At 46.5% G+C, this 64677-nt stretch overlaps 2 protein-coding genes across 2 annotated transcripts; one reads left to right on the forward strand and one right to left on the reverse strand.

Moving 5' to 3' along the window:
* The first annotated feature begins 2069 nt into the window (after nucleotides 1-2069).
* Nucleotides 2070-7475, forward strand: LOC141194420 (uncharacterized). Its single transcript, XM_073662334.1, has 4 exons — nucleotides 2070-2084; nucleotides 2248-2361; nucleotides 2444-2561; nucleotides 5141-7475. Exons 1-4 carry the CDS (start codon nucleotides 2070-2072, stop codon nucleotides 7063-7065), a joined length of 2172 nt encoding a protein of 723 aa, XP_073518435.1. The 3' UTR covers nucleotides 7066-7475.
* A 2102-nt stretch (nucleotides 7476-9577) lies between these two features.
* Nucleotides 9578-55239, reverse strand: LOC141194421 (uncharacterized). Its single transcript, XM_073662335.1, has 8 exons — nucleotides 55162-55239; nucleotides 54853-55032; nucleotides 54646-54769; nucleotides 54465-54562; nucleotides 54176-54266; nucleotides 14689-14740; nucleotides 9768-9919; nucleotides 9578-9591 (listed from the first exon to the last, which is right to left on the reverse strand). The coding sequence occupies exons 1-8, from the start codon at nucleotides 55237-55239 to the stop codon at nucleotides 9578-9580; spliced, it is 789 nt and encodes a 262-aa protein (XP_073518436.1).
* Nucleotides 55240-64677: the final 9438 nt, after the last annotated feature.

The raw sequence follows: 64677 nt of genomic DNA on the forward strand, positions 1-64677 counted from the left end.
GCTAAAAGTTTTTGTTCCATTATTAATGATCCCACAACAGAGACATTTTGATGTTCTACATGTAAAGGACCCATCCCCCCTTCCTTGGTTTATATTTTTATACTTTATATAACTCTTAGTCAGTGATGTGGAGCTAGGCGCTAACACATTTTTCAGATTCTGACACCTCCTATATATAATCCTTGGTTTGGCCGGCAGTTGCTTGCCCAAAATGGGATCACCGGATAAAATGAACCAATACGTCTTCAATAGGTTATTAAGAGTAACTCTAGATTGGCTAAATGTTGTAATGAGACTATACTCAGCACTCAATGGTTTAATAGTCTCATTTTTTACCACATTGGTAGGTCCGGCCAGATTCCCCTTATTGTTTATCATTTCCAAGCATTTTTCTTGGGATAAACATTTGGCTTTCTTATATGCATCACTTAATAATTTGTCAGGATATCCCTTTTCCCTGAATCTCATCTTTAAAATCCTAGATTCATTAATAAAATCCACATCTCTACTACAATTTTTCCTAATTCTCCAATACTGTCCATAGGGAATATTACGCACCCAGACTGGAAGATGGCTGCTATCATATGCTAGGTAACTATTCACATCCACCTCTTTGAAATGCGTGGAGGTGATTATCTTTCCTTCTGGGTTTTTTTTTAATCAGGAGGTCAAGGAATTGAATACGTAAACTGGATATATTAGATGAAAAACTAAGACCCCAGGTTTTATTATTTAATTCAGATACAAATATAGATGCTTCCTCATGGGTACCAGTCCTGACAAAGAAAATATCATCTATAAATCTCCTATAGAGACATATATGTCTAGTATATAGATGGGACTGTACGATGAAGACAGACTCAAACCTCCCCATAAATAAATTAGCATAGCTAGGGGCGAATCTCGTCCCCATCGCACAACCTCTCATCTATGTCTAGTATATAGATGGGACTGTACGATGAAAACGGACTCAAACCTCCCCATAAATAAATTAGCATAGCTAGGGGCGAGTCTCGTCCCCATCGCACAACCTCTCATCTGTTTATATGTGGTCTCTTCAAATAAATTTTTTTATTGTTTAAGATAAACTCATTACTTTCTAATAAGAACCTTTTCTGTTCCAAAAATATAGAGGTATCTGAACACAAATAATGATCAATAGCCTCTAAACCCAAAATATGTGTAATGTTGGAGTATAAGGAACTCACATCTAAGGTACAAAAAACATAATAATAATAATCTTTTTATTTATTTAGCGCCAACATATTCTGCAGCGCTTTACAATTCAGACAATTTACAGACATTATTGGCACTGTCCCCATTGGGGCTCACAATCTACATTCTCTATCAGTATGTCTTTGGAGTGTGGGAGGAAACTGGAGAACCCGGAGGAATCCCATACAAGCACGGGAGAACATACAAACTCCTCGCAGATGTTATCCTCGGTGGGATTTTAGCCCAGGACCCCAGCGCTGCAAGGCTGCAGTGCTAACCACTGAGCCACCATGCCGCACTCCTCCTAGGGAGGTAAATCCCTCATCAAGCTAATAAAATGTGAAGAATCTTTTAAATAAGATTCAAGCCTAATCACATATTTTGTAAAAACAAATCGACATAATGTGATAAATTAGCTGTTATAGATTTTATCCCCGAAATGATGGGGCGACCAGGGGGATTGGTAGTACTTTTATGGATCTTGGGTCGGAAATAAAAATAAGGGGTCTGAAAAAATTGTATATCCAAAAATTTTTTCTCTCTCACATCCAAGATCCCCTCCCTAAGGGCCCCCTTAGTTAAGTTTTTATATTCCATAAAGATGGTGACAGAATTATCACAATCTAATTTATTATAATAATCAGTATCGCCCAGTATCCGCAAACCTTCTCCAGTGTACCAACCCCGATTCATCACCACAATACCACCGCCTTATCAGCTTCCTTAATAATTATTCCTTTATTCTTCCGTAAACTAGAGATGGCTTGTCTTTCTGGAGCCGTCAGGTTATCCCTCTTTTTAATATGAGTAAAAGTGCGAATGTCTTTTAAAATCAGTTGCTGAAAAGTCTCGAGATGAGTTCCCTTATGGTGAGTAGGATAAAAATGAGATTTACCACCTAGTGGAACATGGTGGAAACCCATAGCGGGCACATGATTTTCGACTCCATTATTAGCAAGGGGTATACTGACGTTTATTGATTTACGTTTTTCTTCAATAATAAAATGATGTTTTAACGTCAATTTCCTAAAGTACTCATTCAAATCTACATATAAATTGAAAACATTCAAACTTGAAACAGGTCAAAAAGAGAGTCCTCTACTCAATCGTGAGATCTCAGCCTCAGACAAGGTGTGGTCAGACAGGGTAAAAATGCCTACCATTTTCTGTTTCTCATCTTTTTCGCTTTCCTCAATATTTACCCTAATGGCTTTGTCTTTTTAATTAGCAAATCCTACAGGGCTGCTATTTTTTGGGATGGCTCTACCTCGCCCCCTACATCCCCGATATTTCTTTTTCTTTTTGGTTGGCGAACTTGGGCCGGCTGAAAAAACGGTGGGATTTTTGTATCATAAAGGAGCGGTGTGTTTTTTTACCATTGAGAGGCGGTGCAGTTTCATTAGTTAATATTACAGCTGGTGATGTCAATTCTATTGAAGAAGTTATATTTTGTGGAGGTGGTAGCTTCACTGATTTATCAGTGGAACCTTCCTCTAATGATGTATGCCCTACACTTAATGACTGAGATATTATTGGTAAGGAATTTTGGGAATCAGGATGGATAGTTAAAATAGAAAAATCCAATGAACTAACACTCTGCGTTGAGGTTGCACCAATTAATTCATTTAACCCAAAATGAATTAGTGATGATTGCTCTGTATCATTGGAAACACCACTATCCTTATTCACCACTGGTAAGATAGAATTACTAGCTCCACCAGTGTTTGCTGGATTCTCCCCAATAGGAGAAGGACACAAAGTAACTATTGCACTGTTAGTTTCCATATCCATAGTTTGATTCGACAGGCACTTTCTGCACTGTGGATGTTGGAGAGTGAAAATTGCAAATATTCCATTTTATTACCCAACACATTGTCTCCTGGATCACAATCTGGGCACTTACATACCATAAATTAAGTGGGTTCTTCTCACTATAGTAATGCCAAGTACATGGATGATAAATGTGGTTTGGACACACTGCAAGGCTCAGAAGAGAGGAAGAGATATGACTTCTGGAGAGAGCGGATATTGCTGGATTTTTTTATGGAAGCCATGTTGCTTTTCTAGAACCTTTGAACCACTAATAATGTGGAAACCTCTGTTATTACACTGACAGATGATGGACCTGAGTTGGGGACTTGTTTTTTGTGAGATGAGTAGCAGTTTTTATTGATATTCTTTTCACCTACAATGGTGGAAATAATATTTGATACACTGCTGATTTTTCAAGTTTTCCCACCTACAAAGAATGGAGAAATCTGTAATTTTTATCGTAGGTACACTTCACCTGTGAGAGACATAATCTAAAAAAAAATCCAGAAAATCACATTGCATGAATTTTTACTTAATATTTGGTACAGAAACCTTTGTTTGAAATTACAGAGGTCAGACGTTTCCTGTAGTTCTTGGCCAGCTTTGCACACACTGCAGGAGGGATCTTGGCCCACTCCCCCATACAAATCTTTTCCAAATCTTTGAGGTTTTGGGGCTGTCGCTGGGCAACATGGAGTTTCAGCTCATTGCAAAGATTTTCTATTGGGTTCAGGTCTGGAGACTGGCTAGGCCACTTCGGGACATTGAAATGCTTCTTATGGAACCACTTCTTAGTTGGCCTGGCTGGGTGTTTCGAGTCATTGTCATGCTGGAAGACCCAGCCACGACCCATGTTCAATGCTCTTACTGAGGGAAGAAGGTTGTTGGCCAAAATCTTGCGATACGTGACCCCATCCATCCTCCCTTCAATACGGTACAGTCGTCATGTTTGGGATGGTGTTCTTGGGTTTCTACTCATCCTTATTCTTCCTCCAAACACGGCGAGCGGAGTTGATACCAAAAAGTTCTATTTTGGCCTCATCTGACCACATGACCTTCTCCCATGCCTCCTCTGGATCACCCAGATGGTCATTGGAGAAGTTCAAACGGGCCTGGACATGTGCTTGTGTGAGCAGGGGGACCTTTAATGCCCTGCAGGATTTTAATCCATGACAGCGTAGTGTGTTACTCACGGTAATGTTTTAGACTGTGGTTCCAGCTCTCTTCAGGTCATTGTCCAGGACCTCCCGTGTAGTTCTGGGCTGATTCCTGACCTGTCTCAGAATCATTCTTACCCCACGAGGCGAGATCTTGCATGGAGCCCCAGACTGAGGAAGATTCAAAGTCATCTTGTGTTTCTTCCATTTCTTAATAATTGTGTCAATAGTTTTTCCATTCTTGCCAAGCTGCTTGCCTATTGTCCTGTAGCCCATCCCAGCCTTGGGCAGATCTACAATTTTGTCCTTGGTTTCTTTAGACAGCTATTTAGTCTTGGCCATGGTGGAGGTTGGAGTGTCTTTGATTGAGTGTGTGGAAAGGTGTCTTTTATACAGGTAACAAGTTCTAACAGGTGCAATTAATACAGGTAATGAGTGCAGAGTAGGAGGGCTTCTTAAAGAAAAACTTAACATGTCTGTGAGAGCCAGAATTCTTGCTGGTTGGTAGGTGATCAAATACTTATTTCATACAATGAAATACAAATTAATTATTTTAAAATCATACAATGCGATTTTCTGTTTTTTATTTTTAGATTCTGTCTCTCACAGTTGAAGTGTACCGACGATAAAAATTACAGTCCTCTCCCTTCTTTGTAGATGGGAAAAATTGCAAAATCACTAGAGTATCAAATACTTATTTTCCCCACTGTACATAACATTGTTTGGCTTTTTATTCCATATTTGGGAGGCAGAATGAACAAACAGTTGAACACCACACTTTACTGGTTCACGCTATGAGGTTTTCTATTAGACTGTGAACTGTCATTGTCTTGGTGAATAATTCAATATTTTTACATAACTTGCCATTTTTACAGACAGTTTAAGTAGAAATGTTCAAAACTATAAAATTCAAGGATATTTAATTCAAAAATAATAATTGATTTTCTTCTTGGCAGATGACTGTACCAGGAGATCAGAGGTACAGCCGACATCTTCAATTTTTAAATCAGATGATCTTGAGATCACTCAGGCTACAATTGAAGTGAATTCCATTACTCCAGATCTACCATCATCCCTTCACAGCAAAGATTTATCATCTAGTCTTATGAAACAGGTCCTGTCTTCTGATTCATTACTGACTATTAAGGAAAATCAAAGTACCAAAATAAGCATTAAAAAACGAGTTGCTCCTAAAGCAAAGAAGCCATTTTCACATTCTGAATATGGAAATAGTTTTCCTCTCAAAATGTCTCTTCTTAAACATCAAAAAATTCACACAGCAGAGAATATATTTTCTTGTTCCAAGTGTGGGAAATGCTTTAACCAGAAATCAAATCTTGTTAGTCACCAAAGAACTCACACAGGGGAGAAGCCATTTTCATGTTCAGATTGTGGGAAATGTTTTACAGAGAAATCGAGTCTTATGAAACATCAGAGAACTCACACAGGGGAGAAGCCATTTTCATGTTCAGAATGTGGGAAATGTTTTGCAGAGCAATCAAGTGTTATCAAACATCAGAGAATTCACACAGGGGAGAAGCCTTTTTCCTGTTCAGAATGTGGGAAATGTTTTAACCAGAAATCAAATCTTGTTAGTCACCAAAGAACTCACACAGGGGAGAAGCCTTTTTCATGTTCAGAATGTGGAAAATGTTTTACAATGAAATCAATTTTTGTTAAGCACCAAAGAACTCACACAGGGGTGAAGCCTTTTTCATGTTCAGAATGTGGGCAATGTTTTAATCATAAATCCGATGTTGTTATACACCAGAGAACCCACACAGGGGAGAAGCCTTTATCATGTTCAGAATGTGGGAAATGTTTTACACAGAAATCACATCTTGTTAGTCACCAGAGAATTCACACAGGGGAGAAGCCATTTTCATGTTTAGAATGTGGGAAATGTTTTACACAGATATCAAGTCTGATCAGACATCAAAGAACCCACACAGGGGAGAAGCCTTTTTCATGTTCAGAATGTGGAAAATGTTTTACACAGAAATCAAATTTTGCTAATCACCAAAGAACTCACACAGGAGTGAAGCCATTTTCATGTTTAGAATGTGGGAAATGTTTTAACCGTAAATCAGATGTTGTTATACACCAAAAGACCCATACAGGGGAGAAGCCTTTTTCATGTTCAGAATGTGGGAAATGTTTTAACCGGAAATCAGATGTTGTTATACACCAGAGAACCCACACAGGGAAGAAGCCTTTTTTATGTTCAGAATGTGGGAAATGTTTTAACCGGAAATCAGATGTTGTTATACACCAGAGAACCCACACAGGGGAGAAGCCTTTTTCATGTTCAGAATGTGGAAAATGTTTTAACCGGAAATCAGATGTTGTTATACACCAGAGAACTCACACAGGGATGAAGCCTTTTTCATGTTCAGAATGTGGAAAATGTTTTACACAGAAATCAAATTTTGTTAATCACCAAAGAATTCACACAGGAGAGAAGCCGTTTCCATGTAAAGAATGTGGAAAATGTTTTATTGTGAAATCAGATGTTGTTATACACCAGAGAACTCACACAGGGGAGAAGCCTTTTTCATGTACAGAATGTGGGAAATGTTTTAACCGGAAAGCAGATGTTGTTATACACCAGAGAACCCACACAGGGAAGAAGCCTTATTTATGTTCAGAATGTGGGAAATGTTTTAACCGGAAATCAGATGTTGTTATACACCAGAGAACTCACACAGGGGAGAAGCCTTTTTCATGTACAGAATGTGGGAAAAGTTTTATCCGGAAAGCAGATGTTGTTATACACCAGAGAACCCACACAGGGAAGAAGCCTTATTTATGTTCAGAATGTGGGAAATGTTTTACCGAGAAATCAACTCTTGTTACACATCAGAGAACTCACACAGGATAGAAGCCATTTTAATGGAAAATGTTTTGCGAATAAATCATCTCTTCTTAGTCACCAGAGCAGTCACAAGGAAGAAGCCTTTTTTATTTCTTAATATGGGAAATGTTTAACTTGGAAAAACACACTTATTAGCAAGAAAAAATCTTTCTAATAAGTGAGTGTGTCTTATAGACTTTAGGCAGCTTCCTGTTACTGAGGAAAACATTGAAACAGTGTCCTTCCTGATCAATCAGAAAATTGCTCTCTCCTCCACTCCACTTATCTAACTGATTGGTGCAAAGTAGGAGAAGAAACTACAGGAACCTGCACAGAGGCTGCATGTCCTGAATGAGCAGCTGAAGACTTCCTCAAGGACCTTTCAGATCATTTATGAAATGAGCCATTTTTAATGATTTTGACCATGTGAATTCAAATTGCACAATAACATTTTTAGTTGCCTCTTGTTTCTGTGATATCAGAGTTTTCCTTTTACTGCTACATATAATTGATGAAAAAACACAGCAAAAAAGGGCAGCAGGGACCTGCCCAGATCTTCAGAACTAAATGCACTACCAGGGTGCAGCAAACCCACATAAAGATGGCGGCTACACAGGTGCAAAATACTGATGAGACAATCACTCACAACCTACCATTTCATGGAGGGGGTGACTGCTTAGTATTAGAATTGCACACAAAATGGCTTGTATAGGGTGCTGTTCACACTAGGGTAGTGCACAGTATCCGGCTTACAGTCTACTAGTTAAGCCCATACTATTAGATTAGGCGGGCTGCCCAGTATTATCCAAGTGCACCCCATGGGAACAGACACCCCAGTTTACAATGCCGGAACTGATGGGCCTGGCTGCACCCTGGAATTAAAAAGTGCAAAAATACATATATATAATATATGAGATATTAGTTGATATGTTGGCCAAAATATGTAAGCTCGGAACCCGCGACAAGGGTTCTCATGCTTACGAGCCCTACTCTAAACACAAAAAGCAAAGCCACACCAAGAAGAATTAAAATTCCCCCTAGTGTGAACAGCACCCTATACAAGCCTTTTTGTGTGCAATTCAAATACTAAGCAGTCACCCCCTCCATGAAATGGTAGGTTAATTATTCTTGGTGTGTCTTTGCTTTTTGTGTGTACATATAATTGATGCATAAAAGTTTCAGTACTTTGAAACATTATTTTTGCAAATATAAAGATGCAAATATTTTGTTATGCCAATTTTCTGATATTTATTTAGAGGAAACTTAACAACAGTTCAAATAACTAAAACCTGTCTAAACACTATTGCGAAATATAAACAGTTACAGAAATTGCGATACAAAATTTGGTCCTCATTCAGGGACAACTCTTTTTTGCTTGCTTCTTGTACTCCTGCATTGAATCATCTCTTACAATTGTTCAATCATTATCTGCAAGCATTTTCATTGATATCTTTTCTCCATATCCGCAATATCTTGGTGAAATCTCTCAGCATGCTTGTTGCTCACAGCTCTGCTGTCACAGCTTCCCTGTCCCTAACGCTAGGGGTGCCCTAGCTGGCCCTGTTCCCTGGATTACTTCTGAAGGTGAAGATGCTGGGGCGATGTACCTTGTCTGAGCTCCTCAATCCACCTGCTCCCTTCCCCCACCCGGGGAAGAGAGGAGTAGTAGTGTATCGCAATACACCAACCAGACTAACACGGTAATACAAACAGGGATAAAGGAAATACCAATCATACAAATATATGCACACAAACAACAGAGGATAACACTGGGGAGTGGAGGAATGGGGTAAAACCAAAGTAGAAGAAGAGGATTATACACACAACCAAAACCATGCAACAGTCTTAGCTAAATCCACAAACGCCTTCTCAAACAACAGCTAGCTCTGGTAATGACTGCTAGCTAGAATCCAGTATATATATGAACGGGGAGTGGCTAATAGTGAATAGCTGTGAACACTAAGGCAGGAAAGCATCAAGGAGCTCTCAACTGAGCAGATTAACTCCTGTACTGTTAGAAGAAATCTGCACCATTTAATATGAAGGTGAAAGGCTTCTAATGAGTGCAGGATTAGGAGGAATCAGACTCTGCAGTGTTCTGGCTCCTCTCTGTCGCAGTAAACCCATGACAGTAACCCCTTCTACGAGGGACCTCTGGAACCTCATAGCTGGGTTTATCAGGGTGTACCGCATAAAAAGACCAGATCAACCTGGCTGCATGGACGTCAGATGCTGGTACCCACATCCTCTCCTCAGGACCATAACTCTTCCAGTGTACCAGTTACTGAAGTGACAGATGAACTAAGCAAGAATCAACGATCTTACCTATTTGGAATTCCAAATTTCCATCCACAATGACCAGAGATGGCAGTAGCGCTGATGATACAAAGGACGCAACGTATTTTTTGGGTAGAGACTAATGGAACATTATGGATCCTAAAGGTGGGCGGCAAATCAAGGTGGAATGCTACGGGATTGACGACGGCCACAATCTTATAAGAACCAGTGAACCTGGGACCCAGTTTCTAAGATGGAACCTTCAACTTAATGTTCCTTGAAGACAACCACACCAAGTCATCACACAGGTCCAGACCCACCACACGTCTCCAATCAGCCACACTCTTATATTTGGACCCCATCTTCCTCAAGCAATCAAGAACCCTTTGCCACACAGACGTAATTGAAGATGAAAAACGTTCTTCAGGTATTCCTGTTAAATGGGGACTTACCAGTGGATTCATGACAATGATTATTCACTACAAATTCAGCAAGAGGTAAGTCAGTAACCCCATCCTCCTGATTCTCAGACATAAAACACCTAAGATAAGTCTCAAGATTCTGGTTAACATCTTCAGTTTGCCCTTTAGACTGCGGAAGACTGCTGAAGAGAACAACAGATGGATCCTCAAAAGATTGCAAGATGCCCATCAAAATTTGGAAATAAACTACATCCCCCAATCAGAAAAAATATCAGTAGGGTTCCCATGTAATTTTACCATCTCTCTGATGAAAATCTGCATCAAAGTCTTGGTGTTAGGTAATGCGGGTTGCACAATGAAATGTGACATCTTACTGAATCTGTCCACCACCACCAAAATTACAGTATTACCTACCGACACGGGTAGATTAGTGATAAAATCGAACGATAAATGAATCCACAGTCTACTGGGAATCGCCAATGGAGAGACCAAGATGAACAAGTATGAGAGATCTTAGAACATGCTCAGACACTGCAGGCGGCTACATACTCGTGAACATCCTGATGAACTCCTGACCACCAAAAACGCAGAGTAAGGAGATCTGTAGTGTCTTTATAACAGGGATGTCTGTCCAAGACCCAATCATGATGTTCACTGAGAACTCTAAGATGGAGATTCACATGTACAAACAGTTTACCTAATAAACAGGCAGCAGGTGCGTCCCCCTGAGCCTCAACAACCTCCTTCTCAAGATCGGAGCATATAGATGCAATAACCACCCCATTTTGCAGTATAGAAACCGGTTCACAATTATCTCCACCGCTGGAAAAGGCATCCACCTTAATGTTCTTGTTCCCTGGCCTATATGTAACGAAAAAGTTAAATCTGGTGAAGAATAACGGCCATCCCACCTATCTAGGCGTTAGACGTTTCGTAGACTCTAGATATACCAGATTCTTATGGTCCGTGATTACCATAATCGGATGATCTGCCCCCTCCAGAAAATGATGCCACTCTCCAAAAGCCCACTTGGTTGCCAAGAGTTCCCTGTTACCAATGTCATAATTTCTCTCAGCGAGTGACAGTTTTTTAGAAAAGTATGCACATGGATGCCATTTACTAGGAGATGCACCCTGCGACAAAACAGCCCCCACACACACTTCTGACATGTCAACTTCAGCAATGAATGGCTGAGTGACGTCAGGCTGCATGAGAATCGGCACAAATACAAAACACTCCTTAAGGTATTGAATGCCTCCCTGGCCGGACTGTACCATTTAGAAAAGTCAGTCCATTTTCTGGTCATATCCGCCAGAGGTTTGGCCACTACCGAAAAGTTTTTATGAACTTGCGGTAGTAGTTGGCGAAACCCAAATACCTTTGTAACGCCTTTAAATCCTCAGGACAATCCCAATCCTGTTCTGCCCAGACTTTTGCTGGATCCATGTGAAAACCGGTGGATGATAAAATCTAGCCTATAAAAGGGATCTCCTCAAGAGAACATACACTTCTCTGGTTTAACAAATACTTTATTGACTCTGAGTATCTGTAAGACCTACCTGACATGTACCTGATATGACTCAAGGTCAGGCGCAAAAATTAATGTAATCAAGATAGATCACAACAAATATACCTGCCGGGTGACTAAACATGACATTTACAAAATGCTGAAAGACAGCGGGAGCATCACTCAACCCAAATAGCATGACAAAGGTTCTCATAGTGTCCCTCAGGCATATTGAAAGCTGTTTTTCACTCATCCCCCTCTTTAATACGAATGAGATTATATGCCCCCCTGAGAACCAGTTTAGAAAACCATTTTGCTGCCACGATCTGATTAAATAAGTCCGGGGTGAGAGGGATCAGATACGGTTCCCAGACCGTGATTGGATTTAGCTTGCGGAAATCTAGGTAGGGGCGTAACCCCCCGTCTTTCTTTACAAAGAAAAACCCTTCAGCAATGGGGGATGACGATGGTGTGATATGACCCTTTTTTTTAACTTTCCGTGATATAGTCCTTCATGGCCCGCTTCTATGGACCAGAGATTTTACAAAGTCTGCTCTTAGGCAGCTTGGCCCCAGAAACAAGATTAATGGCACAGTCATAAGGTTGATGGGAAGGGAGATTTTGACACCCCTGCTCCGAGAACACATCCTCAAAGTCAGACAGGTATTTAGGCACAGACTGGGTATCCACACTAGCCAGCCAGGTGCCCAGTGTCCTTGACAATACTTGATCCAATTTGCTACCTCCTGAGTCTGCCAATCTACCACAGGGTTGTGCAGTGTGAGCAAAGGTAGTCTCAGAACCACAAGAGAGGGCAGACCCTCTAGCACATAAAACTCAATACATTCTGAGTGTATGGCCTACCTGTAGATGTAACTCTCGGATGACTTGAGTAAAACACCCCTGGCTCAAGGATGCAGAGTTGATGCTGATTATGGGTATGTGTCTGGACAGTGTATATGGTTTGAGGCCCCGGACCTGGACGAACCTAACGTTTATCAAATTAAACCCGCCCCACTGTCCAGAAAGGCCGAAATGATCACCTTATTTTTGTCCAGATGGATTCCATACTCCCCCTTTACTCTGAACTCGAGTTTGATACACAGAACGAGTCACCACACCCAACTGCATAGGCTCCTCAGATGACTCAGACCAGGGTTCCCTTGGCGCTGGACCTCTCGCATATTGGGGTGTTTCTTTATGTCTCTGGCGAAGACTGTGATCCACCCGGATAGCCAGAGACATGGCTGCTTCAAGAGAAACTGGAGTCTCCTATACGACAAGGGCATACCGATAGCCTTTGACAAAACTGGCTACGTCGTGCGGGGTCATTCCTCTTAGTGTCAGTGTATCACCTCCAAAACTCAGAGCAATACACCTCCGCTGGCCGATCTCCCTGCTGAAGCTGACATAGCATGGACTCAGCCAGGGAGATGCGGTCAGGGTCGTTGTATATATGACCCAGGACTAAAAGAAATTCCTCCACCGTCCGGAGCAATTGGGAGTCTGGCGGGAGAGAAAATGCCCATACTTGGGGGTCACCCTGAAGGAGCGAGATTAGTATCCCCACCCATTGCTCCTCGGTTCCTGAGGAGATAGGACATAACCTGAAGTACAGCTTACAGGCCTCCCTGAAGAAAACAAACATGTCACGCCCCCCAAAGAAGCTGTCAGGCAAAGCAATCTTGGGCTCCACAGGAGGTTGCCTGGGAGTCATGGTCCCAGGACCTGACGTGTTAGGGAGCTGCAACATGACAGTGCATAGATCTGCAACCTCTAGGCTAAGTTGCTGCAGTTGCCCTGTGAGAGCTGTGATAGGATCCATGATGGATCAGAAAACAGTTTCAGCCAGAGCTAATGTCATGACTCTGTTGTCGGGTATCCCAGGACCAGGGGCTCCTTCCCTGTCCCTAACACTAGGGACGTCCTAGCTTGCCCATGTTCCTCGAATTACTTCTGAGGTGAAAATGCCGGGACCACATACCTTGTCTGAACTCCTCAATCTGCCTGTTCTCTTCCTCCACCGAGGGAAGAGAGGAGTAATAGTGTAAGGCAATACACCAACCAGAGTAACAAGGTAATGCAAACAGGGATAAAGGAAAATACCAATCATACAAATATATGCACACAAACAACAGAGGATAACAGTGGTGAGTGGAGGATGGGAAAAACCAAAGTAGGAGAAAGAGAGGATTAATACACAACCAAAACCATGCAACTGTCTTAGTTAAATCCACCAAACGCCTCCTCAAACAACAACAAACCACCAAACTCCTAACCATGCAGCATGAGGCTCTCTCTAGCAATGACTGCTAACTAGAGTCCAGTATATACAGTTGTGCTCAAAAGTTTACATACCCCGTCAGAATTTTTGCTTTCTTTGCCTTGTTTCAGAGAATATGAATGATAACAAAAAAAAATTTGGTTGGGTGAAGCCATTTATTGTCAAACTACTGTGTTTTCTCTTTTTAAATCTTAATGACAAAACCAAAAACATCCAAATAACCCCTGATCAAAAGTTCACATACCCCAGTTCTTAATACCGTGTATTGCCCCCTCTAACATCAATGACAGCTTGAAGTCTTTTGTGGTAGTTGTGGATGAGGTTGTTAATTTTATTATTCCACTGTATAGGAGGCTGAGGTGACCAAACTGCATAGGGAGGCTGTGGGGGATATAATACTGGGTCTATGGTGACCATACTGTATTCGAGGCTGTTGGGGACCTTGGATTGAGACTGGAGAAGAGGGAAATCTGCAGAGTCTAGCTCTGCCTGTGATGGGTGTGTATGTGACTAGCAAAGTTATAGATGTGGATGTGGGGTAGATATGCCAAGTACGAGTCAAATGAAAATATTTTGAAAGCAGAAAAAAAGGGGGAGAGAAGGTAATGAAATTATTTCTCTGCGAGGCACTGTAGGACTAGATAAAGAAAAACTACTATAAAAACTACTATATACCAACTATCCTTGTGTTTTTTCCTGGTCTTTTAAAGAATACACACACTTTTTTATGTTGTGCACTTGTCACTGTGACGTAGCATCATATGATCTCAGGGGTCCGTTACTGCTCGCCTTTCTTTTAAATGTATTGTCCATATATTCCAGTACTTTTGAATTGTAATCCTTACTGTGGTTTTGTCCTGATGAAGAGGTTTGTAGACCTTGAAACGCGTTGACGCAATAAACTGCAATCATACCACATCTGTGTCTATGATCACACTTTGGATACTTGGCAGCGTGTTTTTTGAATCAACAGATTCCATATTCTATTGCATCAAACCCCATTGGTGATCCTGCAGCAGCCTTCACATGCTTCACACAGGGATTGTGACTGTCACAACCCCATCAGGTGAGCGGATTTCTTAACTCCCTACACCCTTTTCTGACAAGATAAGACCCTATCTTGTATTTCTTGTCTTTCCAGTTTATCCATTTTTATTTACCAAAAGGACCTAGAAAGAGATCTCCAAATGGCAGAAGAGACCGAGTACTTAGCTAAAATGGAATCGTGTATTTCATTAAGAAGATCTACACTTAAAGAAGGTGGAACATAAAGTTTATTTATAGGTAAACCTTCCGGCACACTTAATGCGCTGCCTGATATCTACCCCCAAAGCACTAAACACCACCCCCTCAATAAGAATCTTGACTGGATTTTCGTCCATCAACTCTGCGACTAGACTAAGGGACAAAGAGTCAGCCTTGACATTCTTGGATTTGGGGAGATAAGTAATGGCAAAATCAAACCAGGCAACATGGTCCCACCAAGCCTGTCTGGTGCTTAAGCACTTAGCAGCGTCACTATACAACAGGTTCTTATGATCGGTAGAGACAGATCTGTCTCTACCGATCATAAGAACCTCATGTCTTGCCCACCTCATGTCTTGCCCACTCCAACCAATTTCTCCATTCCTCAAAGGCTCTTTTAACTGCCAGAAGCTCTCGGTCACCTATATCATGAATAGACTCTGCTTGAGTGAACTTCTGGGAAAGAAAAGCACAAGGATGTAGATACCCTATTTTTTTCTGTGAAAGAACAGCTCACATACTAATAGCAGAAGCTTCTACCACGACAAAGAAAAGCAGATTGACCTCAGGTTGGCTCAGAACAGGAGCCCTAGAGAAAGCTGTTTGAGAGGATGAAAAGCATTTACTGCCTCAGCTGACCAAGAAGAAAAACCTATTCCCTTCTTAGTTGTGCCTGTAAAATACTTGAGAAGGTAGAGCACTTACTGACTGCTCCACTGACTCAGCTAGCCGAGGGGGAAAGCAGTGTCAAGTAAGGTGGACAGCAAGAGACATGGGAGGAGAAATTGGCAATGGAAGAGGTGGGGGAGGCCGACCAGTGGGAGGCGAGAAGGAGATGAATTAATAAAGCCATCAGTAAGTTCTTTCTCTTCTCTATCAAATTATTTTTATTGAGTTTTTTTAGAAGGGGAGGATATACATTACACACAAAAGGATCTATATACTATACTAACAGCCTGAAGAAAATAGAGGAAAGGGAACAGGGGAACGAATAAAGAATAATAAAGAATAAAGTATACATACTTACACGTCCTCTACTGTCTGGTTATCTCGTACGTCTTTTGCGCAAGATGAGACATCGGTGTATTCATCGGGACTTTTTGATACAAATATAAGGATTTCATCCTTTATTTTTTTTTATCAGGATCTGAGGAAGTGTCTTCAGAATTATTGCTTTCTTCATCCACAGGCAAATGACAGTAAATGTTATTGGAGTAAAACTCACTATATGATTATCAGGTGATATGGATTCCTTCATCATAAATAGCAGTGTAGGACTCCTTGTATACTGGTCCTCTGTATTGCACTCACAGATATTTTAATCATATGTGTTACACGCACTCCGCCTAAGTTCAGATAGGGGCGAGACCGGTTACATGAATTCGCTGGAATTCTGGGGGAACAGTTATTCCGGGCGACCATAGGCTGCAGCTTCTCTCAGGCACAGGACAGATTCAATTGCTGACCAGACACATTTGACAAGAGTCCTCATAAACGGTAGAACAGTAACATTTAATGAGGCATGGCCAGTGCAATATAAATGTCTCTTTAAGCAACAGGCTCCAGTAATAACAGTACAGTCTCCTTTGCAGCACAGCAGTACACAGTCTATTATCCGGTAGCACAGTACAGCACAGTTTTAATGGATACACAACCACAGGTTTTTCCTTCACGAGGACTCAATTGTACACAGCGTTCTTCATCCTGCATGGAGATGGAGGGGAGGAGGGTTTGATGAGGAAGATGATCTCTGTGACACAATTCCTTCCAGTCATTATCTTCCTGCATGATGATAGACTTCCTGAACTAACAGTGCAGGGTATCTGACCTGTGTTGAGCTTCACCCTGGACTTGAATCCTGTTGTCTTTCCTGCACTTTTGTGAGATACAGATCACACACACCACTTCTCCTTTAAGCTGCAGCCAGAATAGTAAACAAGTTCCCCACAATCCCCCTGGGGCTCTGCTAACCACTCCCTGTCTGTGACTGTGTTAACCCCTCCAGTTCCTGGATGCTTTTGAAGCAACAGCACTACCCCTGCAGGCCACATATGATTGATTATAAGGTGATATGGATTCCTTCATCATAAATGGCAGTGTAGGACTCCTCGTATACTGGTCCTCTGTATTGCACTCACAGATATTGTAATCCTGTGTCTGCGGTCACTATTACTGGATGAGACTGTTTAGGGGACATAGATATAAAGTTGTTTCTTATTGTTACTGTGTCCCTGAGAGAGGTGTTGTCCTCTGCCTGTGTTCACATTCTGCACTTTGCCCAGCCCTGGCTTTACATGTGGCTTATGAATATTCACGTCACTCATTGACTGCTGGGAAGTGCTGAGACATCCCTATGCTGGAGCCAGAATTGCTGGTGACCTGTCCTGTATGTCTGTGGGAGGACAATGTCTGAGGTCTGTGCGTTCCTCCATGTATTATCAGGATTAGAGCCAACACTCAGCTGTTTTCCCGCAGCCGCCATCAATAGAAAACACCTGACGGAGTGAGGACAGCAGAGGAGCAGGGACTTCACAGCGGCTGTTAGTCAACTGGATGAGATCCGGCAGGCTGACGGGCGGAGGGATCCAACCTGCATGGGGGAGGGAACCGCGCATGCTCGGCCTCTAGAGAGGGCTAGAAGGACGGACATACATACCAGTAATGCTATCACTAGGGGGCGCCATGCTGACCATCAGAGGAACATATGTTTGTGGGCTACGTTGTGGCAGATGGGCTTTGGTGACAAATTTATATAATGTGTGCAATTGCTTTATTCTGTGCCAAAGGCCAAAATAAGAGCGAATGGCTCTATATCTAATCAATTCTTGTTGCACAGAGGTACAAGACAAGGGGCCCCCTGTCTCCCTTATTGTTTGCAATAGCAATTGAACGTCTTGTGGCAGTAATTAGTAAAATGTCTGAGATAAATGGATTTAAATATGGGACCAATATAGAGAAGTGAAGAAACCTGGAAAAGATAAAAAGCGCAAATAGGGTCTTATCTGGGTTAGAATTGTAGAGAGAACATGCGCAGTGGTGCTCACCTGGTTTGTTGTGTGCACACAACCACTGATAGAGATAAAGGCTGCAGCAGACCCACGAGGAGATTCAGAAGATAAAAACTGGAAACAAAGGGGTTAATCTGCTCTGCCTTTGAAGAAGAGTGAAGAGATGTAGAATCCAATGTAAGCGGTTTATTTGTCAACGCGTTTCAACGTTTTACAACTTCTTCATCAGGACAAAACACAATATAGTCACAATCAGCAGAAGCAGGAATATATAGACAAGACGTCAAATAAAGGCGCTAAAAATGGGGCCAACAAGATCATATGACCACGACGTCACATTTATCCTGCAGGTCAAGAGTTGCCAGTTACATGTTTATATAATATTGCAAAAATGATGACAAAACACATTGTTACAGATGGTAGTAAATATGAGACAAACAACTAATGAAGTGAAGAAAGAAATATATAATAAAAATAAAATAAATGGAATTGAACTTGTCTTGGAGGGTTCTTTGACAATGAAGAGGTATATGAATGGTCATGTGAAGCCACGCAAGTGTTTGGAATTTCTATTCGTACAAAAAACAATAAAGAACATATAGAAATGTATTTATATAATGAGCATGATAATTATAGTTATAAATTAGGTATATATGAATACACATGAAAAACTGGAGAGAACGCGCCTATAATCATAGTATAAATAAATATAGTCTATGGAGAAGCGAAGAACTAGGATATTCACACACAAAAGCATGTGGTAACACTCCTAGCTGTATGATCTGTACCATTAGTTCAGTATAAATCTATTTGTAAAATGACAATTGATGGCACGGACAAGTCAGTGGAGTACAGGAACCCCGGCTACTAGAGGATGATTAACAGCAGAGAGATGCTCATGTAGAGGCGGTGAGATATAATGGAGGCTATGGTGGGAAAAATAATTCCCCCGGTCATCAGATATCACTAGCGTGAGAAATCATACATGAGTGATTTTTATGATTTACTCCAAATAAATCCACAAGTTTTAACCTATTGTGTTTCACTCAACCCCTGATCGCACAAAACATCTGAAGTTTTACCAGTGATTTGGGAACTCGCCCTCCAACGGGAGCGCCTCTAGGAACCATTTGCCATTTTAGACCCCAACTGCTGGAATTGATCCAGGTAATAAAGTTATGTACATCAGTCCTAGAGTTATCCCAGATGATGAACGGGTCATTGATGTACCGTTTATAGAAAATATTATTAAAATTAGTATCATAAATAGAAATATTCTCAAAAATCCCCATAAATAAATTAGCATAAAAGCTACTTTCGAGCCCATTGCTGTACCATGAATCTGATTATATGTTTTTCTAGGAAAGTAAAATAATTTTTTTACGGATAAAAGAAAGCCCCATAAAAATGAACTTTTTTTGTAGTGTGGAAATCCTCTCATCATTAATAAAAAAATGGTTAAAACAAATGAGTCCCAGGTCGTGGGGAATGTTGGAGTAAAGGGAAGAAATGTCCAAAATTATAAACACATGAATCATTCCAAGAGCTATTCTTGGTGAATTCTATTAGTTGTGTGGAGTCTCTAAGAAAACTAGTCAGGTTTTGCACATGGATTTGCATGATTTTATCTTTCTAAGCCGCTGGGTTACATATCAAAAATCTTATTCCAGATATGAGGTGACCTGGGGGATCTTTTTTCTTATGGATTTTGGGTGATAAAAAAATGGGTTGGAAGGGTTGTCAATAGATAGGAATTTTTTTCTCTTGGTTATTCAAAATTCCTTTAGAAGTGGCAGAATCAATGAGATTTATATTTAGATACGGCATCAAGGCTGATTGTGGTGTAACAGCTTTGTAATAAGATGTGTCTGATAGAATCTTAATGGCTTCATTGTATTTGTAGTCTACTTGTAGATTTGGTGCACACAGCACTTTGTAAAGGTGCTGCTACGTGTTATATTCCTGTTATAATTATTTTGGTTGTATTATGACTGCACTATAGTGGGGGCTGATAGCAAACAAGGAGCAGCACCCGGTGCATATAATTAAATTACCCAGCACCATAATTAGATCATTAGTACGTTCATAATCACAACATACATGTGAATTGAAACCTTAAAAGGTGAGTTACAACCCCTAATAAATCTAACAAATATATGGTCTCAACGAGCAAGTATACGAGAAGGCAGCACAAGGCCATCATTGGACGTTATTTACATTACCACCGCAATGGAATATCACTTTTTGGTGTTTATTAATCAACTATCCCTATACGGGAATCTATGTAGCTAACCTATCTACCTCCATTTGAGCGCAGGTTCACTGGTTTTTATTCATTTTAGCTTCACCTGCGACGAGTGGATTAGTTGGATTACCTGCAGCTAGAACGGGAGGATAGCCAGGAGCGCCATTGTGGATATTGTTGTTTAAAAGGGTTCTTTACAGTTAGAGCAGTCAGACTGTGGAACGACCTACCACAAGAGGTAGTAATACAATTTTTTTACTGCCCCTAGCCAAGTAAAACCTTTTGGGCATAGCAGTGTGTGTTACTCATTGTATTAGGCCATTTATACCAAGCTCCACCAGCTTTAAAATTAATGATAATTTTTAGCTGCATCTAGCCCAGAAAATAATTTTGGGCCTGTAGCAGTGTGTGGTACTCATTCTATTAGGCCATCTATACTAAGCTCCACCAGCTTTGAAATTAATAATAATTTTTAGCTGCATCTAGCCCGGAAAATAATTTTGGGCATAGTAGCAGTGTGTGGTGCTCATTGTATTAGGCCATCTATACCAAGCTCCACCAGCTTTGAAATTAATAATAATTTTTAGCTGCATCTAGCCCGGAAAATAATTTTTCTTCCCAATAGTGGTAGCAATAGAAATATGGGGCAAAAAACACCAGCCTAGCACACTGCATTAATAAGATCGCATCATCGTCTCTCCCAGTGCTAGGCCTACTATGCCGGCTAGCGTTCCTGTGCCTAAAACGCAATGTATGGGTCCGCGCTAGCCACGATGCTGAGGGGTCTAACGCTGCTGCTAACGCTTTATCACAATTCAATTGGCAGATTTTCACAGAGCTCCTCCCCAACGCCCACCCATTGGGCAACAGTTGCCCACCCTCCCTATGGGATCTAGTGGCGAATAGTTGATGCCATTAATCAGAGCGTCAGTTGCCCCGTCGACGTGCCAAGCATACGGTAAGGCATGGGAAGAGTGGACATGACTAGTAGCAGGCAGACGGGTTGACCAATGTGAACAAGCCAGATTACAAGTCACCATAGAATTTCTCCACCAGCTAATGATGAGGGGCATATCAGGGGCGTCAGCGCAGCGGTGTCTGACCGGAGTAGCATTTCACTTCCAACTACTGAATTGGGGAGATGTGACAAAGAGATTCATCATCAGACAATCCATAAAAGGGTGGAAAAGGGGTCAGCCAAGTCAGGAGTGTAGACGTCCCGTCCCGTGTCACTAAAACTGATTTCTCACATCATATCCCTAACACCATTAACATGACACTCACAATTTGAAGCAGCACTACTGTCTACTGCATTTGTGATCGCCTTCTTCGGGGCGCTATGCATAAGCGAATTAGTCCCTCAATCCAAAATTACCACCAGTGGAGGCTTATTACACCAGGACGTAGTCATAGCCAATAATGCAATACGTCTACGCATATGCAAATCGAAAACGGTTCCAGCGGGCAGGGGCACTTGGGTACTTCTACAACCCACAAGCGGTACACTGAGTCGGGTAACAATAGTAAAAACATATATAACCATCAGATCACAAAGTAATTTCTTCCTATCACACATTGATGGAACGCCATTATCAAGATACCAGTTCCAAGCTATATTTAATAAATGCCTAACATCGGCAGGGAACCACCCCAAAGATTACGGGACACACTCATTCCGCATAGGCGCGGCCACGGAAGCAGCAAGAGCAGGACTGTCAGAAACGGAAGTTCAGAGGATAGGGAGATGGCGATCCACGTGTTTGGCGAGATACATAAGACCGGACTTGTTATCCTAACGTGGTTTGTTTCTTTTACAGGTGACGCTAAGCCAATAGTGTGGGTGATAGGCCACTCGTATATATATTGGGCAGAAAAAAGGGCGAAAGTCCGCCCAGGCGGGAGGAAATTAGAGTTTCATAACACATATTTCAACTGGAGAGGTATTAGAGGCCTGCTATGGCCACAGGTACTAATGGATGTAATCAAGGTAGGGAGAGAGGCAAGATGTCCGGTCATCTTAGTTATACAGGCCGGGGGAAACAACCTAGGTCATCATAACAGCGCATAACTAATGGCAATAATGAAACTAGACACAGCGCTTCAGAGAATTTTTCACAAAACTAACTATAGTTTGGTCAGAGATTGTGCCGATAGCGGTATGGCAAGGTACGCGAGACATCACGGCCATAGAACGGACAAGGCGGGTAATAAATATTCGGATGGCAAAATTTAGAAGAGACAGAGGCGGTGTAGTGATATGACACCGACAACTGGAAGGAGATAAAGCAGGCCTCATACTCCACCTGACTCATATTCCTGTCAGGACTCCAGGACGGAGTGGAACAAGTGTTAAGAGTGATGGATGGGGGTCAGAGTCCTGCATACGAGTACGCAGGATCCTCCGTGGCCTGGAAATAGAAAGGACATGTTGGAGAGTTACACTTGTTGGCCAACTTGCCGGTGTGGAGACGCAGGGCATGCTGCAACAAACTGAATTATTTTAGAAATAAAATGCCTTTCTAATGGAATGAGTATAAAGAGTTAATAAAGCTGTGACCGATCCTCACCCATCCAGTTGTAAGAGTTACATTATTGTATTGTCAAGGAAAGGGGGGCGGTAGGGGGGCTGAGCGTCTGGGTTTGGTTGGGGGTCCCCACAGTCTGCCTAGGCTAGATGCAGTTAAAAATTCTTATTAGATACACAGGCGGTGCAGCTTGCTTCAGAGCTGGGCATCTACGCTGACTAGCAGACACTGAAGCTTTGGAGCAGACCTCTGAGTAAACAGCTCTTCAGATTCAACCATCTGTGTTACCCCAAGCCATAGTGTATGTAGTTTCTTACGGTTAAAAGGGGGGGGGGGAGCGACCCAACCCACCTTGAATTGATGATGCCAACGTCACGTAAAACACAGCAAGGGGACTCCAAAAAGAGTCTCCATTTTTTCCAAAAATTGTGGCACAGACACCACTTAAGTGGCATCAATTGCCCCAGAGTTGCTTAAAACGCTTGGTGAGGTGATTTTACCAAATCCTCAAGCTTTTAGTCTCCCCAGGATGACACAGGGGTAGAAAAGTCCTTGCGGATCCATGATTTGTTCATCTTTATGAACGTGAGTGTAGTGCCGGCGTCCCTGCCCTCTGCTAGGCAGGGACGCTGTTCCCCTCACCGCTCTGCTCCGTGCCCGGCGTCCCTCTCCCGCTCTGCTGGCAGCGCGCGCTCCTTCCCGGCCACTGTGCTTAGGGCGCGCGCGCTCGCCCTCCCTCCCTCTTAAAGGGGCCGCGCGCGCCGTCCTAAGGAGTCCCCGGCCAATGGCCGGAGGACTTTACCATATATAAGGCACCTCCTCCAAAATGGAGGTGCCCGAGCAATGTTGTTGCACCGTTCTACTCTGCTTCAGCCCTCAGGTCCCGTTGCCAGTTACCTGCCAGATTCCTGCCAGCTTGCTGTCCTAATCCTGCCTGATTTCCTGTTACCTGCCTGCCTGCCTGAGGTCCGACGGTCTGCCTTACAACTCCGGTCAGTCTGTCTAAGGACCAACTTGCCCGCTCACCTGGGAGCGCACATCAGCTACCTGCCTGCTTGCCTGAGGTCCGACGGTCTGCCTTACAACTCCGGTCAGTCTGTCTATGGACCAGCTTGCCCGCTCACCTGGGAGCGCTTCTCCGCTACCTGCCTGCTTGCCTGCCCGGAGGCTCCGCTGTCACATGCTGTGACAACCAGCTATTCCAGACTCTTGCCCGCTCACCTGGGAGCGCTTCTCCGCTACCTGCCTGCTTGCCTGCCCGGAGGCTCCGCTGTCACGTGCTGTGACCACCAGCTATTCCAGACTCTTGCCCGCTCACCTGGGAGCGCTTCTCCGCTACCTGCCTGCTTGCCTGCCCGGGGGTTCCGCTGTCACGTGCTGGGACCACCAGCTATTCCAGAGACTCTTGCCCGCTCACCTGGGAGCGCTTCTCCGCTACCTGCCTGCTTGCCTACCTGGAGGCTCCGCCGTCACGTGCTGTGACCACCTGCTATTCCAGAGACTCTCGCTTGCTCACCTGGGAGCACACATCCTCCATCTGCCTTGCTAGCCTACCTGGAGGTTCAGCCATCACAGGTCGTACCTTCCCTTTACCTAGAGACTGCCCCGGTCACTTGCCGTGACCTCCAGCCCGTTCTTCCAGAGACTGCCCCGGTCACTTGCCGTGACCTCCAGCCCGTTCTTCCAGAGACTCCCCTGATCACTTGCCGTGACCTCCTGCCCGTACACCCAGAGACTGTCCCGGTCACCTGCTGTGACTGCCTGCCTGGTCGCCACCCGCTCCCTTACAAGGACCGCTCCCTTGTATAGTAGCCCAGAGGTTCCGCCTCCCAGACCCGTTACAGTTTGCTCGGGCCATGGAACCCGGTGGCACCCAAGCTCCCTCGCTCTCGGACCTGTGTCATGAACTGTCCCGTCAAAGGTCCCAACAGGAGTCCATCCTGGGTCACCTGCGGAATGTCAATACTCGCCTGGACACTCTGACTGTTCCACCAACAACCTCCGCCAGTGCCATGTCTCGCAATCCGGCAGCTCCGCTGTCCACTAACACCATGATATCCTACCCCGGACCTCGGCTTTCTGCACCTCCTCGCTTCGGAGGCGACTCAGCCCAGGCTCGGGGCTTCATAAATCAGTGCACCCTGCACTTTGAACTATTGTCCCACCAGTTTAACTCTGACCGAGCCAAAATTGCATTCATCATGTCCCATCTCACCGGGGAGGCCCTGGCCTGGCTAAATCCTCTATGGGAGAGAGGAGACCCCCTGGTGTCCAACTTGCCTGCTTTTCTCACGGCTTTCCGGAAAGTCTTCGACGAACCCGGACGGAAGACCTCATCCGCATCATCGTTGCTACGCCTCCGTCAGGAAAGTCTCACCATGGGCCAATATGCCATACGGTTCCGTACCCTTGCCTCGGAGCTGGCCTGGGATAACGACGCTCTGGTTTCCGTCTTCTGGGAGGGTCTGTCCGGCCATATTAAAGATGAACTTGCCGGTCGGGACATTCCTACCACTCTCGATGATTTAATAACTCTAGCCACCCGGATTGACCTACGGTTCCAGGAGCGTGCCAGAGAGGTCACCCGTGAGAGGAGGTTACCACGTCTAGCTCCTACTTTTCAGAAACCCGTCACTCCTTCTGTCTCTAACCAGGTACACCCTCCTGAGCCTATGCAGGTCGACCAGACCAAGATGGTCAAGACCCGTCAGGACTTATGCCGTGCCGAGGGGACCTGCTTCTACTGTGGCAGTAAGGAGCACCGGATCCGTGCCTGCCCGGAGAGGTCGGGAAACGCCTGTGTCTAGGTTCGCTCAGAGAGGTCCACCTAGACAAGAATAAATCCTCTCCATCCCTGCTGATGTCAGTTTCAATCGTCTGCGGGGAGAACCGTTATTTCGAACTAGCCCAACTGGACTCTGGAGCAGCCGGGAATCTTATTTCACAGTCCCTGGTAGAGAAATACCGCATCCCCACCAAACCTCTGGCTGTACCCTTGTCTGTTGCTGCCGTGGATGGGGGGCTCTTACCACGCCCCATCCAACTCATCACCGAATCCATTACTCTGCAGGTGGGAATGCTGCATTCTGAAAGTATCTCCTTCCATGTTCTGCCTGGACTCTCTCACGCCCTCTTGCTAGGCCTACCTTGGCTCCAGAAACATGCACCCGTTCTTGACTGGCAGACCGGAGAAGTCCTTCGCTGGGGACAGGGCTGCCATAAGACCTGTCTGGTTCCCGTTCATCCCGTCCGTCCTTCTCCTACCCCAGCTAATCTACCTGGACTTCCGATTCCTTATTGGTCTTATGCTGATGTCTTTAATAAAAAGGAGGCAGAGACACTACCCCCTCATAGACCATACGACTGCCCTATCGACCTGTTACCTGGTACTTCTCCTCCCCGTGGGCGTATTTATCCATTATCCGCTGCTGAGACCCGGTCGATGTCCGAATATATTGAGGAGAATCTGGCCAGGGGATTCATCCGGAAATCTACCTCCCCGGCGGGAGCAGGCTTCTTTTTCGTCAAAAAGAAGGACGGCTCTCTCCGTCCCTGTATAGACTATAGAGGCCTTAACCAGATCACGGTGAAGAATAAGTACCCCCTTCCGCTCATTCCGGAGTTATTTGATCGTCTGAGGGGGGCTAGAATCTTCACCAAACTGGACCTCCGTGGGGCGTACAACCTGGTTCGTATCCGTCAGGGGGATGAATGGAAGACGGCATTCAACACCCGGGACGGCCACTATGAATATCTGGTAATGCCCTTTGGCCTCTGTAACGCTCCTGCCGTCTTTCAAGAGTTGGTCAATGACATCTTCCGGGACCTTCTCTACTCCTGCGTAGTGGTGTACCTGGACGACATGTTGGTCTTCTCTCCGGATCTCCAGACTCATCGGAGGGATGTTCGTCAGGTCCTGCTCAGGCTCAGGCAGAACCATCTCTACGCTAAATATGAGAAGTGCCTCTTTGAGCAGACCTCGCTTCCGTTTCTGGGCTACATTATCTCTCAGACCGGCCTACAAATGGATCCTGAGAAACTGTCTGCCATCGAGAAATGGCCCCGACCAGAGGGGTTGAAGGCTATTCAACGGTTCCTGGGCTTCGCCAACTATTACCGCCTCTTCATCCCGCAGTTCTCTTCCCGGACTGCCCCAATTTCCGCGCTCACCCGTAAGGGTACTAATCCCAAAGAGTGGCCGCCCGAAGCAGAGGAGGCCTTTCTTTCCCTAAAACAGGCCTTCTCTTCCGCCCCGGTGCTGCATCGCCCGGACGGCAACAAGCAGTTCTTCCTGGAAGTTGACGCCTCCTCCTCTGGAGCCGGAGCGGTACTTACTCAAAAATCATCTTCCGGGAGAATGGTAACTTGTGGCTTCTTCTCCAAACTCTTCTCCTCTTCTGAGCGCAACTATTCCATAGGAGACCGAGAGTTATTGGCCATCAAGCTGGCGTTGGAGGAGTGGCGTTACCTACTCGAGGGGGCTCTTCATCTGGTAATAATTTACACTGACCACAAGAACTTGGCTTACCTCCAGCATGCCCAGAGACTTAACCCGCGCCAAGCCCGGTGGTCCTTGTTTTTTGCTCGCTTTGATTTTGTTCTTCATTTTCGCCCGGCTGACAAAAACGTCAAAGCAGACGCCTTGTCCCGATCCTTTCTGGTGTCCGATCTCGAGGAAGAACCTAAACATATCATCGATCCCGCCAGACTAATGCAGGTGGCTCCCGTGAGTCTAAATCGTCTCCCTCCCGGTAAGACGTTTGTTTCAGTACCTGATCGGGAGAAGATCCTACACTGGGGCCATTCGTCTAAACTAGCTGGCCACGCCGGTCAGAAAAAGACCCTCCAGCTTATTGCCCGGCACTATTGGTGGCCTACCCTGCACAAGGACATAATAGACTTTGTTTCTGCCTGTGTGTCCTGCGCCCGCAACAAAGTCCCGAGACATCTGCCAGCCGGACGCCTCCTTCCGCTTCCTGTACCTGCTGCCCCCTGGCAGCATATAGCAATGGACTTTATAACTGATCTCCCCGTCTCTGCCGGTTGTACGGTCATTTGGGTGGTCGCTGACCGCTTTTCCAAGATGGCTCACTTTATTCCCCTGCCTGGCCTTCCGTCTGCACCCGAGCTGGCTAAAGACTTTATCCGCCACATCTTCCGTCTTCATGGCCTGCCCCTCCACATCGTGTCGGATCGTGGGGTACAGTTCACCTCACGTTTCTGGAGAGCCACTTGTAAACTACTAGACGTCACCCTGGACTTCTCTTCCGCTTACCACCCACAGTCCAATGGTCAAGTGGAGCGGATCAATCAGAACCTGACCAGTTACCTCCGGCACTTCGTTAATGCCCACCATTCTGACTGGGTGGATCTCCTACCATGGGCCGAGTTCTCTTAGAATAATCACGAGAGCGAATCCTCCTCCAAATCCCCGTTTTTTGTAGTCTTTGGTCAGCATCCTCGGATTCCTTTTCCTGTCTCCACCTCTGTGGACAACCCGGCTGCGGAATCTCTCGTTAGCAAATTTTCCTCCATATGGGAGAGTACCCGGTCCGCACTCCTTCTGTCATCCGAGCGTATGAAAAGACACGCTGACAAAAAACGCCTGGATCCTCCACAATTTCGTCCAGGAGATAAAGTCTGGCTCTCATCTAAATATGTTCGACTCAAGATACCTTCTTACAAGTTAGGGCCTCGGTTCATCGGTCCTCTGGAGGTCATCAGTCAGATCAACCCGGTGGCCTATAAATTGAAACTCCCGGCCAACTTACGGATCCCTAACTCCTTCCATGTATCTCTCCTCAAACCCGTGGTGCTTAACTCTTTTTCCAAGTCTACAGGTACGCCTCCTGCTCCGGTTTCTGCTGAGGACGAGTTTGAGGTAGAGAACATTCTTGCCACCAAAAGGGTAAGAGGAAAGACCTTTTTTCTGGTAGATTGGAAGGGGTTTGGTCCTGAGGAGAGAACGTGGGAGCCCCGGGAGAACATCCATGCCCCTCTCATCCTAGCTAAATTTCTATCTGGCCTAAAAAAGGGGGGGCCTAAAGGGGGGGTACTGTAGTGCCGGCGTCCCTGCCCTCTGCTAGGCAGGGACGCTGTTCCCCTCACCGCTCTGCTCCGTGCCCGGCGTCCCTCTCCCGCTCTGCTGGCAGCGCGCGCTCCTTCCCAGCCACTGTGCTTAGGGCGCGCGCGCGCGCCCTCCCTCCCTCTTAAAGGGGCCGCGCGCGCCGTCCTAAGGAGTCCCCGGCCAATGGCCGGAAGACTTTACCATATATAAGGCACCTCCTCCAAAATGGAGGTGCCCGAGCAATGTTGTTGCACCGTTCTACTCTGCTTCAGCCCTCAGGTCCCGTTGCCAGTTACCTGCCAGTTACCTGCCAGATTCCTGCCAGCTTGCTGTCCTAATCCTGCCTGATTTCCTGTTACCTGCCTGCCTGCCTGAGGTCCGACGGTCTGCCTTACAACTCCGGTCAGTCTGTCTAAGGACCAACTTGCCCGCTCACCTGGGAGCGCACATCAGCTACCTGCCTGCTTGCCTGAGGTCCGACGGTCTGCCTTACAACTCCGGTCAGTCTGTCTATGGACCAGCTTGCCCGCTCACCTGGGAGCGCTTCTCCGCTACCTGCCTGCTTGCCTGCCCGGAGGCTCCGCTGTCACGTGCTGTGACCACCAGCTATTCCAGACTCTTGCCCGCTCACCTGGGAGCGCTTCTCCGCTACCTGCCTGCTTGCCTGCCCGGAGGCTCCGCTGTCACGTGCTGTGACCGCCAGCTATTCCAGACTCTTGCCCGCTCACCTGGGAGCGCTTCTCCGCTACCTGCCTGCTTGCCTGCCCGGGGGTTCCGTTGTCACGTGCTGGGACCACCAGCTATTCCAGAGACTCTTGCCCGCTCACCTGGGAGCGCTTCTCCGCTACCTGCCTGCTTGCCTACCTGGAGGCTCCGCCGTCACGTGCTGTGACCACCTGCTATTCCAGAGACTCTCGCTTGCTCACCTGGGAGCACACATCCTCCATCTGCCTTGCTAGCCTACCTGGAGGTTCAGCCATCACAGGTCGTACCTTCCCTTTACCTAGAGACTGCCCCGGTCACTTGCCGTGACCTCCAGCCCGTTCTTCCAGAGACTGCCCCGGTCACTTGCCGTGACCTCCAGCCCGTTCTTCCAGAGACTGCCCTGATCACTTGCCGTGACCTCCTGCCCGTACACCCAGAGACTGTCCCGGTCACCTGCTGTGACTGCCTGCCTGGTCGCCACCCGCTCCCTTACAAGGACCGCTCCCTTGTATAGTAGCCCAGAGGTTCCGCCTCCCAGACCCGTTACAGTGAGTCTGTCTATATTCTCAGTGGACAGCCACGTGCGCTTATCTGTCAGCACACCACCAGCAGCGCTGAACACACGTTCAGAGAGAACGCTGGCTGCAGGGCATAAGATCTCCAAGGCGTGAGTGGCGAACTCTGGACATTTTTCCAGATTAGAAGCCCAAAATCAGCAAGGGTCAAGTGACACAGTCATGGCTTCGATGTTCACTTGGAGATACTCCGGTACCATCCTCTCTAGGCGTTGACTATGTGTCAGACTTCTTGTCTCCTGTGGCCTTGCAAAGGATGGTCTAAAAAAGTGGTGAAACGATTCCACAAAATTGCTGTTACCAGCAGATACTGTGTTACTGTTACGGTTTGAGTGATGAAGACTCGACAGTCCCACGGTTGGCAAGTTAGAACTGTGAGATTCACTACGTGCACCACTGGTGTTTTGTGGAAAAGCACATGTAAGATTCTGCAACAGCCTCTGCTGATACTCCTGCATGCGTGAATCCCTTTCTATGGCAGGAATTATTTCGGCAAATTTACTTTTGTACCGGGATGGTACAAAAGTGTGGCAACCCAGTAGTCGGGATTACTTCGAATTCTGACAATCCGAGGGTCATGTTGCAGGTAGTGCAGCAAGAAAGCACTCATGTGTCTTGCGCATCCAGGAGGACCAAGTCCTTGTTGTGTTGGTAGTGAGGTAAGAATCATGCTTCCTTCCTCTGCCCTCTTCCCCCAACCTCGCACAACAGAAATGTGATCAAGGTCTCCCTCATCTGATGAGTCTTCCATGCCCATCGCCAGTTCGTCCTCCACTTCTTCCTCGGCTCCTGCACCTTCCTCAACAGTTTGGCTCTCCCCCACCTTCCTATGCCTGCCGCCTTGGTGCTGCCGACCGTCTGGACCTTGGAGATGTTATCCCTTCCGCATAAGACTCCTCCTCCACTTCCTCCACCTCCTCTTGTCCCATCACCTGACTCCGAATTCTGTTTACCGTGTGTTCCAGCATGTAAATCACCGGAATAGTCATGCTGATAATGGCATCGTCAGCACTAAACATCTTCGTCGCCATTTCAAAACTGTGCAGAAGGGTGCACAGGTCCCTGATCTGAGACCACTCCTCCAGCATGATTTGCCCCACCTCTGGATCTCGTTGGCCCAGGCTATACGTTAGAACGTATTGCACCAGGGCTTGTCGGTGCTGCCACAGTCGCTGCAACATGTGCAGAGTTGAATTCCACCGTGTCGGCACATCGCATTTCAGCCGGTGAACTGGCAGACCCAACGACTTCTGTAGAGATGTAAGTCGTTGAGCTGCGGGATGCGAACGGCGGAAGTGAGCACACAGCGACCGTGCCCTCTGCAGAAAGCCATCTAGTCCAGGACAGTGGGCTAAAAATTGCTGGACAACCAGGTTTAACACGTGAGCCATACAAGGCACGTGTGTGACATTGCCCCGGCGAAGGGCCGCACCCAGGTTTGCAGCATTGTCGCACACGGCCTTCCCTGGTTGCAGGTCCAGTGGAGACAACCATTCATGAAACTGGGTCTCCAGAGCTGACCACAACTCCTCAGCTGTGTGACTCACATTTCCCAGACATTTCAAAGTAAACACCGCCTGATGCCGTTGAGCCCTGCTGCCAGCATAGTAAGGAGATGTGCAGGATTCCTTCTGCGCAGTTAGAAAGTGGGTGGCATTACCAGACAGGCTTTGGGTGCAGGTGGAGGACCGAGAGGAGGTTGAGGAGGCAGAAGCAGTGGAGGAACTTCTAGATAAAGAGGATTGATGCACAACTCGTGGGGACGGCAAGACTTGGACAGCAGCCCCTTGTCCTGCTGTCACCATAGTTACCCAGTGCCCAGTCAGCGACATGTAACGCCCCTGTCCATGCCTACTCGTCCAAGTGTCTGTGGTGAAATGCACCCTGTCACACACAGAGTTTCTCAAAGAAGCAGTGATGTTGTGTGCGACATGCTGGTGTAGCGCAGGCACACCTTTCTTTGAGAAGTAGTGCCGACTGGGCATCTGGCATTGGGGCACTGCGACGGACATAAGGTCTCGAAAATCCTCTGTGTCCACCAGGCGGAAAGGCAGCATTTCTGTAGCCAAGAGCTTGCAGATGGTGAAATTCAACCTCTTAGCTTTGTCATGGCTAGGAGGAAATGGTCTTTTACTTGTCCAGATCTGAGTGACCGAGGGCTGGCTGTTGTGCTTAGACGAGGTTGAGTAGGGTGTCTCCGGCAAACTGCCGGTCTGTGAGGAAGATGCAGAACCTTCTTCATCTGGTCTGGATCCGACTCAAAGATTCTGCGCATCAGTGCAGATCATTTCCTCGTCTGGATTAACAGAAGCTCTGGAGCAGACCTCAGTTTCCCAGGCTATAGTATGAGTAAACAGCTGTGCAGACTCAACCATCTGTGTTACCCCATACTCAGACGGGCAGCTGGAGATTTGGCAGCTGTGAGGAAGCAAGTGCGATTGGGGTGACACCTCTGAGGACTGGAGTATTTGTGATGTTGAAGTTGAGGCGGAGGAGAGCCCATTTGAAGGAGCACTTGATATCCGTTGAAGCACCTGCTGTTTTTGTGCCTCATCTGGAATTTGTAGCGATGGGCGTGTCCGTAAAAAAGGGATCGTATCACATTGTCCACGAAAAGAAGTAGACATCTTAGTTTGGCTGGAAGATGGTCTTTCTTCTTCAGATGTTACCCCCCCCTACCGCGGGGGGGCTCGACCCACCAGCGGACAGGCACCAGTATTGGGAGAGGGGGGCTGGCCGTCAGGGTCCACCGTGGCTCTGGCACAAACCCGGCGACAAGGAGGTCGCACGGGCAGGAACGGACTGGCCGTGTCGGCTTCGCACTCCAGCGTAGTCCCTCTGCCCTCTCGCGCCCGTAACCTCAAAGGGATGCACAAGCGGATTTTCTTCCCAGGGCTGTTCCCCGCCCAGCAGGAACTTGGGGGAGCTCAGGTCGGCCTTCTACTGTACTCCCTTACCTCCCTCACCCTCTTTCCTTCTTCCGTTCTCCATCTAACCCCTCGGCTCTGTGGTGTCCGCTCTCCCTCCAGCTCTCTCTTTCTCACAGGTGGACTACCGCGTGTATTCACACTGTGGCGAATCTTTTGGGCCCAGGCATAAGAAGTTGTCGAGGTAATGGATAATATGTGCCCCCTTAGAAACATCCATTACAACCCATTCGAGGAAGCAACTAAACGCCTCAAATAGTGAGCAGGATCTGGACCACCCCATGGGCAAACAGCGATCTATATAGTATGCTCCTTCCAAGAAGCAGCCCAATAGGTGGACACTATTCGGAGGCACAGGTAGTAAGTAACCGGAACGCCGCATCAATGTCTGTTTTGGCCATTAGGGTGACCCTTCCCAACTTCTTGATCCGCCTGATTGCCTTGTCAAAGGATGTACAGTATATACTACTGTACTTGGTTCCGCGTCGATGTTGTCGTTTACTGACATGTCCCTTGGATATGACAAATGGTGGATTAGTCCGAATGTATTGGGTTCCGTTTTTGGCACAACTCACAACGAGGATACCACTACGTCTTCTAAGGAAAGTGTTCTGAATGGAACCGCCATTCTACCTAAAGATATTTCTTTTTTTAATTTTCTTGTCACGACGTGTGGGTGTTGGTAGGCTGATTTTAGATTTTTACTCCAGCCTTTCTTGATTTTACAAGGGCATGACATGCCTATATCTGTGTCTCCCCCTCCTTTTACTCCTCCACGTCTTTTCTTTTCGCACGAATATATGTACTTGTCACTTTTCCATGTGTTAGTTGTGTCTTCTGAGCAGTTTGTCAGCTTTTGGACAACTTTGAAGGTGTTTTCTATGTGTTTCTATGTGTTTTTGTTTGCCTGCCATTGGTTTTAACGGTGTTTGACGGTGTTCGACGAACAGTTCGGCGAACATACCGGTGTTCGACGAACCGAACCGAACCCGAACACTACGGGGGTGGCTCATCTCTAGTCAGCAGTTCCTGCAAGATGAAGGCATTGAAGCTATGGACTGGCCTGCCAGTTCCCCAGACCTGAATCCGATTGAGCACATCTGGGACATCATGTCTCACTCCATCCACCAACGTCACGTTGAACCACAGACTGTCCAGATGCTTTAGTCCAGGTCTGGGAGGAGATCCCACAGGAGACCATCCGCAACGTCATCAGGAGCATGACCAGGCGTTGTAGGGAGGTCATACAGGCAAGTGGAGGCCACACACAATACTGAGCCTCATTTTGACTTGTTTTAAGGACATTACATCAAAGTTGGATCAGCCTGTAGTGTGTTTTTCCACTTTAATTTAGAGGGTGACTCCAAATCCAGGCCTCCATTGGCTAATAAATTTGATTTCTATTGATGATTTTTGTGTGGTTTTGTTGTCAGCACATTCAACTTTCTACAGAACAAAGTATTTAATGAGAATATTTCATTCATTCAGATCTAGTTTGTGTTATTTGAGTGTTCCCTTTATTTTTTGAGCAGTGTACAATATAAAACACATTGTCTGAGGGGATACTTAAGTCCTTTGATCAATTAAAGGGGGGATTTGGGATGACAAATAAACAATTGTATAAATCTCTACAGTCTCGGCATTCATTTAATGCACAATCAAGATGGACTCCCTTTTAGGTAGAAAATAATACTTTTGTTAAGTTGGTATTAGAGAAGGGAAATACTAAGGGTCGTATTTCTGATATTTACTGAATCCTTCTTGATAATTATTTAAAAATATTTCCTTCTCCAGCTAGACAAAAATGGATGGAAGATATAGGTCCAATTTCTGAGGATCAATGAAGAGCGGTATTAGAACTGGTTCCCCAATTATCTTTATACGAGGCTCAGAGATTCTCCCAGATCATATTAATACACAGGAAATATAAGACGCCTAGATTCCTATGTAACATAGGATACCGGACTGCTGCTGAACGTCCAAGATGTAACATGGATGCTGCGGGCCTATTACATACGCTATGGGAATGCCGGGAGTTAGGTAAATACTGGAAAGGAGTTCTGTCTATTATAAAGAGGGTATATAAAATAGATATTCAACCAGACCCAAAAAATGCCTATTAGGTATATTAGAAGATGATATGGAATTTGACCCAATTTCAATAGGGATTTCACATATTTTATTTCAAGCTAGGAGACATATTGCATCCAAATGGATTAACCCCTCACCTCCAGAAATTAGTGAACTCAAAAATAGGATAAATAATATCAGATTAGAAAAAGGGTATATAAAAAACTAAACTGAATGAATAAATTAGAGAAAATATGGGGCTTATGGTTGGATACACCTGGAATGCCATCAAGAGGGTTATTGTTGGAGAGACAATTTGACTTATAGGGGAAGGGGGGAATTGGCGAGGTCTAATGTTTCATTGTAATGTGTATTGGAATTCCTTAACATGTGGTATGGGTAATATAGCACACCTATATGTGTATAGGATTATAATGTTTATTACAATATTATGGTTATAAAAGAGATTTCAAGAATGTGGAATGTTAATTGTAAGATATAGTAACTGCAAGTTATCAGACGGTAATGGGCAAGCTGAAAGGGTATATAGGAGAGATGCATGTATTTCATCCCTATGGTATGTTATTTTATTATTGTATGTACTGGTTTATTGTTTTGAAAATAAAAACTAATGAAAAAATCTCAATAAAAATGTCTTGGATTAAAAAAAAAAAGAATAGGAAAAAGGCTTCTCCCCTGTGTGGGTTCTCTGGTGGTTATTAAGATGCGCTTTCTGGTTAAAACATTTCCCACATTCTGAACATGAAAAGGGCTTCTCCCCTGTGTGGGTTCTCTGGTGGTTATCAAGAATCACTTTACAATTAAAACATTTCCCACATTCTGAACATGAAAAAGGCTTCTCCCCTGTGTGGGTTCTCTGGTGGTTATTAAGATGCGCTTTCTGGGTAAAACATTTCCCACATTCTGAACATGAAAAAGGCTTCTTCCCTGTGTGAGTTTCTCTTGTGGTTATCAAGAATCATTTTACGATTAAAACATTTTCCAAATTCTGAACATGAAAAAGGTTTCTCCCCTGTGTGGGTTCTCTTGTGGTTATCAAGAATCATTTTACGATTAAAACATTTTCCACATTCTGAACATGAAAAAGGCTTCTCCCCTGTGTGAGTTCTCTGGTGATCAATCAAATCTGATTTCTGGTTAAAACATTTCCCACATTCTGAACATGAAAAAGGTTTCTCCCCTGTGTGAGTTCTCTTGTGGTTATCAAGAATCATTTTATGATTAAAACATTTTCCACATTCTGAACTTGAAAAAGGCTTCTCTCCTGTGTGAGTTCTCTGGTGCTTAATCAAATCTGATTTCTGGTTAAAACATTTCCCACATTCTGAACAGGAAAAGGGCTTCAACCCTGTGTGGGTTCTCTGGTGGCTATTAAGATGCGCTTTCTGGTTAAAACATTTCCCACATTCTGAACATGAAAAAGGCTTCTCCCCTGTGTGAGTTCTCTGGTGCTTAACCAAAGCTGATTTCTGGTTAAAACATTTCCCACATTCTGAACATGAAAAGGGCTTCTCCCCTGTGTGGGTTCTCTTGTGGTTACCAAGAATCATTTTACGATTAAAACATTTTCCACATTCTGAACATGAAAAAGGCTTCTTCCCTGTGTGAGTTCTCTGGTGCTTCACAAAATCTGATTTCTGGTTAAAACATCTCCCACATTTGGAACAAAAATATCTATTGCTGTCCACTGTGTGAATTTTTTGATGTTTAAGAATAGACTTTTCGACGGTAAAACTATTTCCATTTTCTGAAAGTGAAAAGGACTTCTTTCCTTTATGAGCAGTTCGTTTTTTAATGCTTATTTTTTTATTTTGACTTTCCTTAGTAGTCAGTAATGAATCAGAAGACAGAACCTGTTTCAAAGGATCAGATGACAGATCTTTGCTGTGAAGGGATGATGGTATATATGGAGTAATGATATTCACTTCAATTGTATCCTGTGGGATCTCAAGATCATCCGATTTAAAAATCTCCTGTCCCTCTGATCTCCTGGTACAGTCATCTGCCAAGAAAAAAAACAATTATTAATTTTGAATAAAATATCCTTGAATTTATATTTTTGAACATTTCTACTTAAAATGTCTGTAGAAATGACAAGTTATTGACAGAATGACAGTTCACAGTCTAATTGAAAACCTCATAGAATAAACCAGTGGAGCATAGAGTTCAACTGTTTGTTCATTCAGCCTCCAAAATATGGAATAAGAAGCCATCAAAAAATGTTATGTAGGTGAAAATTATACCAATAAAAGCTTCTATTCATCAATAAACCGATCCAGCAATATCCGCTCTGCCAAAATCAAATCTCCCCTCCACTACAGAGCCTTGCAGTGTGCCATAACCACATTTAGCCTCCATGTATTTGGCATTACTATAGTGAGTGTAGCATCGGCGTCTCTGCCCCCTGCCAGGCAGAGACGCCGTCCCTCTCACCTCCTCGCTCCCCACCCGGCATCCTCCAGCGCTCCTCTTCCTGCTGCTGCTGCTGGCGCGCGCAGCTTCCCGGTCACTGTGCTTAGGGTACGCGCGCTCCCTCTCTCTTAAAGGGGCCGCGCGCCGTCCTAAAGAGTCCGCGGCCAATAGCCGGAGGTCCTCCCATATATAAGGCACCTCCTCCAAAATGGAGGTGCCCGAGCAATAGTTGTTGCACAGTGTTCTTACCTCTGCTTCAGCCCTCAAGTCCCGCTGCTAGCCTGACTACTAGTCCTGCCCGCCAGCCTGACTACCAGTCCTGTCCGCCAGCCTGACTACTCTCCAGCCCGACAGTCTGTCTTTCCTTCAGTCCGCCAGTCTGTCTATGCGCTCTGCCCGCCCGCTTACCTGGAAGCACCTGCCTGTTACCTGCCGTGCCTGCCAGCCCGCTTACCTGGAAGCACCTGCCTGTTACCTGCCGTGCCTGCCAGCCCGCTTACCTGGAAGCACCTGCCTGTTACCTGCCTATTACCTGCCGTGCCTGCCAGCCCGCTTACCTGGAAGCACCTGCCTGTCACCTGTCTGTTACCTGCCGTGCCTACCTGAAGGCCTCCGCCGTCACTTGCCGTGACCACCTGACAGCCTACCTAGAGACTCCTGCCAGCACTTGCCGTGCCTACCTGACAGTCTACCTAGAGACTCCTGCCAGCACTTGCCATGACTACATAACCGCTTACCTGGAGGCTTCAGCTTGTTATCTGCCGTACCTACCTGGAGGTTCCTGCTTGTCATCTGCCTTGTCTGCCAGTCCATCTACCTGGATTACTCGTCAGCCTGCCTGCTGCGCCCATCTGCAATACTGGTCAGTCCCTACTATCTGTACCGTGGGAGTCACCTGCTCCCTTACAAGGTCGTCCCCAGAGTAGCAGCTGGTCCCTCTGCTCGGACCCTCCCTGGTCACGGAGTCGATTGCCGCCGTATGACCTTGGTCGCTTCGAGCTGATACCTAGTTACGCCCCTCTGGGTCACTCCTTGCACCGCAGCACAGAGGTTCCACCTCCCGTAACAGTTTGCTCGGGCCATGGAACCCGGTGGCCCCCAAGCCCCCTTGCTTACTGACCTGTACTAGGAGGTCTCTCGTCAGAGAGCCCAACAGGAAACCATCCTGAACTATCTGCGGAATGTCAACTCCCATCTGGACACGCTGTCTGTCCCACCTGTGTCCACCTCAAGTCGTGCGACTCCCGCTCTGGCAGCACCGCGGTCCACCAATACCACGGCATCCAGCCCAGGTCCCCGGCTTTCTGCGCCTCCTCATTTTGGAGGTGACCCAGTCTCATGTCGGGGCTTTCTGAACCAGTGCACGCTTTGAACTTTTGGCACATCAATTTCCCTCCGACCGGGCCAAGGTGGCGTTCATCATGTCTCACCTCACTGGGGAAGCACTGGCATGGCTCAACCCCCTAAGGGAGAGAGGGGATTCCCTGGTGTCTGATCTTCCGGCTTTCCTCTCTGCCTTCCGGAAGGTCTTCGATGAGCCCGGACGAAGAATTTCTACTGCCTCCTCATTGCTCTGTCTCCGCCAAGGGAGTCTCACCGTGGCCCAGTATGCCATACGCTTCCGTACCCTTGCTTCTGAGCTGACCTGGGGCAGCGAAGCCCTGGTGTCCACCTTCTGGGAGGGTCTTTCCGGTCGGATTAAGGATGAGTTAGCCGGCCGGGACATTCCTACCACCTTGGATGATCTGGTGTCACTCGCTACCCGGATCGACATTCGTTTCCTGGAACGTGCTAAAGAGACTACCCGGGAGAGAAAGTTTCCTCGCCTTGTTCCTACTTTCCAGAGACTTGCCTCTCAACCAGCTACTCCCCGGGCACGCTCGCCCGAACATATGCAGATCGACCAGACCAAGATGGTCAAATCTCGTCAAGAGTCACGCCGAGCCGAGGGGAGCCTTTCTATTGTGGCAGTAAGGAGCACTTCATCCGTTCATGCCCGGAGAAGCCGGGAAACTCCAGTGTCTAGGACCACTCAGAGAGGTCGTCCTAGGCAAAAGTAAACCCTCTCCGTCCCTGACTTTGTCTGTCTCTATCTCCTGGGGAGATAACCGTTACTTTGAAATTGCTCACCTGGATTCTGGAGCTGCTGGAAACCTCATTTCCCAGTCCTTGGTAGAGAGATATCCTTCCGGTGACCATCCTGCTCGTCACAGAACCTATAACCCTGCAGGTGGGAATGCTGCACTCTGAGAGGATCTCCTTCCATGTGCTGTCCGGACTCTCTCACTCCCTATTGCTAGGTCTACCCTGGCTTCAGAGACATGAACCCGTGCTGAACTGGCAATCCGGTGCCTGGTTCCGGTTCGCCCGGCTCGTCCTCTACCTACCCCGGCTAATTTACCTGGTCTACCGGCACCTTACTGGTCCTATGCAGATGTCTTCGATAAAAAGGAAGCAGAGACACTGCCACCTCATAGGCCATATGATTGCCCGATCGACCTGGTACCCGGTGCCACTCCACCCCGTGGGCGTATTTACCCGTTGTCGTCGGCCGAAACCCGGGCCATGTCGGAGTACATCGAGGAGAATCTGGCCAGGGGATTCATCCGGAAATCTACCTCCCCGGCTCGAGCCGGATTCTGCTTCATCAAGTAGAAAGATGGTTCATTACCCCCCTGTATTGACTATAGAGGACTCAATCAAAATCACGGTCAAAAACAAATACCCCCTGCCGCTCATCTCCGAGTTGTTTGACCGTCTTAAGGGAGCTAGGATCTTTACCAAGCTAGATCTACGTGGGGCATATAACCTGGTCCGGATCCGTCAAGGAGACAAGTGGAAGACGGCATTCAATACCCGGGATGGTCACTATAAATACCGTGTGATGCCCTTCGGTCTCTGCAATGCTCCCGCCGTCTTCCAAGAATTGGTCAACGACATCTTCCGTGATCTTCTTTACTCTTGCGTGGTGGTGTACCTGGAAGATATCTTGGTCTTCTCTCCGGATCTTCCCACACACCGGAGGGATGTTCGTCAGGTACTGCTTAGGCTCAGGCAGAATCACCTCTATGCAAAATTTGAGAAGTGCCTCTTCGAGCTGACCTCTCTTCCATTCCTGGGCTATGTTATCTCCCAGACAGGCCTATGAATGGATCCCGAGAAACTCTCTGCTGTCCTAAAGTGGCCCCGTCCGGAGGGGTTGAAGGCGATTCAGAGATTCCTGGGCTTCGCCAACTACTATCGTCTCTTCATCCCGCACTTCTCTTCCCGGACTGCTCCCATCTCTGCGCTGACCCATAAGGGAGCAAATCCCAAGGAATGGCCGCCTGAAGCTGAGGAGGCCTTCCTTTCCTTAAAGCAAGCCTTCTCCTCTGCCCCAGTGCTGCACCGTCCGGACTGCAACAAACCGTTCTTCCTGGAGGTTGATGCTTCCTCCTCCGGAGCCGGAGCGGTGCTCACCCAAAAGCCTTCATCCGGGAGAATGGTAATCTGCGGCTTCTTCTCCAAACTCTTCTTCCTCGTCTGAGCGCAACTACTCCATAGGAGACCGAGAACTGTTAGCCGTTAAATTGGCACTGGAGGAGTGGCGTTACCTGCTTGAAGGGGCTCTTTACCCGGTGATCATCTATACGGATCACAAAAACCTGGCATATCTCCAGAATGCCCAAAGACTCAATCCGCGTCAGGCCCGGTGGTCTTTGTTCTTCGCCCGCTTCGACTTTATCCTACATTACCGCTCGGTGGACAAGAATGTCAAAGCCGACGCCTTGTCCCGATCCTTCCTGTCCTCCGATCAAGAGGAGGAGCCTATGCACATCATCGACCCCTCCAAAGTGATGAATGTGGCCCCCTTGGATCTGACTCGTCTTCCACCCGGTAAGACGTTTGTAGCGGTTCCAGATCGTGAGAAGGTTCTTCACTGGGGTCATTCATCTAAACTAGCCGGCCATGCTGGCCAAAAGAAGACCTTCCTGCTTATTACCCGGCATTACTGGTGGCCTACCCTGCGCAAGGATGTGGCAGACTTCGTCTCGGCCTGTTCATCCTGTGCCAGCAACAAAGTTCCCAGACATCTTCCAGCCGGTCGCCTCCTGCCTCTTCCTATACCTGCTGCCCCGTGGCAGCACATTGCCATGGACTTTATTACAGATCTCCCTGTTTCTGCCGGTTGTACAGTCATTTGGGTGGTCGCCGACCGCTTTTCTAAAATGGCCCACTTCATCCCTCTGCCTGGTCTCCCGTCTGCATCAGAGCTGGCTAAGGATTTCATCCTTCATATCTTCTGTCTCCATGGCCTACCCCTCCACATTGTGTCGGATCGAGGGGTTCAGTTCACCTCACGCTTCTGGAGAGCTACGTGTAAGCTGCTGGATGTCACCCTGGATTTCTCCTCCGCCTACCATCCACAGTCCAATGGCCAAGTGGAGCGTATCAACCAAATCCTTACCAGCTACCTCCGGCACTTTGTTAATGCTCACCATACCGATTGGGTGGAGCTCCTACCATGGGCCGAGTTCTCCTACAACAACCATGAGAGCGAATCTACTTCTAAATCCCCGTTCTTTGTGGTCTACGGTCAACTTCCCCGGATTCCGTTTCCCATCTCTGCCTCGGTGGACAACCCTGCCACGGAGTCTCTGGTCAGCGAATTCTCCAACATTTGGGAAAATACTAGGTCCGCGCTTCTTCAGTCCTCTGAGCGCATGAAGAAACATGCTGAGAAGAGACATCTGGATCCGCCTCAATTCCGTCCAGGAGATAAAGTCTGGCTCTCTTCCAAACATGTCCGGCTCAAAATACCCTCCTATAAGTTGGGTCCTCGGTTCATCGGTCAATTTGAAGTTCTCAAACAAATCAACCCAGTGGCCTACAAGTTAAAACTCCCGGCCACCTTGCGGATTCCCAACTCCTTCCACGTATCTCTCCTCAAACCAGTTGTGTTTAATTCTTTTTCCAACAATCCAGGTACTCCCCCTGCTCCGGTTGCCGCTGAGGACGTTTTTGAGGTAGAGAACATTCTGGCCACCAAGAGTGTAAGAGGAAAAACCTTTTTTTCTGTTGGACTGGAAGGGGTTTGGCCCAGAGGAGAGAACTTGGGAACCCAGGGAGAACATTCATGCCCCGCTTCTCCTTGAAAAATTTCTTTCTAGCCTAAAAAAGAGGGGGCATAAAGGGGGGGTACTGTAGCATTGGCGTCTCTGCCCCCTGCCAGGTAGAGACGCCATTCCTCTCACCTCCTCGCTCCCCGCGCGGCGTCCTCCAGCGCTCCTCTTCCTGCTGCTGGCATGCGCAGCTTCCCGGGGCACTGTGCTAAGGGTGCGCACGCTCCCTCTCTCTTAAAGGGGCTGCGCGCGCCGTCCTAAGGAGTCCTCGGCCAATAGCCGGAGGTCCTCCCATATATAAGGCAACTCCTCCAAAATGGAGGTGCCCGAGCAATAGTTGTTGCACAGTGTTCTTACCTCTGCTTCAGCCCTCAGGTCCCGCTGCTAGCCTGACTACTTGCCCTGCCCGCCAGCCTGACTACCAGTCCTGTCCGCCAGCCTAACTACTCTCCAGCCTGACAGTCTGTCTTCCCTTCAGTCCGGCAGTCTGTCTATAGGCTCAGCCCGCCTGCTTACCTGGAAGCACCTGCCTGTTACCTGCCGTGCCTGCCAGCCCGCTTACCTGGAAGCACCTGCCTGTTACCTGCCGTGCCTGTCAGCCCGCTTACCTGGAAGCACCTGCCTGTTACCTGCCGTGCCAGCCAGCCTTCTTACCTTGAAGCACCTGCCTGTTACCTGCCGTGCCTGCCAGCCCGCTTACCTGGAAGCACCTGCCTGTTACCTTCCTGTTTCCTGCCGTGCCTGCCAGCCCGCTTACCTGGAAGCACCTGCCTGTTACCTGCCGTGCCTGCCAGCCCGCTTACCTGGAAGCACCTGCCTGTTTCCTGCCGTGCCTGCCAGCCCGCTTACCTGGAAGCACCTGTCTGTTACCTGCCGTGCCTACCTGGAGGCCTCCGCCGTCACTTGCCGTGACCACCTGACAGCCTACCTAGAGACTCCGGCCAGCACTTGCCGTGCCTACCTGACAGCCTACCTAGAGACTCCTGCAAGCACTTGCCGTGCCTACCTGACAGCCTACCTGGAGGCTTCTGCTTGTTATCTGCCGTACCTACCTGGAGGTTCCTGCTTGTCACCTGCCTTGTCAGCCAGTCCATCTACCTGGATCACTCGTCAGCCTGCCTGCTGCGCCCATCTGCAATACCGGTCAGTCCCTACTATCTGTACCGTGGGGGTCACCTGCTCCCTTACAAGGTCGTCCCCAGAGTAGCACCTGGACACTCCCTGGTCACGGAGTCGATTGAGCCGCCGTACGACCTTGGTCGCTTCGAGCTGATACCTAGTTAGGCCCCTCTGGGTCCCTTCTTGCACCACAGCACGGAACCCACTTAGTTTACAGTGTGTGGGTCTCCTGGAGCACAATCTGGGCACTATGTGTTGGGTATTAAAATAGTATATTTGCAATTTTCACTCTCCAACATCCACTGCGTGCTAATTTCCAGAAGGGGCCTGTGGAGTCAAAATAATCGCTACTCTTATAGATTAATTCACTGAGGGTTATAATTTCCAAAATGGAGTCACTTTATGAGGATTTCTATTGCTCTGGTTTTCTGCCATTTTGTCATATTAAGGTTTCTGTAAATGGTGTGTCCCCATCTCCTCTGGGATCTGCTCCTGGGACGTCTGCTTCTGTCACCAGGCGTCTCCTTATTTATTCTGCAGGCGGCGCTGGTGATTGAGGAGACGTCAGAACCAGAAGCTCTGGGCGGTACAGGTTCTGTCCTGCCACTAAGATTAGGGTGCCTGGGACCTGTAGTACCATCCAGTCTGGCAGTATGGGTGTGTGCTGTCCAGTTGGAGTAATCTGCTCCCTCCTTCAGCCAACTGGAAAGCACCGCACCCTACTAAAGCTGGAAGCATATTGCTGGAAGCTGCCAGATACAGCCTTGTTCTCCTCTGGTTCAGTCCTCTGTGCTCAGCTCCCGGCCTGTAGATTTGTTTCCTGTTGTGACCCCGGCCCGTTTACTGACTGATCCCACCACAATAAAGCTATCATACAAAATGAACCTGTTAAAAAAAAGACAGAATAAAAGATATGTTACATCCCAAACAACAACGTATTTAAGAGGGGAGAGCTCCAATACTAAATCGGAGTTGCACTCATTTATGGTGGACCATTGGAGCTACTATGAGTCCTGACCAGAAGAGTAGAGAAAATATTAATGCCCCCATTTCAGGAGAGATTGTGCAGTAATCTGAATTCCTTAGGACTGAAAACATAATGGAATTTATGACGTGGAGTGAATCCATGAAACCAGGGCTGGAGCCAACACATCTCCTGCAGGCGTGAATAAATGTATATTACAGCCATCAGCCACGCACAGCTTAGAGATATATCATGGCACAGGTGTAATGTTTTCTGTATAGTTTATCACTATCCTGTTTGAAGTTAGTTGGTTTTAAAAGAAACTGTAAAGTCAGGATAAAGGGAAACTCTGCTGTTATTATACAGAAATTCACACTTGGCCCTCACTGCACATTTAATGTTGTCGATCATAAAAGTGAAGTTTGGCCAGAAAGACTGTACCTGGTCTTGTAGGGACCATATGAGGACATTCAGCAGCACAGAAGGGAGAGAAGGTAGATTCATCCAATAATATATCAGGGATCTAGGAAGCCAACAGCATCATTACCCTCCGCTTTCTCTTCAACTGATTTTCTCACTTGTCAGCACATTCTACGTACGCTGTCATTTGGCTTTGTAGTTTACAGATCTGGGCAGGTAAGGGTCAGCGTCTCCTAATCCCAGGGGGTAGGTGGATCCTCCAGATTGTAAATCCTACAGAAAAGGGCTTTCACAATTGCAAAAAGTAATGTGAACATTTTTGGATGGAGGAAAATGTTGTGGTCTAGAGGTAAAATGGTGATCACTAGTGTTGAGCGAGCATGCTCGACACTGCTCGGTACTCGCCCAAGCATCACGCTACTCGGGATGTTCGGCGAGCAGCGAGCATTTCCGGGTTACACGGGCGGGAGCTCGGGTCTCCGCCCAGCATGTCTGGCGCTCTTTACAGAGCCAATGAACATGCAGGGATTGCCAGCCAGTCACTGTAATGCAGTAGCCATGTTGTTTGTGGGCATTACAGTGATTGGCTGGCCGCACAGCGTCACCTCGAGTATTTAAAACCGGGCGCCGCCATCTTGGACACTGACGGCAGGGATCAGCTAGTGTAGGGAAAGTGCTGCTGAGCTAGGGAGAGATTTATAGTGCGAAATAGGTAGTGTAGGGTCTCTAAAGCCTGCCAAATCAAACAATCAGTCCTTCTCCGGACTAATATCCATCCCAGATATCAGGCAGGCAGGCTGTATAGGAGACGCAGTGGTTATACCAGCAAACGCTGCACTACAGTCCTGTGTGCTGCTCCTGTTGCTGAAATTACTGGACTTACACTGTGTGCAGAATTATTAGGCAAATGAGTATTTTGATCACGATACTTTTTATACATGTTGTCTTACTCCAAGCTGCATAGGCTTGAGAGCCAACTACCAATTAAGTAAATCTGGTGATGTGCATCTCTGTAATGAGGAGGGGTGTTGACTAATGACATCAACACCCTATATAAGGTGTGCTTAATTATTAGGCAACTTCCTTTCCTTTGGCAAAATGGGTCAGAAAAGAGATTTAACGGGCTCTGAAAAGTCCAAAATTGTGAGATGTCTTGCAGAGGGATGCAGCAGTCTTGAAATTTCCAAACTTTTGAAGCGTGATCACCGCACAATCAAGCGTTTCATGGCAAATAGCCAACAGGGTCGCAAGAAGCGTGTTGGCCAAAAAAGGCGCAAAATAACTGCCCATGAATTGAGGAAAATCAAGCGTGAAGCTGCCAAGATGTCATTCACCTACAGTTTTGCCATATTTCAGAGCTGCAACGTTACTGGAATATCAAAAAGCACAAAGTGTGCGATACTCAGGGACATGGCCAAGGTAAGGAAGGCAGAAAAACGACCACGTTTGAACAAGAAACATAAGATAAAACATCAAGAATGGGCCAAGAAATATCTTAAGACTGATTTTTCAAAGGTTTTATGGACTGATGAAATGAGAGTGACTCTTGATGGGCCAGATGGATGGGCCAGAGGCTGGATCAGTAAAGGGCAGAGAGCTCCACTCCGACTCAGACGCCAGCAAGGTGGAGGTGGGGTACTGGTATGGGCTGGTATCATCAAAGATGAACTTGTGGGACCTTTTCGGGTTGAGGATGGAGTGAAGCTCAACTTCCAGACCTACTGCCAGTTTCTTGAAGACAACTTCTTCAAGCAGTGGTACAGGAAGAAGTCGGTATCGTTCAAGAAAAACATGATTTTCATGCAGGACAATGCTCCATCACATGCATCCAACTACTCCACCCCGTAGCTGGCCAGTAAAGGTCTAAAAGAAGAAAAAATAATGACATAGCCCCCTTGTTCACCTGATCTGAACCCCATAGAGAACCTGTGGTCCATCATAAAATGTGAGATCTACAGGGAGGGAAAACAGTACACCTCTCGGAACAGTGTCTGGGAGGCTGTGGTGACTGCTGCACGCAATGTTGATCGCAAACAGATCAAGCAACTGACAGAATCTATGGATGGAGGCTGTTGAGTGTCATCATAAAGAAAGGTGGCTATATTCATCACTAACTTTTTAGTTTTTTGTTTTTGCATGTCAGAAATGTTTACTTCAAAATTTTGTGCACTGATATTGGTTTACCTGGTGAAAATAAACAAGTGAGATGGGATTATATTTGGCTTTTATTAAGTTGCCTAATAATTCAGCACAGTAATAGTTACCTGCACAAACAGATATCCTCCTAAGAAAGCCAAATCTAAAAAAAACCCACTCCAACTTCCAAAAATATTAAGCTTGGATATTTATGAGTCTTTTGGGTTGATTGAGAACATAGCCTAATAATTCTGCACACAGTGTAGCTCCAGGTCTCGGGGGCCAGGAAAAATCCTTTTTTTCATCTAAATCCTCTTTTTTTTTTTTTTTTCCTCCTTCACACCGTACAAATACCCAGCTTATTAACCCCCCCTCCCAAAAAAAAAAAAAAAAAAAAATGTCTGTGACAGTTCAGACACAAATATATCTGTTTAAAAGAGTCTGGTGTAGGCCAGAGAAATAGAAGTGTGGTTTTGCAGTTCCACGGTTCAAACCTCTGTATTATCCACTTTTGGGCCATTTTTACCTAAAAAAAACAGTTTGAGTGTGTCGCTCACTGTTCAGCCGCAAATATATCTATTTAAAAAAGTCTGGTATACACCAGTAAATTATAACTGTGGTTTTGCCGTTCCACGGTAAAAAAACCTCTATTATCCAGCTTTTGGTATTTTTTCCGTAAAGAAAAACAGTAATAGTGTCTCCTGATTGTTCAGACACAAATATATCTGTTTAAAATAGTCTGGTGAAGGCCAGAGAAATAGAAGTGTGGTTTGCAGTTCCACGGGTCAAATCTCTGTATTATCCTGCTTTTGGCATTGTTTGCCCTAAAGAAAAACAGTAATAGTGTCTCCTGATTGTTCAGACACAAATATATCTGTTTAAAAGAGTCTGGTATACACCAGTAAATTATAACTGTGGTTTTGCCGTTCCACGGTAAAAAAAACTCTATTATCCAGCTTTTGGTATTTTTTCCGTAAAGAAAAACAGTAATAGTTCTCCCTGATTGTTCAGATTGTTTAAAAGAGTCGGGTGTAGGCCAGAGAAATAGAACTGTGGTTTTCCTCTTCCACGAGTGTAAGCTATTTTACTTCATTTACAATGGGCAAGGCGCGTGGCAAGGGACGTGGAACTGGACGTTCTGGTGATGGTGCGTGCAGAGGCCGGGGCCGTGGCCAAGGTGGAAATGTGCCACAACCAACAGCCACATCTTCTCACTCCCAGTTCTTGACCGAATTACTAGGGAAGAACAGAACAACACCAGTATTGCGACCTGATCAGTGTGAACAGGTTATTAATTGGATAGCAGATAATACTTCCAGTTACCTGGGCCCCAACACCTCCCGTCTGTCTTCCACACGGTCAAATCTTAGTAGCCGTGAGTCTCGACCGCATACTCCTCCTCACCCTGATGCTCCTTCCTCCCACCATGCCGAGTGTCGTCAGACAGCAACTGATCCCACACTTGGACACTCTGAAGAGCTGTTCACTGGTCCATTTCCAGATTTGTGCCCCTCGCCTGCTCCGCTTGAAGTGGTGGAAGAGGAGATCCCATGTAGCGATGCCCAAATATTTGAACAGCCACGGCCACAGGAAGTCGACGCTGGCAATTTGTCACAAGAGGAGGACGATGACGAGACACAATTGCCAGGAAGTGAGGAGGAGGATCGTGGTGCGCAAGTGGAAGAGGAGGAGGTGGTGGATGATCTAGTAACTGACCCAACGTGGCAGGAGGACATGCAGAGCGAGGTCAACAGCACACAGGGTGAGGGAGGCAGAGTACCCCAACAGGCAGGAAGCAGTGTGGTGGCCGCACACAGTAGGCAGGCAACAGTTCCCTGTAACACCAACATGAGGGACGTTGCCAGTACAACCTGTAGGTCTTCCAGAGTCTGGAATTTTTTTAAAGACTCTGCTGATAACCCCAAAAAAGGCCATTTGTACCACCTGCCATGCCAGCATCAGCAGGGGTGACAAAACTACCAGCCTGACCACCACCAGCATGATCAGGCACATGGCAGCAAAGCACCCGACTTTGTGGGGTGAACCCCAGGGTCCACGACAAGTGTCAGCTGGTGTCACCACTGCTTCTTCCGCTGTTGTGCATGCAATAGAACCCCCTGTTGTGTGTGCAAGGCAATTCCCTGTCCAAACTGCATGCAAAGATGCCCCCTCCTCTCAGTCTTCACTTGGTACGGCAGTTTCTCAAGAAACAGCATCAACGTCCACGTCCATGTCCCACCGCAGCATTCAATTTTCCATATCCCAGACCTTTGAACGAAAGCGGAAATTCGCAGCCAACGCCCCACAGGTCACAGTCCTAAATTCGCACATTTCACGACTGCTTGCATTGGAAATGCTGCCTTTTAGGCTGGTGGAGACGGAATCCTTCCGCAACCTTATGGCGGTGGCCGTCCCTTGGTACTCGGTCCCCAGCCGACACTATTTTGCCCGGTGTGCCATCCCCGCACTACACAAGCACGTGTCCCAAAATATCTGCCGTGCCCTCAATAACGCAGTTACTGGGAGAGTCCACCTGACAACAGACACGTAGACAAGTGCTTGTGGCCAGGGACGGTACATCTCCCTGACGGCACACTGGGTAAACATAGTTGAAGCCGGGACCCAGTCGGACCTTGGGACGGAACACATCCTCCCCACACCGAGGATTGCGGGCCCTAGGTCAGTCAGAATTGGCCCCACAGTGTACAGCTCCGCGCATCCTGCTCCTCCTCATGTTCAGCCTTCATCTCAGATATCACCACATCAGTTACAAGCTGGAAGCACTGCAGTACGGTCTCCGCCAAGCGGCAACAGGCTGTGCCGAAACTCATAAGCTTAGGTGAGAAACCTCACACTGCCTGTGAGTTGTGGACAGCTGTGAAAGAGCAGACAGATCTGTGGCTGAGACCGCTGAACCTACATCCAGGCATGGTCGTGTGTGACAATGGCAGAGGCGAGATCACACACGTACCATGCCTGTCTCATGTGCTCAACCTCGTGGTTCAGCGGTTTCTTAAATCGTACCCCGAGTTGCTAGATCTGCTCGTCAAAGTACGCCGCCTGTCAGCTCATTTTCGCAAGTCAGCTACAGCTTCCGCCGCCCTTGCTGTGTTGCATAAGCGTTTGCAGCTTCCGTCACACCAACTTGTGTGTGATGTCCACACACGTTGGAACTCTACCCTCCACATGTTGCAAAGGATTTGTGAGCAGAAGAGAGCAGTTGTGGAGTACCAGCTGCAACAAGGTCGTCGATATTCAGGTCAGACTTCACACATAAGACCTCAGGAGTGGACCTGGATGTCTGACATATGTACCATCTTGACAAACTTTGAGGAAGTCCACCAAGATGTTGAGTGGCAATGACGCCATCATTAGCGTCAGCATTCCACTTGTCTGTCTTTTGCAACGCTCTCTGCAGAGAATTAAACAGGAGGCATTGCAGCCAGAGTATGATGAGATGGATCAAGAAGCCATAGCGGTCGATTACACACAGCCCAGCCTCATCTCATCCCAACGAGCATTGGGGGACAATGAGGGAGAGGAGGAGGGGGAAGAACAGGAGCTGGTATCATGCGCTGTAGACGGTAGTACCTGTACAACTGTCATACCGTCGGTTCAGCGTGGGTGGCCTGAGGACAGGGAGGAAGAAGAGGAGGAGGAGGAGGAGAGCATGGTCAGTCGTCATCTTGGTGAGGACACAGAAGTCTTGCCCGTTACCAGTCTGGCACGCATGGCTGACTTTATGTTACGCTGCCTTAACCGTGACCCTCGCGTTGTCAAAATGTTGGTTGACGGTCATTACTGGTTGGTGTCACTTTTAGACCCCCGCTACATGAGAACTTTCACTCTCTTATTCCTGAGGTAGAGAGGTCTACAAAAATGGGACAATATCAGAAGGCCCTTGCTGCAGAACTGTTAAAAAAGTTCCCATCTGAACACGCTAGCGGCAGACGTCACAGTTCGTTGCCCAACCAAGGCGTACATGCGAGAGAGACACAACTCCAATCCAGCAGAGGCAGGGGAACACTGTCAACGTTCTGGGACAGTTTTCTGAGACACGCCCAGCTTACAGGCCCTGAGGCGCGGGGTACTCTCACAAGGAGTGGAAAGTTTCAAAAGATGGTGAGGGAGTACCTTGCCGACTATACCAGCGTCCTCCGTGATTCCTCTGTGCCTTTTAATTTTTGGGTATCCAAGCTGGACACTTGGAATGAACTTGCTCTGTACGCCTTGGAGGTCCTGGCTTCCCTGCCGCTAGCGTGTTATCGGAGCGTGTTTTTAGTGCCGCTGGGGGAATTATAACTGATAAGCGCACTCGCCTGTCAACTGACAATGCTGACAAGCTGACCCTTATCAAAATGATCAAGGGTTGGATTGGGCCAGACTTCTCATCACCACCAAATGACAGCAGAGTAACAAAGTCAAATCCACTGTGTTATTTCGGGAGGTGTATTCACATACACAGCTTCACACCCACACATGGGTATATGCTTCCTCATTTCGGCTGATTTATGCTCTTCTCCTTATCCTCAGCCTCCACCACCATTATACCACCAGGGTGACCGTGGTCCGTGTTGCCATTATTGCAATTTCCTCCGTCCTTATTTTTGGCAGCTTTTGCTTGGAAGGCATAAGCAAAGACTATGGGAGACCCACTCCCCAATAATGGGAATAATGTTTTTAAGATGCTGTACTGTATGGCTCTTGTAAGGGGCATTAAAACCGTCTTGTTAAGCTACTGTGACCTCCACCACTTTTCCAAGGGGCATTGAAACCGTCTTGTTAAGTTACTGCGACCTCCACCACTTTTCCAAGGGGCATTAAAACCATCTTTTTAAGCTACTGTGACCTCCATGTCTCTTCCAAGAGGCATTAAAACAGTCTTGTTAAGCTACTGCGACCTCCACGTCTCTTCCGAGGGGCATTAAAACCGTCTTGTTAAGCTACTGTGACCTCCACCACTTTTCCAAGGGGCTTAAAACCGTCTTGTTAAGCTACTGCGACCTCCACCACTTTTCCAAGGGGCATTAAAACTGTCTTGTTAAGCTACTGTGACTTCCACGTCTCTTCAAAGGGGCATTAAAAGCGTCTTGTTAAACCACTCTGAACTCCACAGCTCTTCCAAGGGGCATTGAAATGTTGTTTTTAATTACCTCTAACCTCCACAACTCTTCCAAGCGGCATTGCATTTCCTCTTAATTTTAGTCAGCTTTTGCTTTTCAATGCAAAGGCGAAAACTAAGGGAGACCCACTCCCCAATAATGGGTAGAAGGTTTTTAGTACGCTGTAATCCACGTCTGTTTCAAGGGGCATTGCAGTTCCTCATAATTTTTGGAAAGCCTTCCATTCACTGCTTAGGCCAACAGTGTACAGGAGACCCAGTTGCTATAAATGGAAAAAACGGTTTAGTTAAGGCCCTCTGACCTCCATGTCACTTCCAAGGGGCATTGGAGTGCCTCGAAATTTTTGGTAGGCATTGCACTCACTGTATGCCCTATAACTGTGTAGCCGAACCGCTCCTTTTGGTACAGAAACATATCCTACAAGACATGTGTGGTTGACTGGCCTGATATTGATGTGAATGGTCCCTGTTCCTCCTGCTCTTTCTCCTTTGCCACCACCTCATCCATCATTTATCACCTGAAGCTTTGTTTTAATGGGAGTCATAGAACTGGAATAGTAGCAGGAAAACATTCAGCAATCCTCGGAGGAGGTAGGAAATGCGCCAAAATGCTGACCACCTCAGGCCTAGCCGCTACTATATACATGCGCTTGCATTCCAAGTAAACAAAGCAGATGCTAACTTCTATCATCATCATCATGCTCCTCACTTTGGCACTCTCAACTCCCCTGATGGAGAAGCCAGGGCCCACCGGAGGAGTGTGGTTCTCTGGTGGGCTCGTCCAATGCTGCCCTAAAGCAGGCCAGGCTAAGAAAAGTGTGGGGGAAGGTCACAGGAGAAATAGGGGCGGCTGGGGACCGTTTATGGACACCCGGCCGCCCCCAGGTGGCTGGGGACCGTGTGTGGACACCCGGCCGCGGGGCGGCTGGGGACCGAGTGTGGACACCCGGCCGCCGGGCGGCTGGGGACTGAGCATGGATACCTCGCTACCGAAGCAGCCATGAGATAATGGCCAGCTTTGGCCTCCTCCAAACTAAAAGGCCCCATTTCAAGTGCAAGCTAGCAGTATGGTATTGCAGCTTGCGGGTGGGTGGGTGGTTGGCTACATATTTGTGCTTGCATTGTAAGGAATGGAGGAGGTACAATTGAACACTGCCCTGGGACAAGGACTTGCATGGGGATAGTTGCAAGTCTGCATCTTCTGATGCGGCAAGGATCACTTCTGATGGGCACACTTTTAGGCAGTGACCTGGGAGTCAGAGATGCTTCCAGGGGTCTTCCCCATGCTCTTCCCATGTCTTTTTAGCACTGTATGCATGTGTCACACAGCACATGGCCAGATAAAGTTGTAAAATGTTAAAATGACATTTCCCGGTGAATGCATTTGTCACAGTTGAAAGCAATACAAAAGTGCAAAAACGCATAAAAAATGCTACTTGTGAACATAGCCCAAGGTGTAGAGGAGTATTTTTGTTTTTGGTTATTTATTTTACCTTATACACAAGTCTTTACCCTGGAAAGGAAATTCCTTAACATATTTCACAGGAAAACCGCTTCAGTTTCGTCTTTGAACGTTTTATTGTGAGCCCGTAATAGTGGCTTAATACCTCTGACCACGTTGTTGACAGCAGTGACCTGGGGGTCAGAAATGCTTCCTGGGGCGATTCTCATGCTGTCCCCATGTCTTTTGAGCACTGTCACTATCGTTTTGGGCACTTTTTAGGCTTTCTACAGACTGCCGGAGGTGCCGCCGCAAAAATGCTCGGGTCTCCCATAGACTAACATTGGGCTCGTTGCTCGGGTCGAGCACCCGAGTATCACGGCGAGCTCGGCCCGAGCTTCGAGCACCCGAGCATTTTCGTGCTCGCTCAACACTAGTGATCACACAATTGTGACACAACAGCACTACACCACTGATAAAGCAGCCACAGCCACTGACTGAGAAGAATCTGTTGCTTCTTTGCATTTAGTGGTTACTACTCACCTGGGTAGTCATATGTAGGAATCTCCTCTTTACACCGCTCATCACCCCTCACATATGTCTCTGTAGTATTAATATGGGTCAGATCTTCACCCTGAAACAAATATTGTAAAAGTCACAGACAGATGGAGAAGTCCCATTTATGATCAGCTCTAATCCTGCAATCTCCACCGTAATCATTACACAAATATAAAACATATAATACTGGTGGATAAAACAAGACTGAGCACAAGACCTTCACAGCCGTCTACACATCATAGGGGAAATCTCATGACACCTTCTCTCCATCTACCTGATGATCCTGAGGAACATTGGGATCTTCTTGTTTACATTCCTGTGGAAGAAGAGGACGGGGACATCTCTCTGGTGTTGTCCTCTTACGGGATAGATCTGGAGGAAACACATACAGGGACTGAATTCATTCTTTACATACAGATAATTATAGGCCGTGTGTATTTAGTCCTGTCCATTACCTAGTGATGTGAGGGGCTGGGGAACCTCCATTGTGACGTTCTTGTATAGATCTTTGTGTTCTTCTAAATACTCCCACTCCTCCATGGAGAAATAGACGGAAACATCCTGACACCTGATAGGAACCTGACACATACAATGATACCATCACCCCCCCGATCCCTTCATAGCGTTACTGTATAATGTCCCAGCATTCCCAGCAGTGTCACCTCTCCAGCCAGCAGCTCAATCATCTTGTAGGTGAGTTCTAGGATCTTCTGGTCATTGATGTCCTCATGTATCAGGGGGTGAGATGGAGGTCCTGTGATTGGGCTCAGGCGTCTTCCCCATCCCTCAGACACAGGGTCCTGACAGCGCTCACTAGAGGTCTTCTTCACTACTGTGTAATCCTGTTTATGGAGAGACACGTTAATAAATCTCATTACAGACATTTCCAGAGTCCTCACCTCTCCAGTTCTGTCCATCTGTTATTCCCATAGATAAGAATGATGTAATGTGACATCATCAGAATCTCTCACCTCTCCAGTAAGCCGGAAGAGGATCTCTAGGGTGAGGTGGAATATCCTCTCCGCCATCTTCTTTCTGTCTCTATCCATTCTTCTATAGGAAAATTATATAGATAAATTATTAGTATCTCATTTTGTGGGAATCTGAGTGAATTGAAGATGAGTTGGTGTAAAATATATTAAATTCTGTGTAATAAAAAAATTAATAGCATTGTGATGCCGGTATAAAGTAATAATGTGGTAGTGCTCTTCATAGATCTTCAAGTCAGACAGAGATACCTATGTGCTATCAGTTGGGATTACGGAAGTTATAAAATAATTCAGGTAATTTAGCAATATAAAGAATGCAACAGTCTTTGTGCAGCCAATAAAATATATTAAAGGTTTATTTGTATACATTTCACCACTCCACGATAAGTTCTAGAAAGAAGAGATGTTCTAACTGCACCGCCTACTCTACACTGTGTGCACAATTATTAGGCAATTTGTATTTTTGATGATTACTTTTACATCTCCAGTGCTGATGGTCAATCCAAAGGGTAATAAACCTGAAACCTGAATATTTAAGAAAGTAAAAGTGAGGTGTTGTCTTAGCAGAATATCTCTGTGTCCAGAATTATTATGCAACTAAATGAAAATTTTCCATCTTAATTGTTTATTTTCGTCTGTTATACTATACATCTGACATTTAATAAATATATATCAGTGACCAATATAGCCACCATTCTTCTAAACATCCATCCATGGAGTCCATTAGTTTCTTACTCTGTTGACGTTCATCTTTGTGGGCAGCACCAGGCACAGCCCCCGACACTGATCACAGAGGGGACTGTTCTCCTTCACCACAAATCTCGAGTTTAAGAAAAGCTCAAAAGTTCTCGGTAAGGTTTAGGTCCAGTGAGGAAAAGGTCATGCCATTAGTCTTTCATCGTTAAGACCTTTCCAAGTACTGAGCAGTGAAGACTTCGATGCTGCGATTGAGCATTGTCCTGCAGAACAATCCTGTTTTTTTTTAAAGATGTAGATTTTTTCTGTACTTCTGTTTAAAGAAAGTGTCATCTAAAAATTGGCAGAAGGTTTGGGAGTTGATTTTGCATCTATCTTCAACTTGAAAAGGTCCAACTAGCTCATGTGTAATAATACCAGCCTATAGCAGTTCCCACCTCCACCTCGAAGTCGAGGTCTGTGCCCATTACTGATGCAGCCACGGGCCCATCCATCTGGTCCGTCAAGAGTCACTCTCATCAGTCCATAAAACCTTTGAAAAATCTGTCTTCCGATATTTCTTGGCCAAGTCTTTTCTTGTGTCTTGTTCAGTGGTGGTCGGTATTCAGCCTCGGCCTTGTCTCTGAGCACTGAACATCTTGTACTTCTGGGCCTCCAGGGAGGCTGCAGTTCTGGAATACGACAGCACTGGAGGATAATATCTTCCTGGTCGCTTCACGTTTGAGTCTTCTGAAATCTTTTGCAGTTAATGCTATTCTTTTTTTTTCTTTTGTGACCCCATACACTTTTGAAGGTTCTGTGATCACACCCAATATCTGAGTAATTTAAGGAGTGCTGCATCCCTCTGTAAGACTTAACCATTTTTGAGATTTTATAGTCAGTTAAAACTCTTTTTGGCCCATTTTGCCTGAGGAAAAGAAGCTGCCTAATAATTCTGCCCCCCTGATAAAGGGTTTCATTATTCATAGGCCACACACCCCTCATTACAATACACATCGCCTGATCTACTTCATCCACTAAACATTTAAGTTTATACAGCTTGTATTTGGAAAATCTGTATAAAAATGATGATACAGCCAAAATATTCACGTGCCTAATAATTGCGCGCACAGTGTATGTTTCAAAGTGATAAAGAAAACTATTTTTTATTCTCAACTGCTACAAGCTATGGGTGCAATGTTCAGGAATCATCCCTCAATCCATAGAACGTGGATTCCACATCTCACCCCTGACAAAGCCAAAAAGTGAAAATAGTTGGGCAATATTCTGAAGCTTGTCTCCATTGTGATTATGATATGTTATAAGCAAGTTTAAATCTCTCAGTTCTTTCAATGTGTATTAGGGGTGCACTGTTTTTTATGGTAATACAAAAAGAAACACTGGCATGGTGGCACCTAGCAGGGTGCAGTACATGCTTAGGAGTTACAAAAAATAAATGATTACAACCATATCCTGTAGAATACAGCAAAAGAGAAGAACAACCATATTAGCGGTGTGGGGCACTAAAACTATGGAGGTAACAAAGATGAGGATCATTACTATATATGGCAATGAGAGGGGGGCTATTACTTCTTAGGGCACTATAGATGGTTATAACACTATGTGGAAGTGGGGAAAAATAGGCAGGACACCTAAGGAGAGTAATGAAAAAAAAAAAAAATATATATATATTTATTTATTGTGAGGGGTCAGCTCTGTGGTAGGCGCTGGTTCACACAGGGATGCAGTCCGTAGGTTCAAACAAACTGGTGGTTTATTAAATGTCCATAAACCAGGCAGGAGACAAAAATATCACAGCCTCTTTCAGGTTCCGAAAAGGTATAACAGAACAAAACATAAAATAGCTGGTCCATATAGAGCACGGCCTCAGCCGTTTAAATGCAGATGCCTTTCTCTGCCTCCAGCAGACTCTAAGCAGCACATGCAAGGCTTGCTCACCTTGCACAACACACAGACAAACTGAGACAGACGCAGCTGTCTTAAATCAGGCCTTCCAAGACCTGGACTGGAGGTAAGTGAACAGCTGATCGCCCCCCAGCTCTTTCAGCTGCTCGTAAAACCCAGCCCTTTAATCTGGGCCCATTAACTACCTCTCAGCACTATGTGTGCTGGAGCCTGCTTCTCGGGTCCTACATCACCGAACCTTGGTACTTCGGGGACTAATACCTCCCATCCACAACGTGTCCAGCTGCAATCTTACCTACCCCCACCCCACTTCCTCTGCCTATATATACACAGTACAGACCAAAAGTTTGGACACACCTTCCCATTTAAAGATTTTTCTGTATTTTCATGACTATGAAAATTGTACATTCACACTGAAGGCATCAAAACTATGAATTAACACATGTGGAATTATATACTTAACAAAAAAGTGTGAAACAACTGAAAATATGTCTTATATTCTAGGTTCTTCAAAGTAGCCACCTTTTGCTTTGATGACTGCTTTGCACACTCTTGGCATTCTCTTGATGAACTTCAAGAGGTAGTCACTGGAAATGGTCTTCCAACAATCTTAAAGGAGTTCCCAGAGATGCTTAGCACTTGTTGGCCCTTTTGCCTTCACTCTGCGGTCCAGCTCACCCCAAACCATCTCGATTGGGTTCAGGTCTGGTGACTGTGGCGGTCAGGTCATCTGGCGTAGCACCCCATCACTCTCCTTCTTGGTCAAATAGCCCTTACACAGCCTGGAGGTGTGTTTGGGGTCATTGTCCTGCAGAAAAATAAATGATGGTCCAACTAAACGCGAACTGGATGGAATAGCATGCCGCTGCAAGATGCTGTGGTAGCCATGCTGGTTCAGTATGCCTTCAATTTTGAATAAATCCCCAACAATGTCACCAGCAAAGCACCCCCACACCATCACACCTCCTCCTCCATGCTTCACGGTGGGAACCAGGCATGTAGAGTCCATCCGTTCACCTTTTCTGCGTCGCACAAAGACACAGTGGTTGGAACCAAAGATCTCAAATTTGGACTCATCAGACCAAAGCACAGATTTCCACTGGTCTAATGTCCATTCCTTGTGTTCTTTAGCCCAAACAAGTCTCTTCTGCTTGTTGCCTGTCCTTAGCAGTGGTTTCCTAGCAGCTATTTTACCATGAAGGCCTGCTGCACAAAGTCTCCTCTTAACAGTTGTTGTAAAGATGTGTCTGCTATTGGAACTCTGTGTGGCATTGACCTGGTCTCTAATCTGAGCTGCTGTTAACCTGCGATTTCTGAGGCTGGTGACTCGGATAAACTTATCCTCAGAAGCAGAGGTGACTCTTGGTCTTCCTTTCCTGTCGCAGTCCTCACGTGAGCCAGTTTCTTTGTAGCGCTTGATGGTTTTTGCAACTGCACTTGGGGACACTTTCAAAGTTTTCCCAATTTTTCGGACTGACTGACCTTCATTTCTTAAAGTAATGATGGCCACTCGTTTTTCTTTACTTAGCTGCTTTTTTCTTGCCATAATACAAATTCTAACAGTCTATTCAGTAGGACTATCAGCTGTGTATCCACCTGACTCCAGCACAACACAACTGATGGTCCCAACCCCATTTATAAGGCAAGAAATCCCACTTATTAAACCTGACAGGGCACACCTGTGAAGTGAAAACCATTTCCGGTGACTACCTCTTGAAGTTCATCAAGAGAATGCCAAGAGTGTGCAAAGCAGTCATCAAAGCAAAAGGTGGCTACTTTGAAGAACCTAGAATATAATACATATTATCAGTTGTTTCACACTTTTTTGTTAAGTATATAATTCCACATGTGTTAATTCATAGTTTTGCTGCCTTCAGTGTGAATGCACAATTTTCATAGTCATGAAAATACAGAAAAATCTTTAAATGAGAGGGTGTGTCCAAACTTTTGGTCTGTTCTGTATATATATATATATATATATATATATATATATATATATATATTCACACACACACACACACTGCTCAAAAAAAATAAAGGGAAAACACTTAAACAACAGAATATAACTCCAAGTAAATCAAACTTCTGTGAAATCAAACTGTCCACTTAGGAAGCAACACTGATTGACAATCAATTTCACATGCTGTTGTGCAAATGGAATAGACAATAGATGGAAATTATTGGCAATTATCAAGACACCCTCAATAAAGGAGTGGTTCTGCAGGTGGAGACCACAGACCACATCTCAGTACCAATGCTTTCTGGCTGATGTTTTGGTCACTTTTGAATGTTGGTTGTGCTTTCACACTCGTGGTAGCATGAGACGAACTCTGCAACCCACAGAAGTTGCTCAGGTAGTGCAGCTCATCCAGGATGGCACATCAATGTGAGCAGTAGCAAGAAGGTTTGCTGTGTCTGTCAGCGTAGTATCCAGAGGCTGGAGACGCTACCAGGAGACAGGCCAGTACACCAGGAGAAGTGGAGGGGCCGTAGGAGGGCAACAACCCAGCAGCAGGACCGCTACCTCCACCTTTGTTCAAGGAGGAACAGGAGGAGCACTGCCAGAGCCCTGCAAAATGACCTCCAGCAGGCTACAAATGTGCATGTGTCTGCACAAACGGTTAGAAACTGACTCCATAAGGGTGGTATGAGGGCCCGACGTCCACAGATGGGGGTTGTGCTCACAGCCCAACACCGTGCAGGACGCTTGACATTTTCCACAGAACACCAGAATTGGCAAAGTCGCCACTGGAGCCTTGTGCTCTTCACAGACGAAAGCAGGTTCACACTGAGCACATGTGACAGACGTGACAGAGTCTGGAGACGCAGTGGAGAGCGATCTGCTGCCTGCAACATCCTTCAGCATGACCGGTTTGGCAGTGGGTCAGTAATGGTGTGGGGTGGCATTTCTTTGGAGTGCCGCACAGCCCTCCATGTGCTCGCCAGAGGTAGCCTGACTGCCATTAGGTACCGAGAGGAGATCCTCAGACCCCTTGTGAGACCATATGCTGGTGCGATTGGCCCTGGGTTCCTCCTAATGCAAGACAATGCCAGACATCATGTGGCTGGAGTGTGTCAGCAGTTTCTGCAAGATGAAGGCATTAAAGCTATGAACTGGCCCCCCCCGTTCCCCAGACCTGAATCCGATTGAGCACATCTGGGACATCATGTCTTGCTATATCCACCAGCGTTATGTTGCACCACAGACTGTCCAGGAGTTGGCGGATGCTTTAGTCCAGGTCTGGGAGGAGATCCCACAGGAGACCATCCGCAACCTCATCAGGAGCATGCCCAGGCGTTGTAGGGAGGTCATACAGGCACATGGAGGCCACACACAATACTCAGCCTCATCAGGAGCATGCCCAGGCGTTGTAGGGAGGTCATACAGGCACGTGGAGACCACACACAATACTCAGCCTCATCAGGAGCATGCCCAGGCGTTGTAGGGAGGTCATACAGGCACATGGAGGCCACACACAATACTCAGCCTCATCAGGAGCATGCCCAGGCGTTGTAGGGAGGTCATACAGGCACGTGGAGGCCACACACAATACTCAGCCTCATCAGGAGCATGCCCAGGCGTTGTAGGGAGGTCATACAGGCACGTGGAGACCACACACAATACTCAGCCTCATCAGGAGCATGCCCAGGCGTTGTAGGGAGGTCATACAGGCACGTGGAGACCACACACAATACTGAACCTCATTTTGACTTGTTTTAAGGACATTACATCAGAGTTGGATCAGCCTGTAGTGTGTTTTTCCACTTTAATTTTGGGGGTGACTCCAAATCCAGGCCTCCATTGGTTAATAAATTTGATTTTCATGGATGATTTTTGTGTGATTTTGTTCCCAACACATTCAACTTTGTACAGAACAAAGTATTCAATGAGAATATTTCATTCATTCAGATCTAGGATGTGTTATTTGAGTGTTCCCTTTATTTTTTTGATCAGTGTATAAATATATGACAAAATATAAAAAAACACAAACAATAAATGTTTATATGATTCCGCTTCCCCCCCCCCCAAGGTAAATAGCAAAATGTAATACATGATAATAATCTTTATTTTTATATAGCGCTAACATATTCCGCAGCGCTTTACATACATAATTATTGCAGTCCCCATCAGGGCTCACAATCTCAATTCCCTATCAGTATGTCTTTGGAGTGTGGGAGGAAACTGGAGAACCCGGAGGAAACTCACGCAAACACGGGGAGAACATACAAACTCCTTGCAGATGTTGTCCTTGGTGGGATTTGAACCCAGGACCCCAGCGCTGCAAGGCTGCAGTGCTAACCACTGAGCCACCGTGCTGCCCAGTACATTAAAAAAAAATATTCGGTATTGCCATGTACATAACTGCCTGAATTAATAACATTTTGAAATATTTTTTCCCATGTGGTATAAATCGAAAAACTAGGAATAATATTTTGGCCACCACAATTCCACATAAAAATGTAATAAAAAGCTACTAAAATGTCATATTTCCTCCAAAATTGTATCAACAAAAAGAAGAAAACAAGAAATAATCATTGAAACCGGACCATCGATGGAAGAATGAAAATAGTTACAGGTCTCAGAAAATGGTGACACGTAAAAATTGTTAGATACTAAATTTTCAGCCCTGGTGACATCACACCTGTAGAGCATTAGACCGCTGACTGACTGCGGTTGTCACTCTAAAGACATGACATCACCACTGCAGCCTATAAAGAAGACCCGAGCAGCAGCAGAGCCGGCACAGGAGCAGGGGAAGGTGAGTAATGCTGATTGTAGTATTTGTTACACAGGCTCGTAGATTGTGTTCAGAACACTGAAAGGGGAAACCTCTTCTACACTTTCTGCTGTTGGTTCAGGGCACATTGTGATGTTCAATGTTGTAATGAGCCTTAGCCTGAGGACAGACAGGAATAATGATGAGATGGCCTGAGAGCAGAGAGGAACGCTGAGGAGAAGGTCTGAGGGAAGAGAGGAATGTTGAGGAGACAGCCTGAGTGAAGAAAGGAGCGCTGAGGAGACAGCCTGAAAGTTGAGAAGAGTGTTGAGGGGATGGCCTGAGGTTAGATATGAGCACCAGTGAGGTATCCAGAGAGCAGAGAAGAAAGGAGATGGCCTGAATACAGAGAGGAGCGCTGAAGAGACGACCTGAGGATAGAAAGGAGCGCTGAGGAGACAGACTGAGCATAAAGAGGAGCGCTGAGGAGACAGCCTGAGGATAGAGAGAAGCACTCAGGAGACAGCCTGAAGGAAGAGATGAGTGCAAAAGAGGTAGCCTGAGAGCAGAGAGGAACACTGAGGAAACAGCCTATGTTTAGAGAGAAGCACTGAGGAGACTGCCTGGGAGCATAGAAAAGCAATGAGGAGATGGCCTGAGGGCTGAGAGGAGCGCTGAGGAGATGGCCTGAGAGTAAAGAGGAGCGCTGAGGAGATGGCCTGAGAGTAAAGAGGAGCGCTGAGGAGATGTCCTGAGAGTAAAGAGGAGCGCTGAGGAGATGGCCTCAGAGTAAAGAGGAGCGCTGAGGAGATGGCCTCAGAGTAAAGAGGAGCGCTGAGGAGATGGCCTGAGAGTAAAGAGGAACGCTGAGGAGATGGCCTGAGAGTAAAGAGGAGCGCTGAGGAGATGGCCTGAGAGTAAGGAGGAGCGCTGAGGAGATGGCCTGAGAGTAAAGAGGAGCGCTGAGGAGATGGCCTGAGAGTAAAGAGGAACGCTGAGGAGATGGCCTGAGAGTAAAGAGGAGCGCCGAGGAGATGGCCGGAGAGTAAAGAGGAACGCCGAGGAAATGGCCTGAGAGTAAAGAGGAGCGCTGAGGAGATGGCCTGAGAGTAAAGAGGAGCGCTCAGGAGATGGCCTGAGGGCAGAGAGGAGCGCTGAGGAGATGGCCTGAGAGTAAAGAGGAGCGCTGAGGAGATGGCCTGAGAGTAAAGAGGAGCGCTGAGGAGACAGCCTGAAAGTTGAGAAGAGTGTTGAGGTGATGGCCTGAGGTTAGATATGAGCACCAGTGAGGTATCCAGAGAGCAGAGAAGAAAGGAGATGGCCCGAATACAGAGAGGAGCGCTGAAGAGACGACCTGAGGATAGAAAGGAGCGCTGAGGAGACAGACTGAGCATAAAGAGGAGCGCTGAGGAGACAGCCTGAGGATAGAGAGAAGCACTCAGGAGACAGCCTGAAGGAAGAGATGAGTGCAAAAGAGGTAGCCTGAGAGCAGAGAGGAACACTGAGGAAACAGCCTATGTTTAGAGAGAAGCACTGAGGAGACTGCCTGGGAGCATAGAAAAGCGATGAGGAGATGGCCTGAGGGCAGAGAGGAGCGCTGAGGAGATGGCCTGACAGTAAAGAGGAGCGCTGAGGAGATGGCCTGAGAGTAAAGAGGAACGCTGAGGAGATGGCCTGAGAGTAAAGAGGAGCGCCGAGGAGATGGCCGGATAGTAAAGAGGAGCACTCAGGAGATGGCCTGAGAGTAAAGAGGAGCGCTGAGGAGATGGCCTGAGAGTAAAGAGGAGCGCTGAGGAGATGTCCTGAGAGTAAAGAGGAGCGCTGAGGAGATGGCCTGAGAGTAAAGAGGAACGCTGAGGAGATGGCCTGAGAGTAAAGAGGAGCGCCGAGGAGATGGCCGGATAGTAAAGAGGAGCGCTCAGGAGATGGCCTGAGAGTAAAGAGGAGCGCTGAGGAGATGGCCTGAGAGTAAAGAGGAGCGCTGAGGAGATGTCCTGAGAGTAAAGAGGAGCGCTGAGGAGATGGCCTCAGAGTAAAGAGGAGCGCTGAGGAGATGGCCTGAGAGTAAAGAGGAGCGCTGAGGAGATGGCCTGAGAGTAAAGAGGAGCGCTGAGGAGATGGCCTGAGAGTAAAGAGGAGCGCTGAGGAGATGGCCTGAGAGTAAAGAGGAGCGCTGAGG

This window comes from Phyllobates terribilis, unplaced genomic scaffold (genome assembly GCF_046119375.1).
Source record: "Phyllobates terribilis strain yellow unplaced genomic scaffold, ASM4611937v1 Scaffold_71__1_contigs__length_7168151, whole genome shotgun sequence".
NCBI lineage: Eukaryota > Metazoa > Chordata > Amphibia > Anura > Dendrobatidae > Phyllobates > Phyllobates terribilis.

What these genes read in the sequence shown, in the direction of transcription:
- LOC141194420 (XM_073662334.1), top strand. An exon ending in ACAAGGTGTGGTCAGACAGG is followed by an intron (nt 2,362 to 2,443) that starts GTAAAAATGCCT and finishes CTTTTTAATTAG; the next exon opens with CAAATCCTACAGGGCTGCTA. An exon ending in GAAAAAACGGTGGGATTTTT is followed by an intron (nt 2,562 to 5,140) that starts GTATCATAAAGG and finishes TCTTCTTGGCAG; the next exon opens with ATGACTGTACCAGGAGATCA.
- LOC141194421 (XM_073662335.1), bottom strand. Translation starts at nt 55,239, where the DNA reads ATGGATAGAGACAGAAAGAAGATGGCGGAGAGGATATTCCACCTCACC. An exon ending in TCTTCCGGCTTACTGGAGAG is followed by an intron (nt 55,033 to 55,161) that starts GTGAGAGATTCT and finishes CTCCATAAACAG; the next exon opens with GATTACACAGTAGTGAAGAA. An exon ending in CCAGCCCCTCACATCACTAG is followed by an intron (nt 54,563 to 54,645) that starts GTAATGGACAGG and finishes TGTTTCCTCCAG; the next exon opens with ATCTATCCCGTAAGAGGACA.